This window comes from Drosophila obscura, unplaced genomic scaffold, assembly GCF_018151105.1.
Source record: "Drosophila obscura isolate BZ-5 IFL unplaced genomic scaffold, ASM1815110v1 contig_58, whole genome shotgun sequence".
Taxonomy (NCBI): domain Eukaryota; kingdom Metazoa; phylum Arthropoda; class Insecta; order Diptera; family Drosophilidae; genus Drosophila; species Drosophila obscura.
The window spans coordinates 3,527,536-3,599,624 of NW_024542848.1; the positions used below are offsets into that span (position 1 = coordinate 3,527,536).

General features: G+C 45.4%; 2 protein-coding genes across 2 annotated transcripts; both read right to left on the reverse strand.

Annotated features, from left to right (window-relative positions):
* Nucleotides 1-8,959: 8,959 nt before the first annotated feature.
* On the reverse strand, nucleotides 8,960-9,391 carry LOC121404962 (thioredoxin domain-containing protein 5 homolog). Its single transcript, XM_041595385.1, has one exon. It carries the CDS (start codon nucleotides 9,389-9,391, stop codon nucleotides 8,960-8,962), a length of 432 nt encoding a protein of 143 aa, XP_041451319.1.
* Nucleotides 9,392-25,196: 15,805 nt separating this feature from the next.
* LOC121404963 lies at nucleotides 25,197-43,499 on the reverse strand. The gene is made up of 7 exons (XM_041595386.1): nucleotides 43,479-43,499; nucleotides 32,658-32,819; nucleotides 29,122-29,283; nucleotides 27,873-28,561; nucleotides 26,959-27,058; nucleotides 26,251-26,765; nucleotides 25,197-26,187 (listed from the first exon to the last, which is right to left on the reverse strand). Exons 1-7 carry the CDS (start codon nucleotides 43,497-43,499, stop codon nucleotides 25,197-25,199), a joined length of 2,640 nt encoding a protein of 879 aa, XP_041451320.1.
* Between the last annotated feature and the right edge of the window lie 28,590 nt (nucleotides 43,500-72,089).

Below are 72,089 nucleotides of genomic sequence, written 5' to 3' on the forward strand. Positions count from 1 at the left end.
TTTAGAATTTTAGAATTAAAAAAAAAATTTTACATTTTACATTTTTTTGCTACATCTGCTATCTACATCTACATATACAATGTCTATTCTACATCTAACATGTAGATTGAACATGTTCCATTCATATTCTACATCTCCTCCGCTAGGGGTTGCTCACGCACTGAACGCGGCAGAGTGTGCGAGCGAGAAGGAAAATGAGTTGCGTTGTCTGGAACGGGAGGGGGAGGGGAAGCAACTGAAAATTAATTTCTTCATTCTGGCTATAATTATGATCCGATCTAATTCAGATTCGGCAATCTGGTAGACATGGGCATTCTCTACGATACTGCGTTTTTAGTTTTATCGTATCTTTTAAACTGTGCCTGCCACAGATTTTCGTCCTTTGTGTGGGCGGAAGGGGGCGGGGCGAAATTTTGAAATACACTTGTAGCAGTGTGATATCACATGAGTCTGGAAACCAAATTTGGTTTCTCTAGCTCTTATAGTCTCTGAGATCCAGGCGCTCATCAAGACGGACGGACGGACAGACGGACGGACAGACGGACATGGCTATATAGACTCGGCTATTGATGCTGATCAAGAATATATATACTTTATGGGGTCGGAAACGTTTCCTTCTCTGCGTTGCACACATCCACTTTTACCACAAATCTAATATACCCCTTAACTCTTTTTTGAGTACGGGTATAAAAATTGGGTTTGTTCCTTGAGGAAAAATCGTGTCGGGTAGTGTTTTGGTTGGTTTTGTTTTGTCGTTCAATAATATATTAACTCCTTTTTTAGACCCATCTGGCTCAGAGCAGGCAAAATTTGTTTCGCCAAATTATTTCCTCATCTTCAAATTTTTTTTCTCGTAGTAAGGAACCTTTTCGGGCTATACGTTCTGATATGTCTGAATACACTGTCAACACTAGAATTAGGCTGTGGCCCAAAATAACTTTTTCTGATAGATTTCGGAGTTTAACATTTTTTTAACGAATTATGGTTTTTTTTATGGTGTAGTTTTTATACCCGTACTCAAAAAAGAGTTAAGGGGTATATTAGATTTGTGGTAAAAGTGGATGTGTGCAACGCAGAGAAAGAAACGTTTCCGACCCCATAAAGTATATATATTCTTGATCAGCATCAATAGCCGAGTCTATATAGCCATGTCCGTCTGTCCGTCCGTCTGTCCGTCTTTCCGTCTTGATGAGCGCCTGGATCTCAGAGACTATAAGAGCTAGAGAAACCAAATTTGGTTTCCAGACTCATGTGATATCACACTGCTACAAGTGTATTTCAAAATTTCGCCCCGCCCCCTTCCGCCCACACAAAGGACGAAAATCTGTGGCAGGCACAGTTTAAAAGATACGATAAAACTAAAAACGCAGTATCGTAGAGAATGCCCATAACTACCATATTGCCGAATCTGAATTAGATCGGATCATAATTATAGCCAGAATGAAGAAATTCATTTTCAGTTGCTTCCCCTCCCCCTCCCGTTCCAAACAACGCAACTCATTTTCCTTCTCGCTCGCACACTCTGCCGCGTTCAGTGCGCGAGCAACCCCTAGCGGAGGAGATGTAGAATCTAATTGGAACATGTACAGTCTACATGTTAGATGTAGAATATACATTGTATATGTAGATGTAGATATCATATGTAGCAAAAAAATGTAATATGTAAAATTTTTTTTTAATTCTAAAATTCTTAAAAATCATGCTCAAAAATGTATATACTGACTGAGTACGGGTATAAGTAGAGTCGCGTCCTCAGAAGCGACTCACACGTTCCTTCTCGTTTTTTAAGAATTTTTTGAAATTTGGTATTTTTTTAATGTTTTTTTTTCAGAGGTAGTGCTTCTATTTTTCACATAACTTAAGTATCTTATATACTTTTTGGAAGGTTGCGGGCCCTACTGCCAATTGGAAACAAAGCAAACGAAAAGGGGTTGAATTTTTGTCAAAAAGTATTTTTTGTCTATATTTCACTTTTGAGGTTTGGTTAACGAATTTTAGCTCCACCGTTTATCCATAGATTTTAATGAACAATACCTTAGACGACGCCTAATTAATGCGTCTATCTAAAACTAAAAATGCGGGCCAAGAATTATTTTTCTTTCGACTTTTCCCGAGTTTTTAAAGTCAAAATTTCGAAAAAAAATCCCGCAAAAAATTATGAAATTTGAATGTGAAAGCTTAATATCTTCCAGGCGTTAAGCTGCAGATACAAAGTGTCTGACTACGATTTATAGTTGCATTTGTCAGCTTTTCAGAACTGCAAGGTTCTATGCAACCAGATATAAGATACTTAAGTTATGTGAAAAATAGAAGCACTAATTTCAGGTAAAATTAGTTTTGAGTCGTTTTGGTCAAACGGCTGCAAGTTGACCGTTTATCCATAGATTTTGATGAGCAATACCTTAGACGTCTATCTAAAATCAATAATGTTGGCCAAAATATATTTTTTTTTTCGCATTTTCCCAAGTTTTTTAAATCAAAATTTCGAAAAAAAATACCGCAAAAAATGATGAAAATTGAATTTGAAAGCTTAATATCTTTCAGGCGTTAAGCTGCAGATACAAACGGTCTGGATCGGATTTATACTTGCATTTGTGAGCTTTTCAGAACTGCAAAGGTCTATGCAACCAGATATAAGATACTTAAGTTATGTGAAAAATAGAAGCACTACCTCTGAAAAAAAACATTAAAAAAATACCAGATTTTAAAAAAGTCTTTAAAAAAAATGACAACATAAAAAAAATAATAAAGTACTATACAAATTTTTAAATCCGGAAATCTATCAGAAAAAGTAATTTTGGTTCACAGCCTAAATAAAAAGTTTAATTTTGTCGAGTAGTGTTATCTGTTCATGACGCTGGATACTTCGATTCGGCGCGAAATCGCTAATCGATTCCCCCACCTGTCTCCTCCTTCTACAGTATCAGCAAAAATTACTATTGGTAATATTGTGGGTTGGCAGCTTCCACTTCAGCGTCGGTCTGCCCCGTGTCTACGCCGCATACAATTTCCAAGGGTATCGGTAGCTTTGGAAACGGCTACTGATCAGCCTTCATTCTCGTTTTCGGACAATTCGTCATTGTCGCGTCCATGCAGAAGTTCAGTTGTGCCAACAGAAGCGCAGCTCTTTGACGCTTTCGGACTGGCTGGACCTGCAGCTACATGGTCCAGAATCTTTCTCCAACGGCTGGGCAGCCACAATCGACGTCTGTGAAACCCGTCAGCATCTGTTGAAAGTAAGGCTTTCAACGGGGGGAGTATGTCTGGTTTCCCAGCCTGAAATTCCCCAACAAATTCCTCAAATAATAGCCAGTGGCGCAAAATAACGTAGTTCCACCTTTGTTTGCTATTTGCATTGCCCACTGCATATAAATATTGTAACCGCTTATCATTACTCACTGTAATAGCCTATGCAACCGTTCTTTTGTCTCTTCGTTTCGCGCCTTTCTTTCTTTCTATCTATCGCTCGTACTCGGCTCAGCAGCAGCCCGAGCTTCTATCGCTTCTTTTGCTCTTTCTCTCGCTTGCATTAGGGCACGGGCAATTCGGCCCGCCTGCCCTTTTTCAGTCGTTAATTGATTGTCACCATTATCGTACTCACGTTCTACCGTCTTAATCTATCACTCACTTCTCTCGCATATTGAACAGACCCTGCGTCTTCAATTCATCGCTTTGATTCGATCAACCGGTACATCTCGCCTTTACTTTCGCTACATCTACACACCCCATATTTCGCCTACTAAGCAAATAAACTGTACACACATAAACTATATCGAATCCGCTCGACTTCTTATTTAATCTATATTCAACAGCTAGTGAAAACGCTCGTTAGCTCAACACTTAAGTTATGTGAAAAATAAATTAACTCCGCATTTGCAACATCTCGGCAAATCACTTATATCTCCGTCCCAGCACGGATTTATAAGGCGACGATCAACAACCACAAATTTATTAGAGTTTACCTCTTTTATCATTAAAGGATTTCAAGGTAACTTGCAGACGAATGTCATTTACACTGATTTCAGTAAAGAATTCGATTCTGTAAACTATTCCCTTCTAGAACAAAAACTGGACCTTTTGGGGTTTCCGCCTGACATTTCATTTCACCCATCACGCTTCACTTTCACGCTTGCAATCCGATCTCAATAACTTTCAGTCATGGTGTTGTGCAAATATGTTACACCTAAATGCCTCGAAATGCAAAGTAATGACATTTCATCGCTCCAGCCCCCTTTTGGCTCCTTATAGCCTCTACGGTAGTTCTCTTGAGGGAATTACCTTGGTTGATGATCTTGGTGTTAAATTAGACCCAAAGTTAAAGTTTTCTGAACACATTTCTACCATGGTAAATAAGGCCATGGGTGTGCTTGGGTTTATAAAGAGGTGGTCAAAGGAATTTGAAGATCCCTATATAACGAAGACTCTTTACATCTCGCTTGTTCGTCCGATTTTAGAGTACGGCTCTTGTGTATGGTGCCCCCAGTACAAAGTACACCAGGACCGTATAGAATCAGTCCAGAAAAACTTTTTGCTCTGCGTGGCCTTAACTGGGATGCAGGTGTGAGACTGCCATCTTACCCTCGTAGATTGCTTTAAACCTTCCAACCTTAGTTAGTCGTAGAAAAATGCTTGGTGTGATTTTTGTGCACAACCTGATCAAGGGTGACGTAGATAGCCCTGACTTGACCGCATAAACTTTACGATTCCTATTAGATCTACTAGAAACTTCATTCCTTTGTCCTTCCGCTTCCGGCAGCGCCCCTCGGTCGGTTGGGCGGGAGGAGGGCTGCGTTTCTGACTGGGTTCCGCGCGTAACAGGCTTCGGCTTGGTGTCGCATGGGCCACTTGATGGTTCAGTCATTGCATATCAACGTCCAGACATAAAATCCCTACCTCTGAAAAAAAACATTAAAAAAATAGCAGATTTTAAAAAATTCTTAACAAAAACTAAACCTTAAAAAAAACCATAATTCGTTAAAAATTTTTAAACCCCGAAATCTATAAAAAAAATTGGTTTTGGGTCACATCGGAAATGTCGTGTTGACTAGTGTTATTATTATTAAACTCACATAGTAAATTGGAATCTATACTTTAAATTTTAGAAAAAAATCGGTGTGTAAGCGGCTATCTCCGCAACGCGTGCACCAAATTGCATGCTGTTTTTTTTTAATGATATCCAGAGAATGTGACCTTGTTTGCAAAAACAAATTTTTACTTTTCTATAAATAGGTTCCTCAAGAATTAAAAATGAATCAAAAGAATCTTAAATTTGGTCCAATAGTGTGTGTTTGAAGGCCTATTTCATTTTATTTCTCCGCAATGCGTGCGCCAAATTGCATGCTGTTTTTTTAAATGATAGCCAGAGTATGTGGCATTCTTTCTTTAGTTTTTATAAATAGGTTCCACAAAAATTAAAAATTAATAAAAAAAAAATCGCATATTTGGTCTAAAAATGTGTGTTTGAACGCCTACTTCATTTCATTTTGTGTCATTCTGTAGAACAAATTTGGTCCAAAAATAAGTGATTGAACGCCTATTTCATTTCATTTTGTGTCATTCTGTAGAACAGAACATTTGATGATAGATTTTGTTTTTTATAACTTTTTGTGTGAAAATTTGTTTTCTGAAAAAATTGCAATTTGTGTAAGTATATTTGTTGCTTTTGAAAATATGTGCGTTTTAAACCAACCTGTGTGGTTTTTAAAGTTAAATGTCGAGACGATTAAATTTGGGTCGGCAAACGCGAAATTCATTTCAAGTTGTGGCTTCAAGGAGCCGTGTAAGTAGCCAAGACATTACACATCGCAATGAAAATAATCGTAAACAAATATTTTGAATAATCTGAATAAAATATGCTTCAAATATTATATTATATTGGATCTATATCTATATACATATATAAAAACGAGAAGGAACGTGTGAGTCGCTTCTGGGGACGCGACTCTACTTATACCCGTACTCAGTCAGTATATACATTTTTGAGCATATGATTTTTTAGAATTTTAGAAAAAAAAAAAAATTTTACATATTACATTTTTTTGCTACATCTGCTATCTACATCTACATATACAATGTATATTCTACATCTAACATGTAGATTGTACATGTTCCATTTCGATTCTTCATCTCCTCCGCTAGGGGTTGCTCGCGCACTGAACGCGGCAGAGTGTGCGAGCGAGAAGGAAAATGAGTTGCGTTGTTTGGAACGGGAGGGGAAGCAACTGAAAATGAATTTCTTCATTCTGGCTATAATTATGATCCGATCTGATTCAGATTCGGCAATCTGGTAGATATGGTCATTCTCTACGATACTGCGTTTTTTGTTTAATCGTATCTTTAAAATTGTGGCTGCCACAGATTTTCGTCCTTTGTGGGTGGGGAAGGGGGCGGGGCGAAATTTTGAAATACACTTGTAGCAGTGGGATATCACATGAGTCTGGAAACAAAATTTGGTTCCTCTAGCTTTTATAGTCTCTGAGATCCAGGCGTCAAACAAGACGGACAGACGGACAGACAGACATGGCTCTATCGATTCGGCTATTATTGCTGATCAAGAATATATATACTTTATGGGGTCGGAAAATTTTCCTTCTCTGCGTTACACACATCCACTTTTACCACAAATCTAATATACCCCTTAACGCTTTTTTGAGTACGGGTATAAAAATGAATCCGTATGAATACCTTGGTCCCGGCATCACGCGTGAACCGCTGGACCGGTTCGCTAATTCTTTTTTTATACCCGTACTCAAAAAAGAGTTAAGGGGTATATTAGATTTGTGGTAAAAGTGGATGTGTGTAACACAGAGAAGGAAACGTTTCCGACCCCATAAAGTATATATATTCTTGATCAGCATCAATAGCCGAGTCGATAGAGCAATGTCTGTCTGTCCGTCTGTCCGTCTGACCGTCTGTCCGTCTGTCCGTCTTGTTTGACGCCTGGATCTCAGAGACTATAAGAGCTAGGGCAACCAAATTTGGTTTCCAGACTCATGTGATATCACACTGCTACAAGTGTATTTCAAAATTTCGCCTCGCCCCCTTCCGCCCACACAAAGGACGAAAATCTGTGGCAGGCACATTTTTAAAGATACGATAAAATTAAAGACGCATTATAGTAGAGAATGACCATATCTACCAGACTGCCGAATCTGAATCAGATCGGATCATAATTATAGCCAGAATGAAGAAATTAATTTTCAGTTGGCTCCCCTGCCCCCTCCTGCCAACGACAACGCAACTCATTTTCCTTCTCGCTCGCACACTCTGCCGCGTTCAGTGCGCGAGCAACATCTAGCGGAGGAGATGTAGAATCTAAATGGTACATGTAGAATCTACATGTTAGATGTAGAATATACATAATATATGAAGATGTAGATAACAGATGTAGCAAAAAAATGTAATATGTAAAATTTTTTTTTTTAATTCTTAAATTCTAAAAAATCATATGCTCAAAAATTTATATAGTGACTGAGTACGGGTATAAGTAGAGTCGCGTCTTTAGAAGCGACTCGCACGTTCCTTCTCGTTGTGTTTGTTATTGTCAGAAAACGTCGCGGAAAATTAGAAAATTTTAGAATGCTCGGATTTAATTTTATTTTTGTTGTATGAAGTAGGTGGCTGTCAAACGCTTGCTTGATTTTTTTTATGGAAAGTGTTACATAAATCAAAAAATAAATTCAGCCGGCTTATATTGCTTATATAGTACAGATGAAATAAATCTTTTTAGACCGATTTTGTTTATTATTTAAAAATAGTTTAAAAGTGCCTGTTTGCTGAAAAAGTCAGAAAATTGTATGGGATGTGTTACATACATTTTTTATCTGTTTTGAAAATTGGTTTGTTATCATTATTAATGTATGTATAGAGTACAGAGTACTGTATACAGATTAATAGAGATGCTGCACAAGAAAATGGTTTTCAAATATGAATGAGGAAGAACGGCAATACCGTACGAGAGATAATAACACGAAGAATCCATATGCGGGAGACGGAATAGGAGTCGAAGATGTCGGAATGGAATATTGTGTATTTTATACCCTTCAATTATTGGAAAAACATTTATGTTGAACGTATTATTCGACTCAGTTCTCATCCATGCAACTACAATGTTCCACAGTGAAACGTGGCCGGGTATAGCTAGTTTTGCAATAAAAATATTTACAGCTCTATCAGTGTAGTGTTTTTTGAATACGCTAAGGTCGATTTTTCGACCACTGGTCATAAACGATATACGAAAATAAAAAATGTGCACTTTATTGGTTTTTGAGAGTTAAACGGCATATTCTAAAGGCCTGTCTCCAGCACCACGGAAAATTCCTGCCAGGAACTTACTAGTTATTCCGTGAGGGTGTGGAACATAGCTAAAACAGGTTTGATGAATCAGCTGTGTTTTGTAAACAGTGCCAACTATAAAATTCTGTTAATATTAAAAAAGAAAAAAAAATGCACTCTGATGATGAAGTGATTGTGTTGGTGGCGGCATATATTGTTGCAAAAAAAAAAAGAATAATTTTCATCTCTCTTTTTAGTTTTGCGGACAGTTTTTGCCTACATCTTGCACCATTCACTTCAGGAATAATTGTAAGCCATATATTCCTGAGCTGTGTATCAGCTGTTATCTCAGTCCACACACGCTCTCGATAGGCAACTATCAATATGAATCTGTGGATTTCGTTCACACTCACGCCAGGAAAACGTGGCACAGTTTTATATATTAGTTATTTTTCATTCCAACCCTTGCTAACTAAATGGCCCTTCGCAGTCGGCCATTATAGAACGCTGCAGAGATGTTGATATATATTCAATATATTCTTTGTATCAAATTCTAGCTTGCTAACAATTAGCAAACACATTCATAAGGTATAAACACGTAAATTTTACATTACCCAAGCCACGCTCCCTTGTATATGCATTTAATTAAATATTTTAATATTTAACGGAGCAATTTTCCCTATTTTCAAATGGGGAAACTGCACCATGGGTCAAAGAACTTGACAAAGTGATTGCCGCTGGACACGTGCTTGGCAAAGGTGTCCTCGGTGAGATCCACCACCTTGCCCAAATGTTGATTGGCCACGGGCACGGTGCCTTCTCCGTTCTCCTTCAGCGTCTCCTCGGCCTGCTCCACTTCGGAGTTCAGCTCGGGGTTTATGAAGTCCGTGATAGCGGGAAGGTCGCGGGTGCCGTTGAACTTCACCGACTCCGTATCGCCGAGCTTAAAAAGATGCAGCGTGGGATAGCCGGTCACCTCGTGTTCAGCACACAGTGCCTTGTGTTTGGTGCAGTCCACATTTGCAGTGATCACCTTCGGGTCTTCGACATTCATTATCTCCGCCAGCTGCTCCCAGAATGGATGCAGACGCTTGCAATGGCCGTACCTGCATTTCATGATTAAAACGAATTTAAAAAATGAATAGAAAAACAGTTCTATTAGTTTAAGTTTAATTTTTCAATGTTTTTACTAGCCTTTGTTAACTTTTCGTGCTATCAGCTCAAGAAATGTAAAATAATTTATTTAATTTTTTTTTTTGCTAGTTTAACTAGTTTTGCTAGTTTGCTAGTTTAACCCCTCCTCTAGCCCAACCAACCGAGGGGCGCTGCAGCACGACGCGTATTACCGAACCGATCGCGAGCATGGAGGAAAGATAGTTGTTAGACTAAAATTCGAGGAAAATTAGAACTAAACACAACTCAAAGAGCTAAACATGCAAAGATAGCTAAGAAATAATACTAATTATAGGAGAGGTATGTTAGTATTAATGATTTAAGAAGAGGAAGGGAATTTGTGGTGGATATTATATGATAGAGGGAGTTGGAGTTCGAGCATAGGACCCTAAAAGGTTCGTGCAAGGAATAATTTGATCTACAAAGCGGAAGGAACAACGGAATAAAGTTTCTAGTAGATCTTATAGGAATCTTACAGTTTATGCGGCTCAAGAAGTCAGGGCTATTTACATCAAATGATGTGATCAGGTTGTGCATAAAAAGCACACCAAATCTACGACTAACTAAGGTTGAAAGGTTTATTAAAAGCAATCTACGAGAGTAGGATGGCAGTCTCACACCTGCATGCCAGTTTAGGCCACGCAGAGCAAAAGAGCCAAAAAGGAGCTGGAGCGATGAAATGTCATTACTTTACATTTCGAGGCATTTAGGTGTAACATATTTGCACAACACTGTAATGTCCTATTTCAGGCTGAGGTATGCATCAGCCTGTCCAGGGTCCTGAATTACAAGATATTTATAATTCACGAGGACTTTATCGGGAAACCAGGAACTTTGCCAGAAACTGAAATAGAAATCACTTTTTTTGGTTCTTTTAATTTTCAATGGTTTTCTTTATTCTTCCGTATTCTTCCGTATGATTATGCTACCCGGTTATGTTATGTTTACTTGTACTACGACGCGGATGGTGATTTGACTGACTCTCGCGATGGCTGATTGACTGCCTCCGACGATGGCTGGTGGACTGCCCTTTTCTTCATGCAAGGCAGTGCCTTTTATAGATCGGCCGGCCTTCGATTTTCCCATGAATGTCTTACAGATATCTTATTTCTACTCCAGAATGTGGGAAGGGTTCTTACATAAATATATATTGCCGAATTATAGTCTGCGCGTGCAGACGGGCTGATCAATAACAGAAGGTTACCTAATCATTAGCCCTGCAGTCAGTGTCCAATATCCCCGGTAAGGAGAGTCGGAGACTGCTGACTGGCTTGCGCATGTGGGGGTTTTGCCCGGTAATCGAGGGTTACCTAAGCAATCGCCTCCCAACAAGTGTCCAATGTCCCAGGTAAGGTGATCGGTGTGCACCGGTACCATGGGAAAGGAATTTCGTTGGCACTTCGGGAATATATATTGTTAGGAATATTTATTTATTCAATATTATTTTAGGTACTTATTGCGTAAGCCCCTTCTGCTGGTCTCCTGTCTTTTGGCGTGTGCTGAGTTTGCATTTTTGCTGGGTGTTGATCGCTTCACCTGGGAGTAGCGTTGGCTGCGTCATCTGCTTGTGACGAACCATGGGATCCATGGTTCGTTACACCCCCCCCCCTTTCTTCCGGGTGGGTGATGGAGAGATTTGTGGCGTCGCTTGGCGGGTGCTGAGGTTCGCCTTTTTCCGGGTTATCCTGTCCTTTGGCTTGTGCCGGTCTCCGGATTCGTCGCTGTTAGTCTCGTCACTTTAGCGTGGCGTCGGTAACGTTATATTTTCTACTGCGGTTGTGATCGTGGCCTTTCTGCTGTTCTGGGTGCTTTGTAGTTGGTGTAGTTGGTGCTTGGTGGGTCGATTATCCCATATGACGATGGTTTTCTCGGCGGTTTTCTTTGGTCGTTATTTGTCCAGGCATTCTCGAATCTGCGGGGCTATGTCGGGTGGCCAAGGATCCGTCGGTAGTTCTGGGTCGTCTTCGGTGGGTTCGGTGGCTCCGGGGTCAAAGGTTTGATTCGGGTTTTCCGGAAGGATGGGTTTGTCAAATGTGCTTGACGGATCGATGCTCCGGTGGTAATCGCTTATGTGGGCGATGATCGGGGAGGCGTTGGACGTGGGTAGAGTAGTTTTGTAGCTCTGGCGGAACACTTGGGTGGTATTGTCTCCAGACTGGTGCATGAACTAGCTGGTCTCGACGATGTCTCTTTTGTTGGACCAATGGCTTGTTTGGGCGACGGATGCTTGGGTCTGTGGGGGCCAAGTCCGGCGGCCACGGCTCCGGGACTGGTTCGGGCTCATGTTCGGTTCGATCGGCGGCTTCGGAGTCAAATGGCTGGCTGGGGTCTTCGGGTAAGAGGGTTGTGTCGAAGGAGCTGTGCGTTTCGATCCTCCGTTGGTAGTCGCTTAGGTGGGCGACGATGGGTGTGGTGTCGACCATGGGTACGATGTTTTGGTACGCCGGGTGTAGTACTCGTGTTATACTAAAGCCAGACTGGTACGTGAACAGGTGAGTCGCGATGACGCCTCTGGTATCACAACAACGACTTGTATGGGCGACGAAGATCTCGGACATGGCTCTAGGCATGGCTCGGTGCATGACGCTAAAAATCATGTCAGTACGCGAAAGGTACTCCATTGTGTGGGCGAGGATCGGTGTGGCGTCGGCCGTGGGTACGACAGGGCTGCGGTCGGTGTATCGTGGGGCCATCGTACTGGTTTCCGGGCCCGCGTTGAAGGGCTCTGTGGATATCAGTTCAATTATGGGCCCCGACCAGGGTGGGGTCAGCGTGGCTGTTTCCCTTGTTGCTGGGCTGTTGATCTGTTGCTGCCGTTGTCGGTGTCGATGTTGTTGTCTTGGTTCAGGGCTGATTGTCGTCTCTGAGGGTGTTTCTATGTTCACTTTCTCCTGGGAGGAGAGGGTACTTACATGCTCTGTTGCTGGACTTGGACCTGGGCTTCCTGTGTCGAGCGCCGGGTTCCAGTGCGTTAGTGCTTGTCTCGTGGGTGAGATTCTCGTTGTTTTTTTTGGGGTATGTGTCCCCTGTGGTTGGCCTAGGACGCGGTTGCTCCGTAGTGACCGTGGGACTCGTTTTCCCGTTTGCTTGATTGTTGTTTCGTGTTGTTGGTTTCGGCTTCATGTTCGTGGGCCGGCGCTTTGCCTCTGCTGGGGCTGGGCTGGGTGTCGTGTTCTTCGTGGCGATCTCGGTCGTTTTGTTCGTTGGGGTAGGTCGTGGTCGTGTGTTCGCTGAGGTTTGTATGGGTGTCATGTTGGCGTGGCTGGGTGCCGAACTTGTTGGGATCCAAGTGTAAAGTTCATATGTATGCCGATGATGTCCAAATGTATGTTAGTTGTCCGTTAAGCAGAATAAATGAGTGTGTATTGTTGTGTAATGTTGAACTGTCGAACGTTAGTAAATGGGCCAACTGTAATGGATTGTCGCTAAACCCTGTCAAATCTAAATGTATTATTATATATAAAAGGTTGCTGAGCACGGAAAATCTGCCTAAATTATCAATAAATAACACGCTAATTGAATATGTGGATCTGTTAATCTTGGAATCACCATAAACAAGACATTGTCCTGGAGTGACCAAGTAACCAAGGCAGCCGGTAAAACGTATGGTATAATAAGACAACTTTCCTTGACTCAGCAATTTTTGCCAAAACAACTCAGACTCTTAATAGCCAAAACATATCTTATACCCACGCTGTGTTATGGTATTGAAATTTTTGGAAATTGTGATAGGGCATCTCAGCACAGACTAAAAGTGGCATACAATAATGTAGCTAGATATGTCTTCAATGTTAAGAGGGGTGAACACATATCCAGTTTGGCTGACAGCATCAATCAGATGAAGTTTGAAACTTGGAAAGACTACAGAACTTTAATAATGTTGCATAAAATCGTTTATACAGGAGAACCGAGCTATTTATATGAAAAGCTGCGTTTTGGTGTGTCTGCAAGAACCAACAATATTATTAATATTCGTTACAAGCTTGGCTGTTCCGAGCGGCAATTTTTTATACATGCTATTCGTCTGTGGAATCAGCTACCACAAAACCTAAAGAAAATTAGTAGTGCATCGCAATATAGGGAAAAATTAAATTTATACTTAAAAAACTATTAATAGTAATATAAGTAAAAATAATAAAAACAGTAATAGCAAAATAAATATAATAAAACTACAAATTAAATAAATAAAAAATCAAAAATTAACATAAAAATATAAATAGGCTAAGTAGGTTAATCATATCGACTAACACCCAAACAAAGAATTAATTTCCTTTAACGTTTCATGTTTTGTGACTAGTGCATTAATTTATAAGAAACTTTCTTGTCGCACTAGGAAATAAGTAAATAAATAAATAGGTTGCGGACGTATGACGGCCGCCGTTGGCTTCAGTTTCTGGTGTCGGGGTTCGTGGCCTTGTACTCTGTTGGTCGGAACGGTGTGGATATGTGGTGTGTGGCACTGATCTCGTAATTGTAGAAGTGTGGTACCGCACTGGATCGTTGTTTCAATGGCGCATAGGAAGTCCATGCCGACGATAACTTGATCCAACATGTTTGGTAGGACCAAGAGGGGTATTTGAACTTCTCTTTGATCCAGTCTGATGTGCGCCAGTAGAATCTGGGTGATCTCTCTGACCGAGCCGTCGGCCAGGCGTATGCGGACGCATGCATCTTGTAGGTTGGTGTTGTTGTCTAGTTGTCGGGCGAGGTTTGCACTGATAAAGCTTCGGGATGCCCCCGTGTCGACGGTGGCTTCCGTTGCCTGTCCTCCTATGGTTACCATTGCCACTATCCGGTTCTCGTTCATGTGTAGCGGGGTTTTTATTCGTGGGTCGGGCAGACGTCGTTCCCGGCTGATCCCGTGTCAGTCGAGGACGCGAGTCGTTTCCCGACGTGTTCTGGCGACAGCAATCGATGGTCCGGGTGCCGCGCTTGCCACATTCCCAACAGAACAGGATCGAGGGATTTTGGCATTCATATGCCGCATGCCCTGCTTCACCACACCGGTGACAGGCTGCGCGTGGGTTGGCGATGGGGGTCGTAATCATGCGATGTGCTACCTCGGGCTTTGCCGTACTCACTGGGTTGGATGGCTGTCTTCTTGGTGAGTCTGCCGAGTCCCAATGGAGCTTCCGGAATGGTGTCTGATTGGAGTCGCCGCTCCTCTGATCTGTAGCCGGCCGTGCGTATCTGGGCGTGTGTCGTGGCGGTGCGAGAGTGCTCGGGATGGTCCGCTCTTGAATACTCTCAAATTCCGTGGCCAGCAGTGTTAGCTGTGACAGGTCCTGCAGTTCGTGGCGGCGCACGTACATCTGGTAGGCTGGGCGGGCGTTGTCGTAGATCCTGGTTAGCTCCTTGGTTGCGTCGTACCCAGCGTGGTGCATAAGTAGACGTATCTCGATGAGGAAATCTTTGAACAGTTCCCCAGCCACTTGCTTGCAGGCTCGGATCCGGTCTTCCAATTGTTCAAAATACCGTGGTGGCAAGAAGAACGTTAAGAATTCCTGGCGGAAATTTTCCCATGAGGAACTTTGTAGGCGGCTGGTGCGGAACCAACGACTGGCACGGTCTGTGAGAAGTTCGGCCATGGCCCGCGGCAGATGGTTTGTGTCCACCCCATACGAGAGCGCGCGTTCTTCGAGCAGTTCGATGAATGATAGAGGGTCATCTTGGCCGTCAAACTGGATTCCCCACTTTCGGATGCGTTCCGCCATTGGTGCAGCGTGGTTGTAGTGGTGCCCTTCCATGGGTCGGTCGATCGCTGGCAAGACCCTTGGTACGGGTGCTGGGTGGGTCTCTGTAGCTAGGGGCCTTGGAAACGGGGCGGCAGGAGTGCGGTATTCGGTGGCTGCGGGGACTCGTAGTCCGGTCTTAGGATCCATTAGGCGAGTGTCGGATGGTCCAGGAGTAGTGGGCAGTGGTGACTTGGAACGAGAGCGTGAAGCTGGCTTGGCATAGTGCCTCTCGAACTCTCCTAGGCGGACCCAGGCTTCTTGCGTGAGTGGCCCGGCGACTAGAGCGGCAAATTTCCTTCGGCGTTCATCGACCGTTCCTTCGCTGCCGAATCCGAATTCTTCTGCGAGGACTTCTACTTCGTCCCGACGGAGTTTGTGGATCCAGCCGGTGCTGACCCCTGGGTTGGAAAAGTGTCCCGCAGGGTATGCCTCCTCTGGTTGTTCATCGTCGTGATGTTCCATGTTGATTTCTGTTGATTTTTGGCAATGAGTCACTGTTAAACGGCACTTTTAGGATCGGCACTGCGTATACTTTCGCGTTTGTTTTCGCGCCCGGACTATGTAAGTGCGCGGAATTGTTATCGATTCAATTTTCTTTTTGATGGCAGTGGGTCTTTAATCCACGAAGTCCCTGATTTCGGTTTTCTTGAAGTTTCCACGAAAAATCCTTTAAAGTCCCTGCTCGGGCGCCACTTGTAATGTCCTATTTCAGGCTGAGGTATGCATCAGCCTGTCCAGGGTCCTGAATTACAAGATATTTATAATTCACGAGGACTTTATCGGGAAACCAGGAACTTTGCCAGAAACTGAAATAGAAATCACAACACTTTTTTTGGTTCTTTTAATTTTCAATGGTTTTCTTTATTCTTCCGTATTCTTCCGTATGATTATGCTACCCGGTTATGTTATGTTTACTTGTACTACGACGCGGATGGTGATTTGACTGACTCTCGCGATGGCTGATTGACTGCCTCCGACGATGGCTGGTGGACTGCCCTTTTCTTCATGCAAGGCAGTGCCTTTTATAGATCGGCCGGCCTTCGATTTTCCCATGAATGTCTTACAGATATCTTATTTCTACTCCAGAATGTGGGAAGGGTTCTTACATAAATATATATTGCCGAATTATAGTCTGCGCGTGCAGACGGGCTGATCGGTAACAGAAGGTTACCTAATCATTAGCCCTGCAGTCAGTGTCCAATATCCCCGGTAAGGAGAGTCGGAGACTGCTGACTGGCTTGCGCATGTGGGGGTTTTGCCCGGTAATCGAGGGTTACCTAAGCAATCGCCTCCCAACAAGTGTCCAATGTCCCAGGTAAGGTGATCGGTGTGCACCGGTACCGTGGGAAAGGAATTTCGTTGGCACTTCGGGAATATATATTGTTAGGAATATTTATTTATTTAATATTATTTTAGGTGCTTATTGCGTAAGCCCCTTCTGCTGGTCTCCTGTCTTTTGGCGTGTGCTGAGTTTGCATTTTTGCTGGGTGTTGATCGCTTCACCTGGGAGTAGCGTTGGCTGCGTCATCTGCTTGTGACGAACCATGGGATCCATGGTTCGTTACAACACCATGAATGAAAGTTATTGAGATCGGATTTCAAGCGAGAGTGAGATGAAATGTCCTTATACTGGACACAGTGTTTCACATCATCCGCATACATGATGAGTACTCGAGATTTTGTTAATACTGAAGGCAGATAATTAATAAGATCATTAATATTAGGGGGCCTAGATGGCTGCCCTGTGGTACTCCAGAAGTAACCTTAAAAGGTGAAGAGAAGGAGTTTTTTAAGAGGACTCTTTGAGACCTAGAACGAAGGTAGCTAGAAATCCATATCAAAAGATTAGGCGGAAACCCTAAAAGTTCAAAGTTTTTGTGCTAGAAGGGAATGGTTTACAGAATCGAATGCTTTGCTGAAATCAGTGTAAATGACATGAGTCTGCAAGTTACCTTGAAAGCCTTTAATGATAAAAGAGGTAAACTCTAATACATTTGTGGTTGTTGATCGTCGCCTTATAAATCCGTGCTGAGACGGAGATATAAGTGATTTGATATAAGAGATGTTGCAAATGCGGAGTTACAATTTTTTGAAATATTTTGGGAATAGCGTAAATGACATTTGGTAAAAAGATCGGCAATTGCCTGATCATTGAGAACAACCTCTAGAATTATTTGCATCAGACTTGCTACCTTTCTTATGGAGCGGAATAATAAAATATTCCTCCCAGATGGGGGAGAAGCATGACGAGTTAATGGATAGGGTGAATAGTTTAAGCAGGGGTCCACACAGAGCGTCGGCACAGTACCTGAGTACACAGCCGGGAACTCCGTCGGGACCTGGTGAAAACACCGGCTTAACTAGTCGAAGATCATGAAGCAGTGAGCTTTCATTTAACAAGGGCTGAAAATGCCATTCGACCTTGGTAAACTATATGGATAAGGCTGACCAGAGTAACTTTCATGAGAATAGTTTTTTTTGGAAAAATTTGGTAAAAAGATCGGCAATTGCCTGATCATTGTTTGCTGACATATTGAGAAATGATAGCGAGGACGGATGTGCGGACGTTCCACGCTTACTATGTATTTACGAAGCTGTAAAACTGTTTAGGGTACTGTGAAAATCGTATCCTGCATCGAGATAGGTGGTTTTTATAGCATTGAGCGTTAAGAACGGAGAAATTTGGCCGAGATATTACATAGCGAGAAAGAGAAGTGGGAGAACCAACTTCCCGAAATTTTATTTAAAGTCTTGATTTTAAGTTTTTTAGACTGGATAACTCTTTGGTAAGCCAGGAGGCTTTCCATATCTAACCGAACAAGAAAGTGGGACACAAGAATCAAAAAATGTGTCAATTACATTGTAAAAAATGTTTGTGCCTTTCATAACGTCAGTGCAAAAGTACAGAGCGGACCAATCAAAATCCCGAAGAAGGTTATTAAGCTTCGTTAACTCGGCTTTACGAAAGCAGCGGACACGTTCAGATAGCCTACCCATTCGATCCAATAAGGTAGGGCCAATATCGACTGACACTTCGAGTGTAGGATGGTAGGAGTCTTCAGGTATAGTGAGCGGAAGGGCTCGGGTTAAAAACGCTATGGTCGGATCCGAGACAAAGCACAGATCAAGCAATCGATCCAAGGAATTTTTCACATGGTTGACTTGAGACAGGGATAGGTCTAGCAAGCCGTCGATAAAGTCATGTCGTGACATGGGCACAAGGTTATTAGACTCGTTTACCGAAGACCAAACAGTACCTGGCAAATTGAAATCACCAAGAACTATCATATGGTCTTTATCTGATAGTGAGGAAGAAACAGTTTTTGAAGCGGACAGGTAATGCTCGTATATTAAGATATCCGATTAAGGTGGAATATACGAGCAAGTAATGAAAATGGAAAAGCCTGGGAGAATCAGTTTTACGCACAGGAATTCCAGGTCTTGTTGAGCCTGGACCACGAAATGTTCCGACGTGAAGTTTGAGTCCACTGCAATGAGGACACCACCTCCACGTCTAGACGAACGGTCATTTCTAAAAATTGTGTACCGACCTGCCAAAACTTCGGAACTAAGGATGTCCGGCTTTAGCCAGGTCGCGGTAAACACAATAAAGTGGGACGAGAATGCGAGACTCTCAAGAAAAAGAGTGCTGAGCTTACTACGCAAGCCTCTAGCATTCTGGTAGATAACTAAAAGAGAGGAAGTTAGTTTTTTGGATGGGTAGAAGTTGAGGTGGAAGATGAGGGTAAAGATGGAGCACTGGTCTGACAACTATGAAGAGTTATGGAGGGCCTATTCTTTTTCTTAGCCTTAAACTCTTTAACCACCAAATACTCCGGCCAAAACTTGGCGGAACAAATGGTGTCACATTGAGTCGGGGAGACGCTTATCTTAAAGGAAGATATCCCCTGGCGTAAGAAAAGTTAAATTTTTCCACCTTTAAGCCGACGGCTTTTATTTTGCTTTGTATAAAAGCGGTTACATCATTGGATGAGAGGTAAGGGGTTAGCCGCGAGACACCAACTTTTCGCTTTGGTGGGACTCCCACCAGTGGTTTTGGCACCACAGGCCTAGTACCTGTGATGCCAGTATCCGGTGGTCCTGGACATCTATTAGCTGGTGGGAGCGAAACTGATGGGATAGTTCAGGAGTTGGGTGCGGACTCGACGGACACGGATGCTACAGACATGTCTACCTGCATACTCTCCAAAGTGGCGCATTCGGCTCCCGAATCTGCATCACCAGCAGCGATCGTTGCCCTTGGAGTAGCAAACGTAATCAACTGCTGCACTAAGGGAGTGGCGGAGAAAGATTTTCTGCTGCCGGCGGACATGAGGCACTCGGCACTTGCAAGTCCCGCGGAGTAGACTTCTTGCGCCTCAGAGACTCAGCCAGCAGCTGTAAACTGCTGAGCTGAGTGTCCAATTCAATTGCTCCTTGCGTGTGGGTGCCTGTGTCCACGTCACGACCTCGACATCTTCGGAGTCGCTGCCTCCAGGGGACACGATCGGCGTGCTCGTCTCGCACCCCGGGGGCGCCGGCGACACGAATGGCGACGCCATCAGCTGCAGCTCCGGTGAACTACTCCGCCCCCTCCCCTCGTTTCGTCGCGAGAGCATTTCCGCCCGTCGCTGACTGAGAGTGGGGACGTCGTAGCCACCTTCCTGCAAAATCTCGTTGTGCTCGCTTACAAAATTAATCACTGCGTTCATCTTATTCCTCCCACGTGCGTTGTGTGGCTGTTTTATTCCCCTCACTTGCATTTATACCTGCGTTGCAGTGCCGAGCGTTCCACCTAACGGTGCGTGGCGCCATGTTCCCTACGGTCTCTCTTTGTGCGCTCTCATATTCGCCTCAACCCGTTTTATGCTCTCTCTAACGGCTTTCGTGGTCACTCTGCTCTTTATCCGTGTTCACCACGTGTTAACCCTAGGATGCCGGTTTGATTTTCCATGCGTCTTTTCATATATATATATTTTTTGTATTCCTTTTTTTTTTGTTTATTTTCCATATTCAATGGACTTACCTCCTTTTTTTATCTTCCAGGACTGGGAGCCCGTTTCTTTCCCCGCGCCTGTATTTGTCTCCATCTCAGGTGAGCACTTAGATTTTGTGTACTGTTCCTAACCTTTTTTATTCTTCCAGCTCGCCCTCGCCTTAAGCACCGGTATACCGCCGTGAATCCTCCCGCGATTAATAGGTCGTCCGACCTTTCGCCCGGGCTCGAGTTCACGTTTAGACGCCTCGAGCGACTCCTCCCGCCTTCGATCTGACTCTCGGCCGGGTGACTCCCCCATGCAGTGGCTCGGACGCGAGGCTCATCCGACACCTCGCCCGGCAGACCACACATGGGCGGCATCCGCCATCAGTTCCGACGTTCGTCCCCGCTCTTGGCTCGTCTGCTGTGGCCAGAACGTGGTCCTTGGATCCCTCGTACACTCATCATGGACCCCCCAGACTTCGACCGGACGCGTTCCTGTATCCTGGTATCTTTGTGTGGTTTTCTTTCACTTCTCATTTTTTCTTTCACTTACTAATCTCTTCCATTTTTTTGTAGGTATCGTTTTTTTCCCTCGCGGATTTTCTTTCCGATGCAGTTCTTTTTTTTTGTTTTTATTATTACGGGATTTTATTTATCGAATCTTCCCTATTAGAGACTTACGACAAGTATAAAAATTTTAGCCTAATATATTTATTTAATTAGTTACACTTAATTACTTAGAGTACGTCCCTAGCTAAGTATTATTGCTGGGTGGGAAGGTCTCTTCACCGGAGTCGTGTATGGCTAGTGTGCCAAGTTAAACACTGCGCAAGTCTATTAGGATGGGCTTGAAGCTTGGCCTGGGACTTTGCTTTCACTTTGGCAATTTCATCTTTAACTGATCCTACATTTAAGTCTTTATGTATATTTTCATTCCGTATGTACCATGGTACCCCAGTGATCGTTCTTAGTATCTTCGATTGAGCTCTCTGGATTATTTCTAAATTACTAACGCAAGCATTTCCCCATAGCTCGGAGCCGTATGTCCAGATGGGTTTGAGAACTGCATTGTACAAAAGTACTTTGTACTCCAGTTTTAGTGGTGAACGGGTGTTTATTAGCCACTGTAGATTACTAGCTTTAAATTGAAGTAGATTTCTCTTCGCTTCGATGTGCTTACGCCAGGCTTACTTCTATCCAGATGAACACCAAAGTATGTTACTTCGGTGGTTTGTGGAATGTTGATATTGTTCAGACATAATGGAGGGCAAGTTTGTCTGTTTAACGTGAAGGTGACATGCTTGCACTTTTGCTCATTTACATGTATCCGCCAGTCTGCTAGCCATTTTTCTAAGGCCACGAGATGAGATGATAAGTTATCCGTGGCCCTTCTTGGGCACTTGGAGCGACTTAATATGGCAGTATCATCAGCAAATGTCGAAGTTGTGGTTAGGCTGTTTGTCGGTAGATCTGCTGTGAATATGATATACAGCGTCAGTCCAAGTACGCTGCCTTGCGGTACACCAGCTTCAATTGGATGATATTCAGAGAGGAAATCTTTGCATCGTACTGCGAAACTTCTTTGCTGTAGGTATGACTCCAATATTCCATGGATGTTCTGTGGAAGTAATATTTTGATTTTGTGGATTAAGCCATCTAACCAAACGCGGTCGAAAGCCTGGGCGACATCCAGAAAAACAGCGGAGCAATACTCCCGTCTTTCAAATGCATTTCGTATCTCAGAGGTTATACGGTTTACTTGTTCAATGGTTCCGTGTTTTTCGCGAAATCCAAATTGGAGAGTCGGGATGGCACCGTTTATGTTACAAATGTTACAAATTCTATTTCGGAAATGCAGAAGCGTGGTGGGCAGTATACTGCGGCTAGGTTTAGGTAGCCGCTCTGAATTTCAATATGAATTGCTGTTGCCTGTAGATAAGGTGTAGCAAATGAAGGCAATGGATAATGCCTAATGCGATTCTTGATCAGAACGCCAGTACCTCCATGTGCCTTACCATCGGGATGATTTGTCGCATAGAAGTTATAGCCATCGAGGTGAAATTAGTTTTTATTTGTTAGGTGAGTCTCTGATATAAGCATGGCGTCAATGTCGTGTTGAGCGAGGAACTGTAAGAGCTCGCATTTGTGCTGCGAAATGCCATTTGCATTCCAGAAACATATATTCAGACAGGCCATTTAAAAAGATTTCTGTTTGATTAGGAGCTCAAGGAGAAGATTTTGGTTGCGCATAAGCTCCTGCATCGTTTGTTGTATTGCTACCATTGTGTTTGTTATAGTTACCAGCATTGATTCAATTCCACTAGGCAATTGGGATGTATTAGCAGGGGTATGTTGGGCAGAGATTTCTGGGATCTGATTTGATGCCTGATGTTGCATTATTCCAGCTGTGGTTGGTTGAAGTGTCGGCTTAGAGACTGAGGCGTACGACCCGTTGTTGTAACTTAACGCCTGAGCAAAAGAAACTCATGAAGTCGTAGTTGATGGTATATATGTTAAGTTTTATCGGACGACCGGGTTTCGAGCTGCAGTTATTTGTTGGTTTAGGCGGTTTTTCAATTCTTTATAGACAGGACAACCTCTATAGTTGGCAGTATGGTTTCCCCCACAGTTGCTACATTTTTTGGCAGATGGGTCCTCCTTATTTACGGGGCAGGCCTCAGTGAGATGAACATCACCACAGGCAACGCAGACTGCCCGTAGAGTGCAATAGGTTTTCGTGTGTCCATATTCCTGGTAATTTGTGCATTGGACAGGTCCATTTCGTTTGTGTGGTTCCTCAACGGTGATCCTACGGTGCAGTAGATATTGAAGCTTGTATATTGGGTGAACTTCATTTTTACTTATATGCATACTTTCAGATGTCAGTTCTACTTTGAACATTCGCTGGGGAATTTTATTTACATTTATTATGTTCATAGCCATTTTGACTTCAAAGCCCTTATCGTTAAGTCCATTTATTATCTCATTGATTGGGACTGTTGGTTCGATTCCTTTGATAACCACTTGTAATCCTTTGCTACTTTTTATGTTGGTAGGTGTAGTAATTCATTTTTTCATTTTCGAGGTATTTCGCAACTGATCGATAGTTTTGTTCGTCATTGACTTGTATTTTTATTTCATTTATGTTACCCCTTCTTATGGACGTGACATAGAATGTGTTTGCGCCAATTGTATCAGTTTTTTTTTTTTACCAGTTCAGCACAATTTGCCTGTCGAACATAAATAGGTGGCGGTCTTAATTTGTTGGCCTTGTGTGTTTAGGTGATCTCATCTTCATTTGGGACACTTAGTATCGCAAATCTATTGTTTGCTAGTGCCTTATGTGTCACAGTGTTCTCGGTTTTTTTTAGTTATTTTAGCTGCCTTGTTGTTCTTCACATTTTGTGGGCTCAATTTTCTTTTGATTTGCACATAGCGATCGAGCCCAGTCTGAATTAACGCTCCATTAGCATTTTTTGAACTTATTGGCTGGGAGAGTTGGGGCTTGTCGCAGTGGATCGACAGTATCGGGCGCTGAGCAATTGCAGTGGTTGTTGTTGTGGTTGTTGTGGTCGAAGACACAGTTTTGAGCGAGGGCATTGTACTAGTTGTTGTCGATATTATCAAATCGCTGGTTAGGCAGTACGAGTCGGGGGATGGGCACTGAGCACTCCATGACCCACTTTGCAATGCAGGGGAGGGAGAGCGTGCTCTCTCCTCGTTCACTTGCAGTGATGCAGTTTTTGTTGGTACTGCTGCCTTTGGCGAGCGTATAGAGAAGTACGCGTTGTTTTTTGCTTGCGAGAGCCGACGCTCGTCTTGTTGTTGTTGCCGGGCTTGGCTCATTTTGGCTTTGGTTGCAGTGCTTGTGCTCTTTACCGAGCTGGTGCTCTTAAACGTTGACATTTGTTCTTTTCTATTATTTCTATTAATCTTTATTACTCGATTGGATGGTATTCATGGGCAGCACGATCACTAGTACCCATGCCTACCCCAAGCGCTTTTTCGCGAATTAATTTATGATTAATCGCGATTAATTGATTTAATTGATTTTCACCGCGGAGCGATACAAAAATACGTCTGTAGTCGTTGACGGTTGACGGTGCAGTTCTAGCAATCATTTTTAGTGCTAAGCTTTCTTGGCCATCCTGCGCGATGATACATCTCCACCCGCTTCTTATTCCCCTCTTTTTTTTCCTCTCATTTGTCCGTTGGCTGTGGCTTCAGGTCTCCTCTATGCGCCGTTCGCGTTCGTTTGTCGCCCTCCTTCTTTAACTTCACTATCACGGTCGATTCTGACACCCCCAAATTCATGGCCAACATCAACTCAGTCCATTTCTCGTCCTAACATTTCTGATTCCCCTCGGTATATTGCGCTATCATGGTCTTCACCGTATGATTCATGCGTTCGGTCGGGTTCTCTTACGGGATATATAGCGCTGTGAATTGGTGGCGGACTCCCATTCCCTCGATGAATCATTTGAAAGCCCGACTTGTGAATTGGACCCCGTTGTCCGTTATCACCACCTTAGGCACCCCGAACCGCGATATGATGCGCCCTCGGAACGCCTTTGTGAGTGCTTCGGCCGTGGCCTTCCTCATTGGAACTAGTTCGGTCCATTTGGAGAAACGGTCTACGAGTACCAGTAGCATCGAATTCCTGTGTTTAGACCTCGGCAAGGGTCCCACGAAGTCGGTACACACCATCGCCCACGGCTCCTCTGGGATTTGGGTCAGCATCCTCCCTGCCGCCTGTAACTGGCTAGGCTTGAAGCGCAAACATAAGTCGCACTTCCGCACGTACTCTCTTACGTCCCTATGCATCCCCGGCCAGTAATACCTGGCCGCTATCCGCAACGCAGTCCTTCTTCCTCCAGCGTGGCCTGCTTCCGGGTCATCGTGATTCTCCTTCAGCACCCTTTCCCTGCCCTCTCGTGGCACACATAACTTCCATGAAGGCACTTCCTCGTGTTCTGCTCGATGGGAAATATGTCGGTATAGGCCTCCCGCCTTTTCCACATAGTCCGGGAACTTTAGGGGTTCCTTTTTAAGGCGTTCCCTCGGCCGGTCATCCATTTGCAGGGTGTTCGTTTCGCCTTATCATCGCCCTCTTCCTCTTCCTCATTCGAAGGCACCATTCCGTCACTGGCTGCCTGGAAAGTGCGTCCGCGACCACGTTGAGCTGCCCTTTCCTGTATGCCACTTCTGGCCACCCTCCATGCCGGACTTTCTATGCAGTTCAGCCATTTCAGATCCGTGACCACCTTGAAGCGGTATCCTTCTAGGTATGGTTTCAGCCGCCTGACAGCCCATACTAAGGCCAGACATTTTTTCTCGGTCGCTGAGTAATTTCTCTCAGCACCATTCAGCGACCTGCTGGCATATGATATCACCCGTTCTCCCCGTTCTGTCTCCAGCGTCAGAATCGCTCCTAGTCCATAATCGCTGGCATCCGTTCGTAGAACAAACTTCTGTGAGAAATCTAGACACGCCAACACGGGGTCCGCCACCAGTCGACCCTTCACGGCCTCGAATTCCTCTTGGCGTTCCTGGTTCCACTCCCAGGATACCTTCTTCTTCAGCAATGCCGTGAGTGGTTGCACCAACGTTGCAAAGTCGGGCACGAACCGCCGATACCATGACGCCACCCCCAGATATTGGCGCAGTTCCTTCACTCCCTCGCCCGTCACCTTATGGCTTTCCTTCCGAAAGAATTGGCACTTATCCGCATTCAGCCGTAGATTCGCCTTCCGTAGCCGTCGGAAGACCTCTTCCATATTCTTACGGTGCTCCTCTTCTGTCCGCCCGATGACGATGATATCATCCTGATACGCAAACGCGTGTAGCATCATTTCCGGTCCGATTACCTGGTCCAATGTCCTTTGGAATGCAGCCGACGCCGAGTGCAGACCGAAAAGCATTACCTTCCATTGGTACAACCCCTTCTTAGGCACGGTGAAGGCAGTGATCTGCCGGCTCTTTTCTTCCAGAGGAATTAGCCAATATCCGTCCTTCAGATCCAAACTGCTGATGAAACGGGCCTTCCGCAGCTAATCTAGGATATAGTCGATCCTCGGCATCGGGTACGCATCCTTCACAGACTTGGTATTCACCTGTCGAAAGTCGACACACAGCCTCCATCGGCACGTCTTTTTCTTCACCATGATTATGGGCGAACTGTAGGGACTCTTTGACGGCTCTATGCATCCCAACTCTAACAATTCATCCACTTTCCGGTTAATCTCTGCTTGCATCTTGGGGTTCTTCGGAGAGTACCTCTGTTTGACCGGCTGTGCATCACTCATGGTGATTGTGTGCGTTGCCACGTTGGATACTCCCTTCAGCTTGGCGAACTCCTTCAATTTCCGGGCGGGGAAAGTCTCTACCGACTCTTCCCTTGGCGCTTCGTCTGGCCGAGCTCCAGTGAGGGTCAGGACCGCGGCCTCTGCCTGGGTCCCACCGCCGACGCTGCCGGTTCCGTAGCCATGTTCGAGGTCTCCACTATCGCCACTGACAGTCTCTCTTCCTTTCCTTCTCGACTCTGATCTCTGACGGGGATCACCACACTGTGCTCCGCACAGGTCACCACCGCCCCGACCGATCTAAGGAAATCTCACCCTAGAACCATAAACTTTACGATTCCTGCTAGATCTACTAGAAACTTTATTCCTTGGTGCCTTCCGCTTTGTAGATCGAATTATTCCTTGCACGAACCATTTAGGGTCCTATGCTCGGACTTCAATTCCCTCTACCATATAATATCCACTACTAATTCCCTTCCTCTTCTTAAATCACTAGAACCTCGATCACGCCCGGCAATATTAGCACCTTCAACGCCACTTCCTGGTTCCCGAACGCCATCTGCACCTCGAGTTGTCTTGTTATTATACCCGTACTCAAAAAAGAGTTAAGGGGTATATTAGATTTGTGGTAAAAGTGGATGTGTGCAACGCAGAGAAGGAAACGTTTCCGACCCCATAAAGTATATATATTCTTGATCAGCAGCAATAGCCGAGTTGATATAGCCATGTCTGTCTGTCTGTCCGTCTTGTTAAGCGCCTAGATCTCAGAGACTATAAGAGATAGGGCAACCAAATTTGGTTTCCACACTCAAGTGATATCACACTGCTACAAGTGTATTTCAAAATTTCGCCCCGCCCCCTTCCGCCCCCACAAAGGACGAAAATCTGTGGCAGGCACATTTTTAAAGATACGCTAAAATTAAAAACGCAGTATCGTAGAGAATGACCATATCTACCAGACTGCCGAATCTGAATCAGATCGGATTATAATTATAGCCAGAACGAAGAAATTAATTTTCAGTTGCTTCCCCTTCCCCCTCCTTCCGACGACAACGCAACTCAGTTTCCCTCTCGCTCGCACACTCTGTCGCGTTCAGTGCGTTAGCAACCCCTAGCGGAGGAGATGTAGAATCTAAATGGTACATGTTTAATCTACATGTTAGATGTAGAATATACATAATATATGTAGATGTAGATAACAGATGTAGCAAAAAAAATGTAAAATGTAATTTTTTTTTTTTAATTTTAAAATTCTAAAAAATTATATGCTCAAAAATGTATATACTGACTGAGTACGGGTATAAGTAGAGTCGCGTCCCCAGAAGCGACTCGCACGTTCCTTCTCGTTTTTTGACTATGGCCGTCGGCCTCTACCTCGTAGCTATCTCTCTCCTGGCCCCTCCCAACCTGTCCGTCAATTCGCAACTGCTGAAGCTGCTAGTGGATCCTGTAGCCTGCAGCTCTCTTCCCGCGATCGTCACCACTGCGGAGAGCTGAATTTCCTCATTCGTGAGCCTTCCAACTAGGTCGTGGGGGCGGTCTCCTGCGACCCCAGCACGGTCCTTCTCGGCTTGGGTCGCGGGGCGTTTCCCGTCTTCTTGCAACAATCCCATGTTGACTTTCCGACCATCCCGCATCTCCAGCAATATTTGAGAGGCCGAGCACTGAATTCTCGCGACCAATGCTCTCCGCTTCCGCACCGCCCACATACCTGTGCCGGGTGTGTCACATAACCGTTCTGGATATGGCTTGTCGTTGTGGGCGTAGCCGATGGCTAGGTTTCTTTCCCCTTTTGTGTGGTCGATCCTTCCTTGCAGCGTCGGCATATCTCTACCTCCGCCGGCTTGTTGAACGGATGGCCGCCCGTGCTTTAGTTGTGGGGTTCTCTCGCTGGAAGTCCACGCGATCACTCTCCAACGCTTCGAGCGTCTGCCAACGCCATCATCGCATCCAAATCCCGGTACTATGCGGCCGCATGTATGCCCTAAATCTAGCATGCTGTTCTCCTTTTTCAGCTCCGTTTGTTCTTCCTGGGGGCATTTTAAGGGTCGCATGAGCGTCTGCATTTCCACCATATACTCCTTAAACGGCTCTCCCTATGTTTCGTCATGTCATCGTCGTAGTCAATGTTTAATGTTGAGATTATTTTGAATTGTTTGAAGTCTAGTGTAAGTAGGTTAGGGCAAGGGCGGGAGCGTAATAAAAGCTCGCTCTTTCGCTCAAGGCGAATTCGCCCCGCTTTGCCACCGTAGGTTAGCTAGGCTTAGAACGAAATGTATGAAGTTTTTAGAATATAATCGTAAAATTTGAATTCGTTCGGACGCACACAAAATATTTCGTCCCTGCTCTTTTAATAAACTTTACGCCCCCCACAGTCTTTCGGTTTTCGTTGTTAGAAAAACTATTCTAATTTTTCATGGTGCCCCCGGGTGGACGATAAAGAACAAATTAAAAGGCAACAAATAATAGTGACAGTGACACAGTGATAGCACAAATAGTGTAACAAAAATACATATACAGACAGTTATAAATAATATAACTAATTAATTCTCTATTATAGAATAAAAAGTGTATTGTATCGTTGCCCGCGTCGTTTTGTGTATCCAATAACAAAAGACTTTCCAAAACCATCGTGTCGGCCGCGCAATACCCTCACCGCCTGTTGCTGATCGTGGCTGCTACCCTGCCGCCATACCTGCTGCTTCACCGTTGCTGCTACCCTGCCTATACTTGCTGTTTCACCGCCATATCTGCTGCTTCCCAAACAGACCCCGTAGCTGCAACCTAGAAGACCTATGGCCCCTTGTGATTGCACGGACTGCAAGAGGAAAGTGGCAGCTGGACTTAAAGATCCGAACGCAGAGCCTGAGGTATTTGTGCAAAAAATTGAAAGCTAGAGCCGAAGACATACATAAACACATATATAAATTGTCTTGTGCTGGAAAAATTGCACCTCGCTTTCAATTCTTGGCACAGCCGTATGATATAGTAGAGTTTGATTTGCATGCATTTAATTTATTAGTGCACATACATATGTATATATATAACACCATATAACACATATGTACAAAAACCATACCATACTCTATTTGAACCGCTATTTGGACGCACAATTATATATATATCGTTTACCGCAATCACTGTCGCCCCCTCTTTCCCCTTTCGTTGATTGATATTCGCCAAAAAGTTGGTTCGTTAACCCAAGCCGCGGTGTATAACACTTACTTCCATACACATATACACACATACAAACAGCTGCACCGGTGCATTATTTTCATTTCTCGCTTTCTCGTTGTGTGAAATTCGCCAAAAAAGTTGGTTCGTTAACCCAAGCCGCGGTGTATAACACTTACTTCCACACCTACATACATACATTGTAACGAACCATGGTTCTACCCATGGCTCGTTGCAAACAACTCTACACATTCTTGTCCACACAACAATTTAAAACACCCCACCTCTTGGGACATTTCGCAATCGACGGCCTACATAAGAAATATTATTGGCGTTATTTCACAATAAGTCAAGCTAGCATAAAATTATCGACCTACCGGCCCAAATTCAGCAAGCACCCTCCTCCAGGCCGAGTTCGCAAAACCTCATTTCGAAACCCAATTCCCAACTGCAGCCTCAGTTAAAAACACTCTCATTGTTAAGACCTTAAGTAAAAGTCTAGACATTTGCGAGTTGAGTTGTAAATTCAAACTAAATTTTATTCTTAAAATCAGAGCCTTATATCAGTTTACAAACAATGTATGTGGTACAATTGATATTCTATTCTTATCGCTAGACCCATGGAACGGCTACAGTTACCGTGGGGGTTGTTTGATTGCATGCAACGCATTGCATACAACATTAATGCTTAGCTCTACATTTGATCAGTGGGATCTCCACTTGTGTGTTGCTTGTCGCGTATTTATTACCACACATCTTTGCCCTTTCTTTCAAACGGTCGTAAATTATCGAATTTATGTACTACTACATTTAAATTTAGAAATATATAGATTGTGTACAAAATCTTTTCTTAATGTACTCGTACATCGACATGTTCATGTTTGAACATTCTGCAAAGGCCCGAAGGTGGCAAGGTTTGGTAGAGTAATTATACCCGTACTCAAAAAAGAGTTAAGGGGTATATTAGATTTGTGGTAAAAGTGGATGTGTGCAACGCAGAGAAGGAAACGTTTCCGACCCCATAAAGTATATATATTCTTGATCAGCATCAATAGCGGAGTCGATAGAGCCATGTCCGTCTGTCCGTCCGTCCGTCCGTCTGTCCGTCTGTCCGTCTCGATGAGCGCCTGGATCTCAGAGACTATAAGAGCTAGAGAAACCAAATTTGGTTTCCAGGCTCATGTGATATCACACTGCTACAAGTGTATTTCAAAATTTCGCCCCGCCCCCTTCCGCCCCCACAAAGGACGAAAATCTGGGGCAGGCACAATTTTAAAGATACGATAAAATTAAAAACGCAGTATCATAGAAAACTACCATATCTACCAGATTGCCGAATCTGAATCAGATCGGATCATAATTATAGCCCGAATGAAGAAATTAATTTTCTGTTGGTTCCCTCTCCTTCTCCAGCGCTGCTGACGCTACTGATTCTCTTTCTCGCTCGCACACTCTGCCGCGTTCAGTGCGCGAGCAACCCCTAGCGGAGGAGATGTAGAATATATACATATAAATGGTACATGTACAATCTACATGTTAGATGTGGAATATACATTGTAGATGTAGATAGCAGATGTAGCAAAAAAATGTAAAATGTAAAATTTTTTTTTTTTTAATTCAAAAAAATTATAAGTCAAAAAATGTATATACAGACTGAGTACGGGTATAAGTAGAGTCGCGTCCCCAGAAGCGACTCGCACGTTCCTTCTCGTTTTTTTTTTGTGGCCGGCCCCTTTTTTTTTTTCTATCTCTCTCCTGGCCCCTCCCAACCTGTCCGTCAATTCGCAACTGCTGAAGCTGCTAGTGGATCCTGTAGCCTGCAGCTCTCTTCCCGCGATCGTCACCACTGCGGAGAGCTGAATTTCCTCATTCGTGAGCCTTCCAACTAGGTCGTGGGGGCGGTCTCCTGCGACCCCAGCACGGTCCTTCTCGGCTTGGGTCGCGGGGCGTTTCCCGTCTTCTTGCAACAATCCCATGTTGACTTTCCGACCATCCCGCATCTCCAGCAATATTTGAGAGGCCGAGCACTGAATTCTCGCGACCAATGCTCTCCGCTTCCGCACCGCCCACATACCTGTGCCGGGTGTGTCACATAACCGTTCTGGATATGGCTTGTCGTTGTGGGCGTAGCCGATGGCTAGGTTTCTTTCCCCTTTTGTGTGGTCGATCCTTCCTTGCAGCGTCGGCATATCTCTACCTCCGCCGGCTTGTTGAACGGATGGCCGCCCGTGCTTTAGTTGTGGGGTTCTCTCGCTGGAAGTCCACGCGATCACTCTCCAACGCTTCGAGCGTCTGCCAACGCCATCATCGCATCCAAATCCCGGTACTATGCGGCCGCATGTATGCCCTAAATCTAGCATGCTGTTCTCCTTTTTCAGCTCCGTTTGTTCTTCCTGGGGGCATTTTAAGGGTCGCATGAGCGTCTGCATTTCCACCATATACTCCTTAAACGGCTCTCCCTATGTTTCGTCATGTCATCGTCGTAGTCAATGTTTAATGTTGAGATTATTTTGAATTGTTTGAAGTCTAGTGTAAGTAGGTTAGGGCAAGGCGGGAGCGTAATAAAAGCTCGCTCTTTCGCTCAAGGCGAATTCGCCCCGCTTTGCCACCGTAGGTTAGCTAGGCTTAGAACGAAATGTATGAAGTTTTTAGAATATAATCGTAAAATTTGAATTCGATCGGACGCACACAAAATATTTCGTCCCTGCTCTTTTAATAAACTTTACGCCCCCCACAGTCTTTCGGTTTTCGTTGTTAGAAAAACTATTCTAATTTTTCATGGTGCCCCCGGGTGGACGATAAAGAACAAATTAAAAGGCAACAAATAATAGTGACAGTGACACAGTGATAGCACAAATAGTGTAACAAAAATACATATACAGACAGTTATAAATAATATAACTAATTAATTCTCTATTATAGAATAAAAAGTGTATTGTATCGTTGCCCGCGTCGTTTTGTGTATCCAATAACAAAAGACTTTCCAAAACCATCGTGTCGGCCGCGCAATACCCTCACCGCCTGTTGCTGATCGTGGCTGCTACCCTGCCGCCATACCTGCTGCTTCACCGTTGCTGCTACCCTGCCTATACTTGCTGTTTCACCGCCATATCTGCTGCTTCCCAAACAGACCCCGTAGCTGCAACCTAGAAGACCTATGGCCCCTTGTGATTGCACGGACTGCAAGAGGAAAGTGGCAGCTGGACTTAAAGATCCGAACGCAGAGCCTGAGGTATTTGTGCAAAAAATTGAAAGCTAGAGCCGAAGACATACATAAACACATATATAAATTGTCTTGTGCTGGAAAAATTGCACCTCGCTTTCAATTCTTGGCACAGCCGTATGATATAGTAGAGTTTGATTTGCATGCATTTAATTTATTAGTGCACATACATATATACATATATAACACCATATAACACATATGTACAAAAACCATACCATACTCTATTTGAACCGCAATTTGGACGCACAATTATATATATACCGTTTACCGCAATCACTGTCGCCCCCTCTTTCCCCTTTCGTTGATTGATATTCGCCAAAAAGTTGGTTCGTTAACCCAAGCCGCGGTGTATAACACTTACTTCCATACACATATACACACATACAAACAGCTGCACCGGTGCATTATTTTCATTTCTCGCTTTCTCGTTGTGTGAAATTCGCCAAAAAAGTTGGTTCGTTAACCCAAGCCGCGGTGTATAACACTTACTTCCACACCTACATACATACATTGTAACGAACCATGGTTCTACCCATGGCTCGTTGCAAACAACTCTACACATTCTTGTCCACACAACAATTTAAAACACCCCACCTCTTGGGACATTTCGCAATCGACGGCCTACATAAGAAATATCATTTGCGTTATTTCACAATAAGTCAAGCTAGCATAAAATTATCGACCTACCGGCCCAAATTCAGCAAGCACCCTCCTCCAGGCCGAGTTCGCAAAACCTCATTTCGAAACCCAATTCCCAACTGCAGCCTCAGTTAAAAACACTCTCATTGTTAAGACCTTAAGTAAAAGTCTAGACATTTGCGAGTTGAGTTGTAAATTCAAACTAAATTTTATTCTTAAAATCAGAGCCTTATATCAGTTTACAAACAATGTATGTGGTACAATTGATATTCTATTCTTATCGCTAGACCCATGGAACGGCTACAGTTACCGTGGGGGTTGTTTGAGTGCATGCAACGCATTGCATACAACATTAATGCTTAGCTCTACATTTGATCAGTGGGATCTCCACTTGTGTGTTGCTTGTCGCGTATTTATTACCACACATCTTTGCCCTTTCTTTCAAACGGTCGTAAATTATCGAATTTATGTACTACTACATTTAAATTTAGAAATATATAGATTGTGTACAAAATCTTTTCTTAATGTACTCGTACATCGACATGTTCATGTTTGAACATTCTGCAAAGGCCCGAAGGTGGCAAGGTTTGGTAGAGTAATTATACCCGTACTCAAAAAAGAGTTAAGGGGTATATTAGATTTGTGGTAAAAGTGGATGTGTGCAACGCAGAGAAGGAAACGTTTCCGACCCCATAAAGTATATATATTCTTGATCAGCATCAATAGCGGAGTCGATAGAGCCATGTCCGTCTGTCCGTCCGTCCGTCCGTCTGTCCGTCTCGATGAGCGCCTGGATCTCAGAGACTATAAGAGCTAGAGAAACCAAATTTGGTTTCCAGGCTCATGTGATATCACACTGCTACAAGTGTATTTCAAAATTTCGCCCCGCCCCCTTCCGCCCCCACAAAGGACGAAAATCTGCGGCAGGCACAATTTTAAAGATACGATAAAATTAAAAACGCAGTATCATAGAAAACTACCATATCTACCAGATTGCCGAATCTGAATCAGATCGGATCATAATTATAGCCCGAATGAAGAAATTAATTTTCTGTTGGTTCCCTCTCCTTCTCCAGCGCTGCTGACGCTACTGATTCTCTTTCTCGCTCGCACACTCTGCCGCGTTCAGTGCGCGAGCAACCCCTAGCGGAGGAGATGTAGAATATATACATATAAATGGTACATGTACAATCTACATGTTAGATGTGGAATATACATTGTAGATGTAGATAGCAGATGTAGCAAAAAAATGTAAAATGTAAAAATTTTTTTTTTTTTTAATTCAAAAAAATTATAAGTCAAAAAATGTATATACAGACTGAGTACGGGTATAAGTAGAGTCGCGACTCACACGTTCCTTCTCTTTTTATTTTACCTTCTTGTATTTATTAGAATCATAATTACTGATGATAATTTTAGATAATTTACAGTGGGTAGGGAAGAGCTATTGATTGCAGTCTTCTTGCTACTTTAATTCTTCTTATGGTATTGTAACGAACCATGGATCCCATGGTTCGTCACAAGCAGATGACGCAGCCAACGCTACTCCCAGGTGAAGCGATCAACACCCAGCAAAAATGCAAACTCAGCACACGCCAAAAGACAGGAGACCAGCAGAAGGGGCTTACGCAATAAGTACCTAAAATAATATTAAATAAATAAATATTCCTAACAATATATATTCCCGAAGTGCCAACGAAATTCCTTTCCCACGGTACCGGTGCACACCGATCACCTTACCTGGGACATTGGACACTTCTTGGGAGGCGATTGCTTAGGTAACCCTCGATTACCGGGCAAAACCCCCACATGCGCAAGCCAGTCAGCAGTCTCGGACTCTCCTTACCGGGGATATTGGACACTGACTGCAGGGCTAATGATTAGGTAACCTTCTGTTACCGATCAGCCTGTCTGCACGCGCAGACTATAATTCGGCAATATATATTTATGTAAGAACCATTCCCACATTCTGGAGTAGAAATAAGATATCTGTAAGACATTCATGGGAAAATCGAAGGCCGGCCGATCTATAAAAGGCACTGCCTTGCATGAAGAAAAGGGCAGTCCACCAGCCATCGTCTTAGGCAGTCCACCAGCCATCGTCGGAGGCAGTCAATCAGCCATCGTGGGAGTCAGTCAAAATCACCATCCGCGTCGTAGTACAAGTAAACCTAACATAACCGGGTAGAATAATCATACGGAAGAATACGGAAGAATAAAGAAAACCATTAAAAATTAAAAGAACCAAACAGTGTTGTGATTTCTATTTCAGTTTCTGGCAAAGTTCCTGGTTTCCCGATAAAGTCCTCGTGAATTATAAATGTCTTGTAATTCAGGACCCTGGACAGACTGATGCATACCTCAGCCTGAAATAGGACATTACAAGTGGCGCCCGAGCAGGGACTTTAAAGGATTTTTCGTGGAAACTTCAAGAAAACCGAAATCAGGGACTTCGTGGAGTAAAGACCCACTGCCATCAAAAAGGAAATTGAATCGATAACAAGTCCGCGCACTTACATAATCCGGGCGCGAAAACAAACGCGAAAGTATACGCAGTGCCGATCCTAAAAGTGCCGTTTAACAGTGACTCAGTGCCAAAAATCAACAGAAATCAACATGGAACATCACGACGATGAACAACCAGAGGAGGTATACCTGCGGGACACTTTACCAATCCAGGGGTCAGCACCGGTTGGATCCACAAGCTCCGTCGGGACGAACTAGAAGTCCTCGCCGAAGAATTCGGATTCGGCAGCGAAGGAACGGTCGATGAACGCCGAAGGAAATTTGCCGCTCTAGTCGCCGGGCCACTCGCGCAAGAAGCCTGGGTCCGCCTAGGAGAGTTCGAGAGGCACTATGCCAAGCCAGCCTCACGCTCTCGTTCCAAGTCACCACGGCCCACTACTCCTGGACCATCCGACACGCTCCAAATGGATCCTAAGACTGGACTACGAGTCCCCGCAGCCACCGAATACCGCACTCCTGCTGCCCCGTTTCCAAGGCCCCTAGCTACAGAGACCCACCCAGCACCCGTGCCAAGGATCTTGCAAGCGATCGACCGACCCATGGAAGGGCACCACTACAACCACGCTGCACCAATGGCGGAACGCATCCGAAAGTGGGGAATCCAGTTTGACGGCCAAGATGACCCTCTATCATTCATCGAACTGCTCGAAGAACGCGCGCTCTCGTATGGGGTGGACACAAACCATCTGCCGCGGGCCATGGCCGAACTTCTCACAGACCGTGACAGTCGTTGGTTCCGCACCAGCCGCCTACAAAGTTCCTCATGGGAAAATTTCCGCCAGGAATTCTTAACGTTCTTCTTGCCACCACGGTATTTTGAACAATTGGAAGACCGGATCCGAGCCCGAAAGCAATTGGCTGGGGAACTGTTCAAAGATTTCCTCATCGAGATACGTCTACTTATGCACCACGCTGGGTACGACGCAACCAAGGAGCTAACCAGGATCTACGACAACGCCCTCCCAGCCTACCAGATGTACGTGCGCCGCCACGAACTGCAGGACTTGTCACAGCTAACACTGCTGGCCACAGAGTTTGAGAGTATTCAAGAGCGGACCATCACGAGCACTCTCGCACCACCACGACACACGCCCAGATACGCACGGTCTACTACAGATCAGAGGAGCGACGATTCCAATCGGACACCATTCCGGAAGCCTCATTGGAACTCGGCAGACTCACCAAGAAGACAGCCATCCAACCCAGTGAGTACGGCAAAGCCCGAGGTAGCACATCGCATGATTACAACCCCCATCGCCAACCCACGCGCAGCCTGTCGCCGGTGTGGTGAAGCAGGGCATGCGGCATATGAATGCCAAAATCCCTCGATCCTGTTCTGTTGGGAATGTGGCAAGCGCGGCACCCGGACCATCGATTGCTGTCGCCAGAACACGTCGGGAAACGACTCGCGTCCTCGACTGACACGGGATCAGCCGGGAACGACGTCTGCCCCGACCCACGAATAAAAACCCCGCTACACATGAACGAGAACCGGATAGTGGCAATGGTAACCATAGGAGGACAGGCAACGGAAGCCACCGTCGACACAGGGGCATCCCGAAGCTTTATCAGTGCAAACCTCGCCCGACAACTAGACAACAACACCAACCTAAAAGATGCATGCGTCCGCATACGCCTGGCCGACGGCTCGGTCAGAGAGATCACCCAGATTCTACTGGCGCACATCAGACTGGATCAAAGAGAAGTTCAAATACCCCTCCTGGTCCTACCAAACATGTTGGATCAAGTTATTGGCATGGACTTCCTATGCGCCATTGAAACAACGATCCAGTGCGGTACCACACTTCTACAATTACGAGATCAGTGCCACACACCACATATCCACACCGTTCCGACCAACAGAGTACAAGGCAACGAACCCCGACATCAGAAACTGAAACCAACGGCGGCCGTCATACGTCCGCAACCTATCCCAACAATTTCGGCACCCAGCCACGCCAACATGACACCCATACAAACCTCAGCGAACACACGACCACGACCTACCCCAATGAACAAAACGACCCAGATCGCCACGAAGAACACGACACCCAGCTCAGCCCCAGCAGAGGCAAAGCGCCGGCCCACGAACATGAAGCCGAAACCAACAACACGAAACAACAATCAAGCAAACGGGAAAACGAGTCCCACGGTCACTACGGAGCAACCGCGTCCTAGGCCAACCACAGGGGACACATACCCCAAAGAAACTACGAGAATCTCACCCACGAGACAAGCACTAACGCACTGGAACCCGGCGCTCGACACAGGAAGCCCAGGTCCAAGTCCAGCAACAGAGCATGTAAGTACCCTCTCCTCCCAGGAGAAAGTGAACATAGAAACACCTTCAGAGACGACAATCAGCCCTGAACCAAGACAACAACATCGACACCGACAACGGCAGCAACAGATCAACAGCCCAGCAACAAGGGAAACAGCCACGCTGACCCCACCCTGGTCGGGGTCCATAATTGAACTGATATCCACAGAGCCCCTCAACGCGGGCCCGAAAACCAGTACGATGGCCCCACGATACACCGACCGCAGCCCTGTCGTACCCACGGCCGACGCCACACCGATCCTCGCCCACACAATGGAGTACCTTCCGCGTACTGACATGATTTATAGCGTCATGCACCGAGCCATGCCTAGAGCCATGTCCGAGATCTTCGTCGCCCAGACAAGTCGTTGTTGCGATACCAGAGGCGTCATCGCGACTCACCTGTTCACGTACCAGTCTGGCTGTAGTACAACACGAGTACTACACTCGGCGTACCAAAACATCATACCCATGGTCGACACCACACCCATCGTCGCCCACATAAGCGACTACCAACGGAGGATCGAAACGCACAGCTCCTTCGACACAACCCTCTTACCCGAAGACCCCAGCCAGCCATTTGACTCCGAAGCCGCCGACCGAACCGAACATGAGCCCGAACCAGTCCCGGAGCCGTGGCCACCGGACTTGGCCCCACAGACCCAAGCATCCGTCGCCCAAACAAGCCATTGGTCCAACAAAAGAGACATCGTCGAGACCAGCCAGTTCATGCACCAGTCTGGAGACAATACCACCCAAGTGTTCCGCCAGAGCTACAAAACTACTCTACCCACGTCCAACGCCTCCCCGATCATCGCCCACATAAGCGATTACCACCGGAGCATCGATCCGTCAAGCACATTTGACAAACCCATCCTTCCGAAAAACCCGAATCAAACCTTTGACCCCGGAGCCACCGAACCCACCGAAGACGACCCAGAACTACCGACGGATCCTTGGCCACCCGACATAGCCCCGCAGATTCGAGAATGCCTGGACAAATAACGACCAAAGAAAACCGCCGAGAAAACCATCGTCATATGGGATAATCGACCCACCAAGCACCAACTACACCAACTACAAAGCACCCAGAACAGCAGAAAGGCCACGATCACAACCGCAGTAGAAAATATAACGTTACCGACGCCACGCTAAAGTGACGAGACTAACAGCGACGAATCCGGAGACTCGGCACAAGCCAAAGGACAGGATAACCCGGAAAAAGGCGAACCTCAGCACCCGCCAAGCGACGCCACAAATCTCTCCATCACCCACCCGGAAGAAAGGGGGGGGTGTAACGAACCATGGATCCCATGGTTCGTCACAAGCAGATGACGCAGCCAACGCTACTCCCAGGTGAAGCGATCAACACCCAGCAAAAATGCAAACTCAGCACACGCCAAAAGACAGGAGACCAGCAGAAGGGGCTTACGCAATAAGTACCTAAAATAATATTAAATAAATAAATATTCCTAACAATATATATTCCCGAAGTGCCAACGAAATTCCTTTCCCACGGTACCGGTGCACACCGATCACCTTACCTGGGACATTGGACACTTCTTGGGAGGCGATTGCTTAGGTAACCCTCGATTACCGGGCAAAACCCCCACATGCGCAAGCCAGTCAGCAGTCTCCGACTCTCCTTACCGGGGATATTGGACACTGACTGCAGGGCTAATGATTAGGTAACCTTCTGTTACCGATCAGCCTGTCTGCACGCGCAGACTATAATTCGGCAATATATATTTATGTAAGAACCATTCCCACATTCTGGAGTAGAAATAAGATATCTGTAAGACATTCATGGGAAAATCGAAGGCCGGCCGATCTATAAAAGGCACTGCCTTGCATGAAGAAAAGGGCAGTCCACCAGCCATCGTCGGAGGCAGTCCACCAGCCATCGTCGGAGGCAGTCAATCAGCCATCGTGGGAGTCAGTCAAAATCACCATCCGCGTCGTAGTACAAGTAAACCTAACATAACCGGGTAGAATAATCATACGGAAGAATACGGAAGAATAAAGAAAACCATTAAAAATTAAAAGAACCAAACAGTGTTGTGATTTCTATTTCAGTTTCTGGCAAAGTTCCTGGTTTCCCGATAAAGTCCTCGTGAATTATAAATGTCTTGTAATTCAGGACCCTGAACAGGGACTGATGCATACCTCAGCCTGAAATAGGACATTACAGTATATATAATTAACATTAACATTGTTATTAGTCCGATAATTAAGGCTGCGTGTCCCGATACATGATGGAACTTGAGTCCTTTTAATTCGTGATGACCTTCTTTTAACAATTTTAATTCATTTTTTAATTTATCAATTTCTTCCGTATGGTTGATTAATGGTATTGTTAATGGATTCCAAGCAATTTTTGGTATCTTACTTATATTACTTATATAAGAGGATGAGATTGTCTCATAGCTTTCTGTATGAAGACTGTGATGAGGTACTAATATCTTATCATCTGTTCGCACAGTACAGCCATTTATTATTGTTAAGATTCCTTGTTGAGGAAGATCAATTAGTTCTTGATTTGAGTTACTACATTGAATTCTGGCATTAGTGTTTACTGGAACTTTGAAGAGCCAACTACCTTTCTTTTCTAATTCGACCCAAAATGACCTGGTCTCTGCTACTTTTCTATAAACACAATTCGAATGACCTTTTGGTTTGAACGGAGTTATCTCACAAGCATTATCATTGGCGCTGCTCCAAGGCCAATTACCTTCACATACTCTTTTATTTGTCTGCCATTTTTGGCATTTATTCAAGGTAGCCTCAGTCATCGAATGATATGAATCAATTTCAAAATTATATACTAAATATTTTGAGCTCAAATCTACCTTTATTAATTCCTTTTCGTGTTCCACTGGTATTGGAATAATCCTAAACAAATGGGATGGGTGCCTACCGAACAGTGGGATCTTCACGTTCAGAATTAATTTGTTGTCTACGAAAATTCCCTTAGCGGTTAAAAGACTGTAAATTTCTTTTAATTCCGTTCCTGTTCTTTTTCCTGGAAGAACTAATGTTTCTAATAAACTATTTTTTATTTTGGTAATTTCCTTTTTCAACTGCATAGGTTTTAAGATATTAGGATTTAACCTACCATGATTAATATCTATTAATAGACTTATAACTGCTGATTGGATTTTCTCGCACTCATCAATCAAGGAGCTTAGCTGCTTTGATACCATAAAGAAGTTTATAGATTCCTTGTAAACATAGTAACTTTCCTTTAAAGCCTCCGTTATGTTTTCTACTCTCGTGTTCATGCTTCTAAAGTTTACATTTATTTCATCGGTTGTTCTTTTGAGAATATTTACCGTTGACTCTACTACTGAAGTTTGCCGTTTAATTAAATCGTCTAGATTATGCTGATTTTCTAGAAGATTTTTCATATTTCCTTCCAAAGCATCCCTATCTTCAGCGTCCATTATCCCAAACAATATATGATAAAGTGAGCCCATAAACTCAAATGGCGCTCGTTTCTTTCTCCTGTTATCCTGAGTCATAAAAAGTTTATTATTATCCTCTAAGTCTGCAATTTGTCTTTCAGTGTTATCTAAGACATTATTGCATTGATCTTCAAAAGTGTGAAGTTTACTGCACACGACTCTCATTTTCCCAATCAATTCTTTTCCCTTTTTAATCATTTGAAAATACGGGTCCATATTATAATACACAATTAGATCCCAAGATGAGGCGACTATTTCAACGTCTCCCATAGGGTCCAAATACATTGAATTGGAACTGTTCATTTTTTCTATCGACCACTTCCCTTGTCTTCTGGCAGCTATGTCTGCATTTGATACTTGGCAAAATAACATAAGGAATAACATTATTGCCATGAGTCCTAGCTTGGGTATTTGAGGTCTACCGCGAGAATATCTAGTTTCCTTTGGGGGCATTTCTGAGTCTTTTTCTTCAGACTCAATTCCAGCTAATGGACAAATTTTAGTAATAGGTCGTTTAATTGACCCGTCTTGATGTTTTATAGTCACTACTCGTACTTTATCGTCTTTACCTTTATGTATTTCTTCTATTTTTCCCAAAGGCCATCTAGCTGGGTGGCAGTTTTCATCTTTTATTAACACAATCTGCCCTTTTTTAATATTCTTCATTCTTATTTTCCATTTATTCCTTTGTTGCAGAGTATGTAAATAATCTTCCTTCCATTTAATCCAGAATTCTCTTTTCATTTTCTGAATTAATTTCCACCTATCCAGATTCCCAATTCTTTCCTCTGTAATCGTTTCAATGGGGCCAAATATTGGCCTTCCAATAATAAAATGACCTGGTGTTAATATATCCAAGTCGTCAATATCATTTGAAGCTGTATACAACGGCCGTGAATTCAGCACAGCTTCTATTTGACATAATAGGGTTGCCATTTCCTCATAGGTTAAATTATTGTCCCCAATCACTCTTTTTAAGTGATATTTTACTGATTTTACCCCAGCTTCCCAAATACCTCCAAAGTGAGGTCCTGCCGGGGGGATAAAGTGCCACTCGATCTGTTCTCTTTCTAATATTGGAACTACTTTAATATTGTCCTTAAGGGCTTTCTGGTATTCTTCGTCTAATTTGCGAGAAGCTCCCACAAAATTTGTTCCATTATCGGAAAAGATTTTTGCACATTTTCCTCTTCTTGAGAAAAATCTTCTAAGTGCAGCTAAAAAGGCATCTGCAGTTAGATCGCTGACAACTTCCAGATGAATAGCCTTTGTCGCCATGCACACAAATAGGGCAATATATCCTTTATAAGATTTCTGCCCACGGTTTCTAGAACATCGGATATGGTAAGGTCCGGCGAAGTCTACTCCTGTATTTGTGAATGGGTGCGACATCGTTGTTCTGTGTTTCGGCAGATTTCCCATAATTTGTTCTGCGGTATTCTGCCGATACCTAGCACAGGTAACACACTCTCTAAGCTTTTGCTTTAAGCAATTCCTTAGCCCAAATATCCAAAACTTTCGTTGGATGAAGTTTCGCATCAAATTAATTCCACCGTGCAATGTTTCTCTATGCGCGTTTTTGATAATTAAAGATGTTAAGTGACATTTATTTAAAATCAAAGGGTGTTTTACCCCAAATTCTGCGCTGGAGTTTTGTAACCTACCTCCAACTCGCAGTAACCCATCTCTATCTAAAAATGGATTCAATCCTAATATTTTACTTTTTATTTCTATTTCTTTTTTATTAGTTAGGCAAGTTATTTCTGAACTGAATTGTATTGCTTGTTGTTTTTTCAGTATTAATATTCTGGCGATCTTAATCTCGTTGACCGTCAAATATGGAGGGAATTCTTTATTATTTTTGGTTTTAATTTGAATAAATCTTAATATATATGCAACAACTCTTTCTAGTTTGTGCATGCATGAGTATTTCTCTAATAAATCATTAATAATGTTAGCTTTATCGTTTATAAACGTTGTGCTAACAACTTTATTTTCTTCAATCTCCTCTTTTGGCCAATTTTCCTTAGATTTAGCCAACCATTGAGGTCCCTTCCACCAAATTTCAAAATCTTTCAGCTTATCTGCACTAATGCCCCTTGACGCTACATCTGCTGGATTGTCTTCAGATTTGACATGTCTCCACCTAATTTCTTTTACGTTTCTAATGTCGTCAGTTCGACGCCTGATAAATTTATCTTTATTATTTCCATTCTTTATCCATGCCAGAGTAATCGTAGAATCACTCCATGCATAACTTTCTGCTTCACTTCCAACTGCTATTTTTACACGTTGAATTAATTTTGCTAGAAGATGAGCTGCACAAAGTTCTAACTTGGGAATAGTTTTCCGATTTTTCTTCGGATTAACTTTGCTTTTACTGGCTACTATAATTGAAGAACCATCTATCCTGGCATATACTACTGCAGCATAAGCTTTTTCGGATGCATCAGCAAACCCATGGATTTGCATCGGATTGCTGTGCTGAGAATTCAGCCATCTTGGTATCCGAATTCTCTCCAATTTTGTCAAATTATCTTTAAACGAATTCCATTCGCGAGTATCTTGGTCTGACAGTTCTTCATCCCAATCTTTGTCTGATAGCCAAAGTTTTTGCATAAACAATTTACCAACAATTGTGACTGGAGACAGCCAGCCTAAGGGGTCATACATCTTGGCCAATATAGATAACACTGTTCTCTTGTTAACTTTCTTAATTGGTTCATAATGGAAGTTGAACCTAAACTCGTCTTTAACTGGCTCCCATTGAAGCCCTAATGTTTTGACGGATTTATTCTCCTCAATACTTAAAACCTTATTCTCTTCGTTATCTATAACGGCTTCTATAATTTCTGGGACATTTGTTATCCACTTTTTTAAGTTAAATCCAACATTTTCAAACTCCCGGGTAACTTCATCTACATGCCTTTTAGCATCCAATATGGAATCGGCACCTGTCATCAGGTCGTCCATATAAAAATCATTCTTTATGATTTCACATATTTCTGCATTTTTGCAGCTATCTGCTATCGCAACCAACACCCTAGTAGCTAAGTAGGGTGCTGAAGCTGTACCGTACGTAACGGTTGTTAGCTTATACTCCTTCACTTTGTCGTTTGGAGTATCTCGCCAAATTATATGCAAATACTGTTGATCTTCTTCATCAACATTAATTTGCCGGTACATTTTTTCAATGTCCGCCGATACTACAAAAGGCCACTTACGCCATTTAACCATAATATCGAAGATATCTTTTTGGACTCTTGGTCCGACCCACATGATATCATTTAAACTCTTATTATTTGTAGTTTTTGCTGACGCATCAAAAACCACTCTGAGTTTTGTCGTTAGACTGGAATCTCTTATGACTCCTTGATGAGGTAAATAATATTTCCCCTCTTTTTTGGACTCTACCATGTGTCCTAAATTTTTATATTCATGCATGAATTTTTGATAATTTTCTTTTAATTTTATATTTTTGCTTAGTTTTCTTTCTAAGCTGTAAAATCGCGCCATGGCTTGTGCCTTTGAATCACCTAGATCCTTTTCTTTTTTAAAAGGTATTTTAACTACATACCTTCCATTCTCATCTCTCCTAGTGGTTTCCAAGAAATGCTTCTCACAAATCTCTTCTTCCACGTCATTGTCTTCGGTTTCCATTTCCCAGAAACGTTCTAAATCGCCAACTTCAATTGTTGTCGCCACGATCAATTTGTCACCTTTTGACTTGGTGCAACCGGATATGATCCAACCGAACTCTGTATTTTGACCAAGTAGTCCATCTATTTTAACTACTCCGTCTTTTACAATATGGGTATATAAATCTACCCCGATTATTACATCTACCCTACTTGGTTTATTAAAGTCAGGGTCTGCCAGCACATAATCTTTCCATTGAGATTTGTCAATATTGAAAGACTTTATTGGTAACGCTTTCATAAGTTTTGGGAGAATGATAGCTTCAATATTAAGCGGTTTTCTATGAGTTTTCACCGACAAAGTAACTTTATATTTTGAGGTGCAAGAGTCTGTCGATGACACGCCACTTACTTCGGTGTTTACTCTTTTTCGCGCCAGGTTTAAAATTTGCGCTGCTTCTTCGGAAATTATGGTACATTGCGACCCACAATCAATAAGAGCTCTAAAGTTTTCATAGCCACCATTCACCGCTCTTACTTTTATAAGTGCGGTGGCTAAAAACGCTTGTTTTTTTGTCAAACAAGTGTTAACAGTTTCCTTTTTGTCATAAGGAAGATGAAGCATCGTATGATGATACGGTTTTTTACAAATTCCACACAATATTTCTGAAGAACATTTTTTATACTTATCATGCCTACAGCACCTTTTGCATAGGCGCTCTTTTTGTATAAACTTATAGCAGTACAATATGGAGTGGCTTGCTGATTTGCATAACACACAATTTTCCTTATTGCTGCTATGTTGCACTACTTTTTTTAATGGTTTTTTCTCTTCATCCTGGGAAGAATAAAGAGAATTGTACCGTTGCTCTAAGAATTCCATAACATCTGGTAATGTTTGAATTTCTTTAGACCGTTTAATATGAGTTTCATATAACTGCAAGGTATTTCTACTAAACTTTCTCAAAATTATGTGCGCGAAAATCACATCAACTTCCTCTGTCAAATGTGACTTTAATTTAATAAGATGGATAGACTCATTAATAGAGTCAGAAAACATCTTTATTTGTTTTGCAGAATCGTTATCTAGCATTGGTAGATCTAGTATACGATTTAGCTGATCCGAAAATATTTTTCTTTTATTTTCGTACCGCTTGTTTAATAAATCCCAAGCGGCATTATAATTTTCTGCAGGACCTGTTAATAGGTGGGCCACCATTGTCCTTGCTTCACCTTTTAGCGCGAGTTTTAAATAATTAAACTTCAAAGATGTTTTCATATCATCTCTGTTATGGATTATGTCACAGTACAACTGTAAAAATCCGTCCCACTCTTTTTCTTCTCCAGAGAATGTGGGTACCTTTGCTTTTGGTAGAGCGGGAAAATCATCGTCTTCCCTTTTATTTGCTGTCCCATTACTAATGTTACCATTTGCATTACTTATGGCCTGCACCCTATCATCTAAGGTGTCTAATATACCCTGAATTTCGAATTCTAACTCGAAGATCTGCTCGTCAACGCTGGGGTTTGTAGCATAAGTCTTATAGTAATCCTCAACCTTCTGATTAAGTCTATTCGAGAGGAATTCTATGGTACTTTTCCTGCGCTGGCATTCAAGCAAGCCAGCCTGATCTACTCTCCTAGTAGTTTCTTCTATACAAGCTCTCAGCTGGGGTATATATTTGTCGAATTCCTCAACAATTTTTTCAAGACTATCGCTTATTCTTGGCTCTGTATCTCTCTTCAAAGTTCCAGTCCCTACTGGTCCTAACTTTGCCATTTCTACTTTCCTTTTTTTATAGGGCTCCAGTAGATTTTAATAGATCATACCTATTCTGTATGTCCTGAATGTTTTTTACAATTTTTTCAAATTGATTTTTCGTAAAGTAGTCATGATCGACTGCACCATAGGTTACTAAAGTAGCATGATTAGCTGTAACCTCATTTTTTAGCTCTCCTAGCCTTTGGATTACGTCACTGGTCAAATGACCAGCCTCAATCCTTCTTATCTCAGCTACTATCGCTGACTGTGCCTCCAACAACTGAATAATTTTTTCCGACAACATCTTGTACTTAATTAAGTTAAAATAGTTTTAAAAATAAAAATACGAGTATATCTGAACTTAGCTGATGAATCTTCTTCTGCTGTTTCTGTTACTGCTGCCGCTGCCGTCTCTTGTAGTTGCTAATGTCGCTGCTGCTGTAGTTAACGCTGCTGCCGTAGTTGCTGTCGCCGCTTCTGAATGGTGCGCTGTTGTTTCCGCTTCTGACGTCGCTGTTGTTGTAGTTGATGCTGCTGCTGTAGTTGACGCTGCTATAGTTTCCGCTGCTATAGTTGCGGCTGCTATAGTTATTGAAGCTGTTGTTGATGCAATAGTCAATACTGCTTGTTGGCACTGGCGTCGTTATTTTTTTGTCGTGGTTTTCTTTTTTAAACACACACAAAACAAATATTATTTTTTTTTTTTCAGTCACAGTTACTCTTTTTAAAAAAAATTTTATTTTTTTTATTTTTGGCTGCTTGGTTTTTCTTTCCAATTTGCTAACCCCCACTTCACTTTGTACTTTTGATGTTGCTGGATTTTATTTTCACTTTCGATGTTTCGGCCTCGAACACGCCCCCGCCGCGTATTTCTTTACACGACTACAATATAAATTATATTGTAAGAATTCAAAAATACTGCCTGTATAGCACGTATTTTATCGAATTTATTTGAAACTTCTGTTTCATTAATTTTTTATACTCGGTTTCTTACTACAAAAGGGAAACCCGAGTTTATTATTTCGCAACTTTTGGAGCTACAGTGGTACCAGACAGTGGTGCTGCAGTCTTTAAGGAGCTGGTTTAACTCCGTGCTCTTACCACAGGGGGGAAACAACGGGAGAGTCTCGAAGGACCAAAATGTTAAGACCTTAAGAAAAGTCTAGACATTTGCGAGTTGAGTTGTAAATTCAAACTAAATTTTATTCTTAAAATCAGAGCCTTATATCAGTTTACAAACAATGTATGTGGTACAATTGATATTCTATTCTTATCGCTAGACCCATGGAACGGCTACAGTTACCGTGGGGGTTGTTTGAGTGCATGCAACGCATTGCATACAACATTAATGCTTAGCTCTACATTTGATCAGTGGGATCTCCACTTGTGTGTTGCTTGTCGCGTATTTATTACCACACATCTTTGCCCTTTCTTTCAAACGGTCGTAAATTATCGACTTTATGTACTACTACATTTAAATTTAGAAATATATAGATTGTGTACAGAATCTTTTCTTAATGTACTCGTACATCGACATGTTCATGTTTGAACACTCATCAAAACACACTGCCCACTAACAATTGTCAACGAAGCACCCAGCTTCGACCCACTTACTAGCGCCACAATTATTGTTATCCAATAACCTTAAGTCAGCAAGAATTAATTATTTCCGGGTCTCAGGTGATATCGCCAGCTGCATAAAAGGGCCAAGATCGAATACAAGAGGAGGCAGTCCATCAGCCCGAATACAAGATACAGGCAGTCCATCAGCCCAAACACAAGACACTGCACAAGGCAGTCCCTCAGTCACACACCCAAGACACTGTACTACGCAGTCCCTCAGTCACACACCCAAGACACTGCACAAGGCAGTACCTCAGTCACACACCCAAGACACTGTACTACACAGTCCCTCAGTCACACACCCAAGACACTGTATTACGCAGTCCCTCAGTCACACACCCAAGACACTGCACTAGGCAGTCCCTCAGCCCAAACACATGACACTGCACTACCCAGTCCAACGGCTCCAAGGCCAAGTAACTAGATCCGCGAGTTAAGTCATTGTAAACAAACCAGAATTAAATAATAAAAGAACAACGCAAAGAACACCAACAAAAACAACCAACCACCGGCTCACAGGCCAAGTAACAAGATCCGCGGGTAATCCATCGTAAACAAACCCACAAAGAATTAAGTAATAAAAATAATAAACATCAGCAAAACCGAAAACCACCACAAGCAGCTGCACCGGTGCATTCTTTTCGTCTCTCGCTTTCGCTTATCCACCGTTGCTTGCTGTGTATTTGGTGGGAGAATTTTCGTTGCCGCGCTTGATCAAAACGGAGCGCCAAGAGACGCGCTACTCTGTTTTTCGAGGGTATATTGTTTTTGCTCTCACTTGGAAAGTGACGCGCTACCCTAAATTCTTAGGGTATATTGCTTTCGGCTCTCACTTGGAAAGTGACGCGCTACACTACAGTGTGAGGGTATATCGTTTTGGCTGTCACTTGCAACCAACTATACACCTCGTGCCTCGACATTCAATTATTGTCGTTCTCGATTTTCGTTCTTGTTTGAACATTTATTATTTATTTATCTACAAAAATATTGGGTTTCGTCGCGTAGATTGTAAATAGTAAAATGGCACAAGAAAATAAGTCTGTTCTCGATGACTTAAAAAGTAAGCTCAGAAACCGAGTCAAAAGCATTCGCCGCTTAGAGGATCGATTAGAGGGTGGGTCGATTCCATTGCAATTGACAGAGCTACAATACAGACTCGATGTTCTGAATTCTGCAATTAACAAGGCCAACCTATTGCAGGAGCAAATAGAAGAAATTGATAGCAAAGATGAATTTGGAGCCGAGCTGGAAGAAATGGCCATTGTAACCAAGGCAAAGATAATATCGCTGATCGATGCCTTGAAGCTAACAAGCGATACGCCACCCTCGGTATCAGCTTCTACGGCCCCAACTCGTGCTCGACTTCCGAAATTGGCACTACCAAAATTTAGTGGTAAATATTCGGAGTTTAAAAATTTTATTAGCCTTTTTGAGACTCTGGTTCATAATGATGAGAGTATACCGGTGATTGAAAAATTTAATCATTTAATTTCGTGCCTCTCTAATGAAGCATTAGGAACAATAAAGGCGTTCCAAGTCACCGAGGCCAATTATGCAAAGGCCATGGACAGCCTAAAGCGAGTATATGACAACGAATGTCTATTATTCTCGAACCAAATCTCCGCACTGTTTAATCTGCCAAAAATCTCGCAACAGTCCGCATCGTCCCTAAGAAGCCTCATCGATACAGTGTCATCGATCTATGGTTCATTATTATCGATAGGAGACGATACGAAGATTTCGAATGCAATGCTCATTCATCTCGTTTTGAACAGAGTCGACCCAGTGACTAGACAGAAGTGGGAAGAACAGCTTGACTTCGAAAAGCTGCGGCTTTGGTCCGACTTTGAAAAAGTTTTACATCGTCGATACCAGCATTTGTCTGCGGAAGAGTCGACAAAGCCAAGGCAAGAAAAAGTCATGCCAAGCAAGTCGCACAATCGCAGTTCATTTGCTTGTTCTTCCACTCCCCCCAACAGTAGAGCTCAGCGAACATGCAGATATTGCAATTCGGGAGACCATGTAGTGTCCAACTGCACGCCATTTTCACGTCTCTCGGTTATGCATAGATTCGAGTTCACCAAGTCTGCGTCTTTATGTATTAATTGTCTGCAAAAGGGTCACACTGTAGTAAGATGCAAGGTCGCCAAATGTCGAGTTTGTGGGCGCTCACATCACACATTGTTGCATCGATACACAGTGACTGATAATAGTCTCGCGTTGTCGCCACCCCCAGAGAGTTCGTCTCCTCTTTTAAATCAGGATCGCCCTTTCACCTCTCATGCTCTGCATGCGACTTCGTTGGACAGGGTGATTTTGGCTACGTCGATCGTAAGCGTCAGAAGAAAAACCGGTGAACATATTTTGGCCAGAGCTCTCCTGGACTCTGGATCCCAAACAAACTTCATCATGGAAGACCTCGCCCACCGCTTACAGATCCGTAGAGAGGAGTCGTGTATTACCTTTCTTGGTATTGGTGAATCCAATTCTCAAGTTAAGAATAAAATACACACTGTGGTGAAGTCGCGCATAAATGGTAGTGATTTCTCCTTTGATTTTTGGATCCTGAAATCAATTTCAGGTTATCATCCTGACCAGTCAGTTAATGTAACTGATTGGAAAATCCCAGAGAACCTACCACTGGCAGACCCCTATTTCTACAAGCCACAAAGAATAGACATGCTGATTGGAGCTGAATCATTCTTTGAGTTATTAGCTGTTGGTCAAATCAAGCAAGGTCCTGACTATCCAACTCTTCAGAAGACCCTTCTTGGCTGGGTTGTTTCGGGAAAATATGTTTCCAAAAGTTCTGCCCCCAAACGGCAAACAGTTTGAGTTGCAGTGAAGAGCTTTTAGTTTCCATTGACAGGACCTTGCAAAAATTCTGGTCACTGGAAGAAATGCCATCTCCAAAGAAAATTATTTCGCCTGAGCACACGTTATGTGAAAATCACTTTCGGAAGACGACTCAGGTATTGCCATCAGGTCGGTTTGAAGTAAGGCTGCCGTTTAAATCAGATCCAAATTGTTTGGGCAACTCCTTTGAGGTTGCTAAACGGCGGTTTTTGTCGCTCGAAAGAAGATTGTCTCGTGACCCTGAGTTGAAGAAAATGTACTTGGAATTCATGGAAGAGTACCTCTCCTTCTACTCCACACTACGTAATTCCACATCAGTGTGTCCTTCGGCCCCAAAGTACGTCCACCAAGCTTCGCGTCTCAGGTGGCCTTGAATGAGATTCTGATGGTCGGACCGACCATTCAAGAGGAATTATACTCAACGCTTCTCCGCTTCCGTCTGCACAGGTTCGCCCTGACTGCAGATGTGAAAAAGATGTATCGCCAAGTGATGGTGAATGAAGCGGATAGGCAGTTTCAGATGATAGTGTGGAGAAGAGACCCATCTGAGTCCTTGAGATTATACAAGCTTAACACCGTGACTTATGGGACTGGACCAGCCCCTTTTTTGGCTATCCGGTGTTTAAAAAGGTTGAGTGAGTCTGTGAAGCTATCATTCCCTAAAGCTTCTGACGTTATTGGGTCCGACTTTTACCTTGATGACATGTTGACTGGTGCTGCATGCGTAGAGGAGCAAAGGGCAATTAAGTCCGAAGTATCTCAGGTTCTTCAGACCGCAGGGTTTGAGTTAGCGAAGTGGTTTTCGAACTCACCCGAGATCACCGCATCTGAGAGCACAGCAAAACCCATAACGATCTCGGATTCAGAATCGACTAAGGCGTTAGGAATCTCATGGTTGCCTAAGGAAGATGCCTTTCAGTTTAAAATTGACAATGAAGTCATGGGTCTCCGAGCGACAAAACGGAACATACTGTCGGTGACATCGAAGCTGTTCGACCCCCTTGGATTGTTAAGTCCTATCGTCATAAAGGGCAAGATCCTATTGCAGGAACTCTGGCTTAACAAACTAGATTGGGATGAGTCGATTCCGATGCATTTGGAAACAGCATGGAATATGTTGAAAAATACACTGTCTCAATTGGAAGATATATCCATACCTCGGTTTGTGTATTCCGATCCGATGTCCCCGATCCAGATACATGCCTTCGCTGACGCCTCCATGAGAGCTTATGGAGCGTGCGTCTATGTCCGTAGCAGAACCGCAGAAGGTTTAAAAATATCATTGTTGACTTCAAAGTCCAAAGTAGCGCCGCTCAAGACCAAAACGCTCCCACGGCTTGAGTTATGTGCCGCTCACCTTCTCGCGGATCTCTGGAATCAAGCCCCTATTAAAGGTCCTTATCGAACGAGCTGTTTATTGGTCAGATTCTGAAGTAACTCTTCACTGGATTCGGTCGCATCAATCTTCGTTGTCGACGTTCGTTTCGAATAGGGTGGCTGAGATTCAGGAGTGGTCAGATGAAGCTACGTGGCGTCATGTCCCTACAATACAGAACCCTGCAGATATTGTGTCAAGAGGTTGTGACGTCAAAGAAATCGTCCAGTCAATCTGGTTTGAAGAACCATCATTTTTGAAGGATGAAGAAGAGACCTGGCCAAAAAACCCTCATTTCGAGCCTACAGAAGATGTCGAGCTGGAGAAGAGGAAGAACGCGGTCGGTCTGACCGCTGCGGTGGAAATTTCGGATTTGGTAGATGTCATCGAGAGATTCTCGTCACACCTCAAGCTGCATAGAGTGTTTTGTTATATGTTCCGCTTTATAAAAAAATGTAAGAACCCGAGCATAACGTTTGAAAAAATGGTTTCACCGACCGAGTATGATGAAGCCTTTCGCAAAATTGTTGAAGTTATCCAACATCACGAGTATCGTGAGGAAATCGAGAAAGTTCGGAAAGAATCTAGAGTTGGTCCTAGTCTTCAGCGGTTGAACCCTTTCATCCATGAAGACACTGGTACTTGGTGTACTTTTTCGTTGTTGAGAGTAGGGGGGCGACTAGCTAAAGGTCCTATATCATACGATGCCAAGTTACCATTGCTTTTGACGAAGCGTTCGCAATTCGTGCGGAGCTATGTTCGTCATCTGCACCATATCAATTTTCATGTCGGCCCACGAGCACTTGTGAGCATCCTTCGACAGAGTGTTTGGATCGTAAACGCTCAGGAGGTCTGCAGTCAGACAGTTCGATCGTGTATCCGCTGCTTTAAATGCAATCCTCGACTGCTGACGCAACTGATGGGAAATTTACCCGCAGACCGGCTCCGTGCTCTCCGCCCATTTTCAATTTGCGGCGTTGATTTTTGTGGACCCGTCTCGACGACATTGAAAATTCGAGGAAGGCCCCCATACAAGTCCTATATCGCGCTTTTTGTTTGTTTTGCGTCCAAAGCGGTTCACTTAGAACTTGAATCCGACTTGACCACTGACTCTTTTTTATTGGCTTTCCAAAGGTTCGTTGGGCGCCGAGGATATCCCCAGATCGTCCATTGCGACAACGGGACGAATTTCGTCGGAGCGAGCCGACACCTCAGCGCTCTGCAGAAGGCGCTCGAGGACGGGGCGGACGCAGTTCGCGAATTCGCGTCAAGAAAAGGATGCGAATTTGCGTTCATACCGCCTCGAGCGCCGCACATGGGAGGACTCTGGGAGGCAGGTGTCAAGTCTGCGAAGAGCCTACTCCTACGGGCGGTAGGCAGCGCGCTCTTGACCGCCGAAGAGCTCGCCACAGTCCTCGTCGGGATCGAGGCCGTCCTGAACTCCAGGCCGCTGGGAGCCCTCAGCCAGGACCCCAGCGACGGCGAGGCACTCACGCCCGGGCACCTGCTGACAGGCGGGTCGCTCATCGCCCCCCCAGCACTGCGGACTCCGGACCAGGAGGGTCTCAGCTGCTTGCGGCGATGGCAACTTGCCTCGTCAGTCAGGCAAGCGTTCTGGCGGCGATGGTCCAAGGAATATGTCCTGGGACTTCAAATTCGGGGCAAGTGGCACCAGCGGAAACCCGACCTAAAGGAGGGAGACCTCGTCCTCGTGGCCGAGGACAACATGCCTCCACAAGAGTGGCTCCTCGGGAGAGTGATCGCCACGTACGCCGGCGAGGACGGCATGGTCAGGGTTGTCGACCTTAGGAGGAGCGATGGAGGCATTTTTCGGCGGGCCATCCACAAGTTGACGCCGCTACCAATGTGTTGAAGCCGCTCAGGCCTTCAACGGGGCCGGTGTTTCGTCATGTCATCGTCGTAGTCAATGTTTAATGTTGAGATTATTTTGAATTGTTTGAAGTCTAGTATAAGTAGGTTAGGGCAAGGCGGGAGCGTAATAAAAGCTCGCTCAAGAAGAATTCGCCCCGCTTTGCCACCGTAGGTTAGATAGGCTTAGAACGAAATGTATGAAGTTTTTAGAATATAATCGTAAAATTGTAATTCGATGGAACGCACACAAAATATTTCGTCCCTGCTCCTTTAATAAACTTTACGCCACCCACAGTCTTTCGGTTTTCGTTGTTAGAAAAACTATTCTAATTTTTCACCCTACTTTTGCTTCCTTCACTTCTTGTAGTAACTTCTCGAAGTATCCTCTGGGCAGAAAACTATCGGAGATGTCTCTCCACGTTCACCACTGCCGATTGTTCGTCACGAACAACATTAACGCCCGCCCCTTTAGAAGCTCTGGCATCGCCCTTGGGATCAGATCCGGATTCAGCCCGTACGTCTCGGCTGACCACTCGACCAGTTCCAAGAACTCTCTCACCTGTTTACCACCCTGGTGTAATCCAGATTTGCCGGCCTCGTGTTTTGGATGTCAGGCGCTGTTCTCTCTGGCTCCCGCTTTCTATCTCGACTTGCGTGTCGGTGTCGGCTGAGCTCCTTTTGTTTTTCCGTCAGCGTTTTCCACAGTGTCGCCGCCGCCATGTCGTCCGGTAGCGCCAGGTGTTCCCGTGCGCCTTGCTTGTCGTCAGCCCTGGGTGCTGGCGTGGCCTTGCCTGCCCGGCGCCATGCCTTCCCATGCCTCAAGCAAGTCCGCCCATTCGGGTTTCGTCCCATGGGCCTTCATCGATTCCTTGAATGTCTTCCGCATTTCATCCACGGTGCCGTCCAGATGCACGCCAAAGGCTTGGCCACACCGGACGAGCTCCTCCTTCTTAAGCCCCCCGGGTGATTTCGCCGCGGCCGGATATCCTCGGATAAACCCTTTCCGACCTTAACCCTCGAAACCCTGTGTGGAACCATGTTCCTCACAGTACCCAGTGAAACAAAACTTCGTAAACGATATTGCAAACGTGAGTTACACGAAACTGAAACGGTCAAAACTATCGAATTCAGATCCGAAAACGATACAAAAATGAAATAACTAGTCGCTCAGTTTGTGGCAGTGAAAATTTCGTTTTCGGTAGCTCGCAGAAGGTATCTGTCTGGTTTCCCTGCCTGAAATTCCCCAACAAGGTCCTAAATAATAGCCAGTGGCGCCTTTTGTTTGCTATTTGCATTGCCCACTGCATATAAATATTGTAACCGCTTATAATTACTCATGGTAGCGGTAGTTTTTTCGCCTCTTCATCTCTTTCTTTCCTTTGCTTTGCCATCGTTCTCTCTATTTTTTGCTCGTATTAGGGCACGGGCAATTCTGTCCGCCTACCCTTGAAGTCAGTCTTGATCTTGCAAACACTTCTTGCACATCGTCTTGTACCGACCCCCGCGTCTATTTTATTCGTATTTTATTTTGTTCGCATATTTATTATTTAAGTAGGGACGGCGCTAAGGTCAACACAGCCGACCTGTAATGACCAAGTCTCACTCCGGAGAAACACGCCTTCGGGATCACGGTTAACCTCTACGCCTCTTCTCCTCACAGCTAGAATCAGTTGGGAATTTTTAACCTATCCTACTGCTAACCAAAAACACTTTATAGTTTTATGACTTATCCAGTTTTCACTCATTTTTAATTCCATTTGCGATAATTTTGCGAGACTTCAACGTCCCATGGTTTTTGCCCGCTACATAGCGATAGATATGTATGTATATGTTTAGGTATTCAATAAGGTAATTTTAAATGAAAATAATAGGTTGAAATAGTGTAAACGTTAAGAGAATTCCTACTAGTATGAATGCAAGAGATAACTCCCAAATTTTAAAGTGCTTCCGCTCAAGGGCAGGCGATTAAACCGGATGGGCCAAAGTCCAAATCAAAATCAATTAAATTACGTTACCTAAGATTCATGTTATCATATGATTTGTCATGTACCGAAACCATTACGGTTGTACACACTTAAAGTACATTTTTCTCCGTATCTTTCGTTGTGTAGATGGCTGGATGATTGGATGAATAGATGGTTAGGTAACCAAAAGCATGACTGGAAAATTAATCTGGACTAGTACCAATTTAAATGATCCCTATCAGACTTAAACCATGTACAGGAATTTTTTGTCCCTCTCGGTATATTGGTTCAACTGGCTTACAATGTTTAGCCGTATTAAACTAAATTTGAGCCAAAAATTGGATAAACAAAACGGATTCTCATATCTGGAATATCTTCACAACAATAACACATTAAGCCTAATCAGCTGCTGGGTCGAGGTCACAATTCGATGCTTCTGCAGTCGCCACCAGATAACTTTGTCCATTGCGCAACTAGCAGCAGCAGCTGACGAGGTAGTGGGGTCAATGACCTCGGTACATCAACGGCGAAAAACAAAACGGGCAATGTTTAAACCTCTTCTGGAAACGCATGTGGAAGTTGGATCAGTACATCCAGGTCAAAGCTTGTCCCGTTGGAGTGAACTCCCTTCCGGCTCAAAGCGGGAGGAAATTCATCCTGGAGGTCCCCTAGCTCTCACAATTAGGTCGAACGGTAGAGGTTAACATACCCTCAATCGTTATGAGCACGTTGCCGTTCGAGAAGGGCTCCGGGAAGGGTCCATTTAGTCCATCGCGGTAAGCACTAAGTCAGGTTATACACGCTTGTAACTGGGTTACACTAAGTCAATACTAGTGGTGCTAATCCTATATATACAGGCGGGCGTTTTTCACGGTTTTCACTTTCACAAAAAAATATGTGATTTACTTTTCAAAACGAAAAGTCAGGCGCAAGATTTTTCAGTTTTCATAACGGCAACATATTTCCAGCTGTTCAGAGTGGGGACGGTGCTGGCGGGGCAACAGCTCTGTGGGCATTCCAGCCTCACCACTGTTAGCATTCCAGCTACGCAAGCTTTTGCCCTCGCTCTCACGCTTATGAGCATTTTTCACACCGGTGACGCGCTCTCGCGCGCTCAGATTCACCACGCTCCCGCTCTCGCTGCTGACAGCCGCCGGCAGCTGACTTCTACATTAACTTTACTTCGCTTTTACACTCACATGCAAAACGGCCGTTTGCACGCGATCCTACTTGCACATATATACCGAATTATACCATATACTGAAGAACTTGAACTTGCATTGTTCTTATCTTGGGACTCTATCTGTGGGACACTCTGAGACGCCTCGTCGCTTAAACATTGGTCCTTCGAGCCGGATTTTCTCCGTCGCCTTCCCTATAAGGAATCCAGCCTTCAAGCATCGGCGCATCGTCATCACCACCAGAGGATCCTAAGATAAGTACGACTTCCGTGTTCCACAAATCCCTTCCATTCGCGATTTGTGTTTCCAATTTCCGCAGAGTCCGAGTTCCGCGATATAGGTACATATATATATTCTTATATATGTACTTTTTTCTTCCTTCTGTGCCATCCGTTTTCCGTGTCGCTTCGTTCCTTTCGACACCGCCATATTATCGGCGATTCCGGCCGTCCTCCGTTCCTTCAGTTTTTAAAGTCCTATATCAGGCTGAGGTATGAATCAGTCTGTCCAGGGTCCTGAATTACAAGCTATTTATAATTCGCAGGACTTTATTTAGGGAAACCAGGAACTTTGCCAGCAACTGAAATAGAAATCACAACACTTTTTGGTTCTTTTAATTTTAATGGGTTTCTTTATTCTTCCGTATTATTATTCTACCCGGCTATGTTATGTTTAATTGTTCTACGACGCGTATGGTGGTTTGACTGCCATCGATGGCCGGTGGGCTGCCTTTTTATAGATCGGCCGGCCTTCGATTTTCCCATGAATGTCTTTCAGATATCTTATTTCTACTTCAGAATGTGGGAAGGGTTCTTACATAAATATATATTGCCGAATTATAGTCTGCGCGTGCAGACGGGCTGATCGGTAACAGAAGGTTACCTAATCATTAGCCCTGCAGTCAGTGTCCAATATTCCCGGTAAGGAAAGTCGGAGACTGCTGACTGGCTCGCGCATGTGGGGGGTTTGCCCGGTAATCGAGGGTTACCTAAGCAATCGCCTCCCAACAAGTGTCCAATGTCCCAGGTAAGGTGATCGGTGTGCACCGGTACCGTGGGAAAGGAATTTCGTTGGCACTTCGGGAATATATATTGTTAGGAATATTTATTTATTTAATATTATTTTAGGTACTTATTGCGTAAGCCCCTTGTGCTGGTCACCTGTCCTTTGGCGTGTGCTGAGCTTGCATTTTTGCTGGGTGTTGATCGCTTCACCTGGGAGTAGCGTTGGCTGCGTCGTCTGCTTGTGACAAACCATGGGATCCATGGTTCGTTACATCCCCCCCTTTCTTCCGGGTGGGTGATGGAGAGATTTGTGGCGTCGCTTGGCGGGTGCTGAGGTTCGCCCTTTTCCGGGTTATCCTGTCCTTTGGATTGTGCCGAGTCTCCGGATTCGTCGCTGTTAATCTCGTCACTTTAGCGTGGCGTCGGTAACGTTATATTTTCTACTGCTGCTGTGATCGTGGCCTTTCTGCTGTTCTGGGTGCTTTGTAGTTGGTGTAGTTGGTGCTTGGTGTGTCGATTATCCTATATGACGATGGTTTTCTTGGCAGTTTTCTTTGGTAGTTATTTGTCCAGGCATTCTCGAATCTGCGGTGCTATGTCGGGTGGCCAAGGATCCGTCGGTAGTTCTGGGTCGTCTTCGGTGGGTTCGGTGGCTCCGGGGTCAAAGGTTTGATTCGTTTTTCGGTTTTTCGGAAGAATGGGTTTGTCAAATGTGCTTGTCGGATCGATGCTGGTGGTGGTGGTAATCGCTTATGTAGGCGATGATCGGGGAGGCGTTGGACGTGGGTAGAGTAGTTTTGTAGCTCTGGCGGAACACTTGGGTGGTATTGTCTCCAGACTAGTGTATGAACTGGCTGGTCTCGACGATGTCTCTTTTGTTGGACCAATGGCTTGTTTGGGCGACGGATGCTTGGGTCTGCGGGGCCAAATCCGGCGGCCACGGCTCCGGGACTGTTTCAGGCTCATGTTTGGTTGGATCGGCGGCTTCGGAGTCAAATGGCTGGCTGGGGTCTTCGGGTAAGAGGGTTGTGTCGAAGGCGCTGGGCGTTTCGATCCTCCGTTGGTAGTCGCTTATGTGGGCGACGATGGGTGTGGTGTCGACCATGGGTATGATGTTTTGGTATGCCGGGTATAGTACTCGTGTTATACTACAGCCAGACTGGTACGTGAACAGGTGAGTCGCGATGACGCCTCTGGTATCGCAGCAACGACTTGTGTGGGCGACAAAGATCTCGGACATGGCTCTAGTCATGGCTCGTTGCATGGCGCTAAGAATCATGTCAGTATGCGGAAGGTACTCCATTGTGTTGGCGAGGATCGGTGTGGCGTCGGCCGTGGGTACGACAGGGCGGCTGTCGGTGTATCGTGGGGTTATCGTCCTGGTTTCCGGGCCCGCGTTGAGGGGCTCTGTGGATATCAGTTCAATTATGGGCCCCGACCAGCGTGGGGTTAGCGTGGCTGTTTCCCGTGTTGCTGGGCTGTCGGATGGTGGCTGCCGTTGTCCTTGTTCGATGCCGGTGGTCAGCTTTGAGGGTGTCCGTGTGTTCAATTCTTCCGTTGCGGATTCTGTGCGTGCTTGCTCTGTTGCTTGTCTTCGATCTGGGCTTCCTGTGTCGAGCGCCGGGTTTGTTTGGGATGCGTGTTCCCTGTTGTGGGCCTAGGACGCGGCTGCTCCGTAGTGACCGTGGGACTCGTTTTCCCGATTGCTTGGTTGCTGTTTGCTGGTCTTGACCTTGGATTCGTGTTCTCCGTAATGTGCCGTTGCTTCGTATTCGTTGCGATTGGTTTGGGTGTCAAGTGCTACGTTGCGTTATTGGGTGCCGTGTGCGTTGTGGTAGGTCGTGGACGTGGGTTCGTTGCGATTTGTTGAAGTTTCTGGTATCGAGGTTCGGCATCTTGTACGTGGATGGTTGTAAGCACGGGTTCAGTGGGCGTGGGGTGACGGTCTCGTAGCTGTAGCAGCGTGGAGCCGCATTGGATCGTCGTTTCGGTGGCACCTAGGAAGTCCATGCCGACAATGACTTGTCCCAACATGTTTGGCAGGACCAGGAGCGGGATTTGAACCTCTCGTTGATCCAGCTTGATGTGCGCCAGTAGAACTTGTGAGATCTCTCTGACCGAGCCATCGGCCAGGCGTATGCGGACGCATGCATCTTGCAGGTTGGTGTTGTTGTCTAGTTGTCGGGCGAGGTTTGCGCTGATTAAGCTTCTGGATGCCCCGGTGTCGATTGTGGCTTCCGTTGCGTATCCTCCTATGCTTACCATCGCCACTATCCGGCCGTTGCTTACGTGTAGAGAGTTATTTAGTCGCGGGTTGGAGGAGGCGTCGTTCCCGGCTGATCCCGTGTCAGTTGGGGACGCATGTCGTTTCCCGACGTATTCTGGCGGCAGCAATCGACGGTCCGTGTGCCGCGTTTGCCACATTCCCAGCAGAATAGGATCGAGGGACTATGGCAGTCGTATGCCGCATGCCCGGCTTCACCACACCGGCGACAGGCGGTGCGTGGGTTGGCGATGGGGGTCGTGATCATGCGAGGTGCTATATCGGGATTCGTCGTACTGTTTGGTTGAGCTGGCGGTCTCCCTGGTGTGTCTGTCGACTCCCAATGTGGTCTCCGAAATGGCGTCCACTGCGAGTCACTGTTCCTCTGCTCTGTAGCTGGCCTTGGGTATCTTGTCGTGTTCCGAGGGGGTGCGAAAGTGGTCGGAATGGTCCGCCCTTGGATGCTCTCGAACTCTGGGGCCAACAGTGTGAGCTGTGCTAAGCTTTGTAGTTCGTGTCGGCGCACGTACATCTGATATGCTGGCAGCACGTTGTCGTAGATCCTGTTCAGTTCCATGGCTGCGTCGTACCTGGCGTGGTGCATGAGTAGACGGATCTCGATGAGGAAATCTTTGAACATTTCCCCCGCCACTTGCTTGCGGGCTCGGATCTGGTCTTCCAATCGTTCAAAATACCGTGGTGGCAAGAAGAACGTTAAAAATTCCTGGCGGAAATTTTCCCATGAGGAACTTTGTAGGCGGCTGGTGTGGAACCAACGACTGGCACGGTCTGTGAGAAGTTCCCCCATGGCCCGCGGCAGATGGTCTGTGTCCACCCCATACGAGAGCGCGCGTTCTTCGAGCAGTTCGATGAATGATAGAGGGTCATCTTGGCCGTCAAACTGGATTCCCCACTTTCGGATGCGTTCCTCCATTGGTGCAGCGTGGTTGTAGTGGTGCCCTTCCATGGGTCAGTCGATCGCTGGCAAGACCCTCGGTACGGGTGCTGGGTGGGTCTCGGTAGCTAGGGGCCTTGGAAACGGGGCTGCAGGAGTGCGGTATTCGGTGGCTGCGGGGACTCGTAATCCGGTCTTAGGATCCATTTGGCGAGTGTCGGATGGTCCAGGAGTAGTGGGCAGTGGTGACTTGGAATGAGAGCGTGAGGCTGGTTTCGCATAGTGCCTCTCGAACTCTTCTAGGCGAACCCAGGCTTCTTGCGCGAGTGGCCCCCCATCGACCGTTCCTTCGCTGCCGAATCCGAATTCTTCGGCGAGGACTTCTAGTTCGTCCCGACGGAGTTTGTGGATCCAGCCGGTGCTGACCCCTGGGTTGGAAAAGTGTCCCGCAGGGTATGCCTCCTCTGGTTGTTCATCGTCGTGATGTTCCATGTTGATTTCTGTTGATTTTTGGGCACTGAGTCACTGTTGAACGGCACTTTTAGGATCGGCACTGCGTATACTTTCGCGTTTGTTTTCGCGCCTGGATTGTATAAGTGCGCGGACTTGTTATTGATTAAATTTTCTTTTGATGGCAGTGGGTCTTTAATCAACGAAGTCCCTGTTATCGGTTTTCTTGAAGTTTCCACAAAAAATCCTTTAAAGTCCCTGCTCGGGCGCCACTTGTAATGTCCTATCTCAGGCTGAGGTATGCATCAGTCTGTCCAGGGTCCTGAATTACAAGTTATTTATAATGCGCAGGACTTTATTTGGGGAAACCAGGAACTTTTCCAGCAACTGAAATAGAAATCACAACACTTTTTGGTTCTTTTAATTTTAATGGGTTTCTTTATTCTTCCGTATTATTATTCTACCCGGCTATGTTATGTTTAATTGTTCTACGACGCGTATGGTGGTTTGACTGCCATCGATGGCCGGTGGGCTGCCTTTTTATAGATCGGCCGGCCTTCGATTTTCCCATGAATGTCTTTCAGATATCTTATTTCTACTTCAGAATGTGGGAAGGGTTCTTACATAAATATATATTGCCGAATTATAGTCTGTGCGTGCAGACGGGCTGATCGGTAACAGAAGGTTACCTAATCATTAGCCCTGCAGTCAGTGTCCAATATTCCCGGTAAGGAAAGTCGGAGACTGCTGACTGGCTCGCGCATGTGGGGGGTTTGCCCGGTAATCGAGGGTTACCTAAGCAATCGCCTCCCAACAAGTGTCCAATGTCCCAGGTAAGGTGATCGGTGTGCACCGGTACCGTGGGAAAGGAATTTCGTTGGCACTTCGGGGAATATATATTGTTAGGAATATTTATTTATTTAATATTATTTTAGGTACTTATTGCGTAAGCCCCTTGTGCTGGTCACATGTCCTTTGGCGTGTGCTGAGTTTGCATTTTTGCTGGGTGTTGATCGCTTCACCTGGGAGTAGCGTTGGCTGCGTCGTCTGCTTGTGACGAACTCAAACTACCAGTGATATGGTAGTTCTTCAATTCCGTTTTTTGTCTGTGCATTAATTGTGAAAATAATTAAAAATAAAAATAAAATATTCAACAAGTGCATTCCAGCTCACAACAACAACTCCGCAGCTGATCTTCAAATATTAAAATTCCAATTATATACACCCATACCTATGCACATTCCACAAGTGCATTTGATACACAACCCACCCCAATAAATATACACCTTGGCACACTCCAAATGTGTAAAGAGAATCCAAATAAAGTGTTTTAATTCCATCCATATACATATAAATTTATTTAAATAGTTGGCGGCAATATATTTATATTGCCAACTATATACATACATATAAACATAACGCACATACAAAAAAATACTACACCCCGCATAAAAATACCGCACTCCACACTACCGAATATACTCCGCGCATAGTATAGTGGTACTATTTAATATAAAAATTCTGCGATTCCGAGCAATTTACGCGTTCCAGCCATACGTTTTTGTCGCCACACCAACGAATAGTATCTCCAAATACGCAATAAATTATCCCCAACCAAGGCACGGCGCATTTTCCGTACTTATTCGACCTTTTACATTGCCAATTGTCACATTGGTGTGTCGGGAGTTAGAGGTTCTGTTTTCCTTCAATATTTCTCCCGATAGTTTTCCAGCGCACCCTCCGCAGTCATATTCTTGACTGCAACTTCCGGTAACGTTTACGGCGACTAGGTTTATCTGCACTTTGTCGATCCAAACCGACATAAAGAGCAAAACTATCGCCCACTCCAATCAGCTATCGAGGATATAAATGCCATTCCGATCGCCGTCCATCCGCAAATAACCCAGCTCTGATCACGACTGCGTCAAAGAGGTAAACGGAGGAGATTTGGATGGATGGATTTCTTTATTCTTCCGTATTATTATTCTACCCGGTTATGTTATGTTTCATTGTTTGACGACGCGTATGGTGGTTTGACTGCCCTCTACGATGGCTGGTGGACTGCCTCCGACGATGGCTGGTGGACTGCCTGCCTGCGATGGCTGATTGACTGCCTCCCACGATGGCTGGTGGACTGCCTTTTTCTTCATGCAAGGCAGTGCCTTTTATAGATCGGCCGGCCTTCGATTTTCCCATGAATGTCTTACAGATATCTTATTTCTACTTCAGAATGTGGGAAGGGTTCTTACATAAATATATTGCCGAATTATAGTCTGCGCGTGCAGACGGGCTGATCGGTAACAGAAGGTTACCTAATCATTAGCCCTGCAGTCAGTGTCCAATATTCCCGGTAAGGAAAGTCGGAGACTGCTGACTGGCTCGCGCATGTGGGGGGTTTGTCCGGTAATCGAGGGTTACCTAAGCAATCGCCTCCCAACAAGTGTCCAATGTCCCAGGTAAGGTGATCGGTGTGCGCCGGTACCGTGGGAAAGGAATTTCGTTGGCACTTCGGGAATATATATTGTTAGGAATATTTATTTATTTAATATTATTTTAGGTACTTATTGCGTGAGCACCTTGTGCTGGTCTCCTGTCTTTTGGCGTGTGATGAGCTTGCATTTTTGCTGGGTGTTGATCGCTTCACCTGGGAGTAGCGTTGGCTGCGTCGTCTGCTTTCTTCCGGGTGGGTGATGGAGAGATTTGTGGCGTAGCTTGGCGGGTGCTGAGGTTCGCCCTTTTCCGGGTTATCCTGTCCTTTGGCTTGTGCCGAGTCTACGGATTCGTCGCTGTTAATCTCGTTACTTTAGCGTGGCGTCGGTTAAGTTATATTTTCTACTGCTGCTGTGATCGTGGCCTTTCTGCTGTTCTGGGTGCTTTGTAGTTGGTGTCGTTGGTGCTTGGTGTGTCGATTATCCTATATGACGATGGTTTTCTTGGCAGTTTTCTTTGGTAGTTATTTGTCCAGGCATTCTCGAATTTGCGGTGCTATGTCGGGTGGCCAAGGATCCGTCGGTAGTTCTGAGTCGTCTTCGGTGGGTTCGGTGGGTTCGGTGGGTTCGGTGGCTCCGGGGTCAAATGGCTGGCTGGGGTCTTCGGGTAAGGGGGGTTGTGTCGAAGGCGCTGGGCGTTTCGATCCTCCGTTGGTAGTCGCTCATGTGGGCGACGATGGGTGTGGTGTCGACCATGGGTATGATGTTTTGGTATGCCGGGTGTAGGACTCGTGTTATACTACAGCCAGACTGGTACGTGAACAGGTGAGTCGCGATGACGCCTCTGGTATCGCAGCAACGACTTGTGTGGGCGACGAAGATCTCGGACATGGCTCTAGTCATGGCTCGTTGCATGGCGCTAAGAATCATGTCAGTATGCGGAAGGTACTCCATTGTGTTGGCGAGGATCGGTGTGGCGTCGGCCGTGGGTACGACAGGGCGGCTGTCGGTGTATCGTGGGGTTATCGTCCTGGTTTCCGGGCCCGCGTTGAGGGGCTCTGTGGATATAAGTTCAATTATGGGCCCCGACCAGCGTGGGGTTAGCGTGGCTGTTTCCCGTGTTGCTGGGCTGTCGGATGGTGGCTGCCGTTGTCTTTGTTCGATGCCGGTGGTCGGCTTTGAGGGTGTCCGTGTGTTCAATTCTTCCGTTGCGGATTCTGTGCGTGCTTGCTCTGTTGCTTGTCTTCGATCTGGGCTTCCTGTGTCGAGCGCCGGGTTTGTTTGGGATGCGTGTTCCCTGTTGTGGGCCTAGGACGCGGTTGCTCCGTAGTGACCGTGGGACTCGTTTTCCCGATTGCTTGGTTGCGGTTTGCTGGTGTTGACCTTGGATTCGTGTTCTCCGTAGTGTGCCGTTGCTTCGTTTACGTTACGGTTGGTTTGGGTGTCAAGTGCTGCGTTGCGTATTGGGTGCCGTGAGCGTTGTGGTTGGTCGTGGACGTGGGTTCGTTGCGATTTGTTGAAGTTTCTGGTATCGAGGTTCGGCGTCTTGTACGTGGATGGTTGTAAGCACGGGTTCACTGGGCATGGGGTGACGGTCTCGTAGCTGTAGCAGCGTGGAGCCGCATTGGATCGTCGTTTCGGTGGCACCTAGGAAGTCCATGCCGACAATGACTTGTCCCAAAATGTTTGGCAGGACCAGGAGCGGGATTTGAACCTCTCGTTGATCCAGCTTGATGTGCGCCAGTAGAACTTGTGAGATCTCTCTGACCGAGCCATCGGCCAGGCGTATGCGGACGCATGCATCTTGCAGGTTGGTGTTGTTGTCTAGTTGTCGGGCGAGGTTTGCGCTGATAAAGCTTCTGGATGCCCCGGTGTCGATTGTGGCTTCCGTTGCGTATCCTCCTATGCTTACCATCGCCACTATCCGGCCGTTGCTTACGTGTAGAGAGTTATTTAGTCGCGGGTTGGAGGAGGCGTCGTTCCCGGCTGATCCCGTGTCAGTTGGGGACGCATGTCGTTTCCCGACGTGTTCTGGCGGCAGCAATCGACGGTCCGTGTGCCGCGTTTGCCACATTCCCAGCAGAATAGGATCGAGGGACTATGGCTGTCGTATGCCGCATGCCCGGCTTCACCACACCGGCGACAGGCGGTGCGTGGGTTGGCGATGGGGGTCGTGATCATGCGAGGTGCTATATCGGGATTCGTCGTACTGTTTGGTTGAGCTGGCGGTCTCCCTGGTGTGTCTGTCGACTCCTAATGTGGTCTCCGAAATGGCGTCCACTGCGAGTCACTGTTCCTCTGCTCAGTAGCTGGCCTTGGGTATCTTGGCGTGTTCCGCGGGGGTGCGAAAGTGGTCGGAATGGTCCGCTCTTGGATGCTCTCGAACTCTGTGGCCAACAGCGTGAGCTGTGCTAAGCTTTGTTGTTGAGATCCTGTTCAGTTCCTTGGCTGCGTCGTACCTGGCGTGGTGCATGAGTAGACGTATCTCGATGAGGAAATCTTTAACAGTTCCCCCGCCACTTGCTTGCGGGCTCGGATCTGGTCTTCCAATCGTTCAAAATACCGTGGTGGCAAGAAGAACGTTAAAAATTCCTGGCGGAAATTTTCCCATGAGGAACTTTGTAGGCGGCTGGTGTGGAACCAATGACTGGCATGGTGTGTGAGAAGTTCCGCCATGGCCCGCGGCAGATGGTTTGTGTCCACCCCATACGAGAGCGCGCGTTCTTCGAGCAGTTCGATGAATGATAGAGGGTCATCTTGGCCGTCAAACTGGATTCCCCACTTTCGGATGCGTTCCGCCATTGGCGCAGCGTGGTTATAGTGGTGCCCTTCCATGGGTCAGTCGATCGCTGGCAGGACCCTCGGTACGGGTGCTGGGTGGGTCTCGGTAGCTAGGGGCCTTGGAAACGGGGCTGCAGGAGTGCTGTATTCGGTGGCTCCGGGGACTCGTAATCCGGTCTTAGGATCCATTTGGCGAGTGTCGGATGGTCCAGGAGTAGTGGGCAGTGGTGACTTGGGATGAGAGCGTGAGGCTGGTTTGGCATAGTGCCTCTCGAACTCTTCTAGGCGAACCCAGGCTTCTTGCGCGAGTGGCCCCCCATCGACCGTTCCTTCGCTGCCGAATCCGAATTCTTCGGCGAGGACTTCTAGTTCGTCCCGACGGAGTTTGTGGATCCAGCCGGTGCTGACCCCTGGATTGGAAAAGTGTCCCGCAGGGTATGCCTCCTCTGGTTGTTCATCGTCGTGATGTTCCATGTTGATTTCTGTTGATTTTTGGGCACTGAGTCACTGTGTAACGGCACTTTTAGGATCGGCACTGCGTATATTTTCGCGTTTGTTTTCGCGCCTGGATTATGTAAGTGCGCAGACTTGGTTTTGATTCAATTTTCTTTTGATGGCAGTGGGTCTTTAATCCTCGAAGTCCCTGATTTCGGTTTTCTTGAAGTTTCCACAAAAAATCCTTTTAAGTCCCTGCTCGGGCGCCACTTGTAATGTCCTATCTCAGGCTGAGGTATGCATCAGTCTGTCCAGGGTCCTGAATTACAAGGTTATTTATAATGCGCAGGACTTTATTTGGGGAAACCAGGAACTTTGCCAGCAACTGAAGATAGGGTTTTAAATCACAACACTTTTTGGTTCTTTTAAGTTTTTAATTGGTTTCTTTATTCTTCCGTATTATTATTTCTACCCGGCTATGTTATGTTTAATTGTTCTACGACGCGTATGGTGGTTTGACTGCCATCGATGGCCGGTGGGCTGCCTTTTTATAGATCGGCCGGGCCTTCGATTTTCCCATGAATGTCTTTCAGATATCTTATTTCTACTTCAGAATGTGGGAAGGGTTCTTACATAAATATATATTGCCGAATTATAGTCTGCGCGTGCAGACGGGCTGATCATCAGAAGGTTACCTAATCATTAGCCCTGCAGTCAGTGTCCAATATTCCCGGTAAGGAAAGTCGGAGACTGCTGACTGGCTCGCGCATGTGGGGGGTTTGCCCGGTAATCGAAGGTTACCTAAGCAATCGCCTCCCAACAAGTGTCCAATGTCCCAGGTAAGGTGATCGGTGTGCACCGGTACCGTGGGAAAGGAATTTCGTTGGCACTTCGGGAATTATATTGTTAGGAATATTTATTATTAATATTATTTTAGGTACTTATTGCATAAGCCCCTTGTGCTGGTCACCTGTCTTTTGGCGTGTGCTGAGCTTGCATTTTTGCTGGGTGTTGATCACTTCACCTGGGAGTAGCGTTGGCTGCGTCGTCTGCTTGTGACGAACCATGGGATCCATGGTTCGTTACACCCCCCCCCTTTCCTCCGGGTGGGTGATGGAGAGATTTGTGGCGTCGCTTGGCGGGTGCTGAGGTTCGCCCTTTTCCGGGTTATCCTGTCCTTTGGCTTGTGCCGAGTCTCCGGATTCGTCGCTGTTAATCTCGTCACTTTAGCGTGGCGTCGGTAACGTTATATTTTCTACTGCTGTTGTGATCGTGGCCTTTCTGCTGTTCTGGATGCTTTGTAGTTTGTGCTTGGTGGGTCGATTATCCCATATGACGATGGTTTTCTTGGCAGTTTTCTTTGGTAGTTATTTGTCCAGGCATTCTCGAATCTGCGGTGCTATGTCGGGTGGCCAAGGATCCGTCGGTAGTTCTGGATCGTCTTCTGTGGGTTCGGTGGCTCCGGGGTCAAAGGTTTGATTCGGGTTTTTCGGAAGAATGGGTTTGTCAAATGTGCTTGTCGGATCGATGCTGCTGGTGGTGGTGGTAATCGCTTATGTAGGCGATGATCGGAGAGGCGTTGGACGTGGGTAGAGTAGTTTTGTAGCTCTGGCGGATCACTTGGGTGGTATTGTCTCCAGACTGGTGCATGAACTGGCTGGTCTCGACGATGTCTCTTTTGTTGGACCAATGGCTTGTTTGGCCGACGGATGCTTGGGTCTGCGGGGCCAAGTCCGGCGGCCACGGCTCCGGGACTGTTTCGGGCTCATGTTCGGTTGGATCGGCGGCTTCGGAGTCAAATGGCTGGCTGGGGTCTTCGGGTAAGAGGGTTGTGTCGAAGGCGCTGGGCGTTTCGATCCTCCGTTGGTAGTCGCTCATGTGGGCGACGATGGGTGTGGTGTCGACCATGGGTATGATGTTTTGGTATGCCGGGTGTAGGACTCGTGTTATACTACAGCCAGACTGGTACGTGAACAGGTGAGTCGCGATGACGCCTCTGGTATCGCAGCAACGACTTGTGTGGGCGACGAAGATCTCGGACATGGCTCTAGTCATGGCTCGTTGCATGGCGCTAAGAATCATGTCAGTATGCGGAAGGTACTCCATTGTGTTGGCGAGGATCGGTGTGGCGTCGGCCTGTGGGTACGACAGGGCGGCTGTCGGTGTATCGTGGGGTTATCGTCCTGGTTTCCGGGCCCGCGTTGAGGGGCTCTGTGGATATCAGTTCAATTATGGGCCCCGACCAGCGTGGGGTTAGCGTGGCTGTTTCCCGTGTTGCTGGGCTGTCGGATGGTGGCTGCCGTTGTCCTTGTTCGATGCCGGTGGTCAGCTTTGAGGGTGTCCGTGTGTTCAATTCTTCCGTTGCGGATTCTGTGCGTGCTTGCTCTGTTGCTTGTCTTCGATCTGGGCTTCCTGTGTCGAGCGCTGGGTTTGTTTGGGATGCGTGTTCCCTGTTGTGGGCCTAGGACGCGGTTGCTCCGTAGTGACCGTGGGACTCGTTTTCCCGATTGCTTGGTTGCTGTTTGCTGGTGTTGACCTTGGATTCGTGTTCTCCGTAATGTGCCGTTGCTTCGTATTCGTTGCGATTGGTTTGGGTGTCAAGTGCTGCGTTGCTTTATTGGGTGGTAGGTCGTGGACGTGGGTTCGTTGCGATTTGTTGAAGTTTCTGGTATCGAGGTTCGGCGTCTTGTACGTGGATGGTTGTAAGCACGGGTTCAGTGGGCATGGGGTGACGGTCTCGTAGCTGTAGCAGCGTGGAGCCGCATTGGATCGTCGTTTCGGTGGCACCTAGGAAGTCCATGCCGACAATGACTTGTCCCAAAATGTTTGGCAGGACCAGGAGCGGGATTTGAACCTCTCGTTGATCCAGCTTGATGTGCGCCAGTAGAACTTGTGAGATCTCTCTGACCGAGCCATCGGCCAGGCGTATGCGGACGCATGCATCTTGCAGGTTGGTGTTGTTGCTCAGTTGTCGGGCGAGGTTTGCGCTGATAAAGCTTCTGGATGCCCCGGTGTCGATTGTGGCTTCCGTTGCGTATCCTCCTATGCTTACCATCGCCACTATCCGGCCGTTGCTTACGTGTAGAGAGTTATTTAGTCGCGGGTTGGAGGAGGCGTCGTTCCCGGCTGATCCCGTGTCAGTTGGGGACGCATGTCGTTTCCCGACGTGTTCTGGCGGCAGCAATCGACGGTCCGTGTGCCGCGTTTGCCACATTCCCAGCAGAATAGGATCGAGGGACTATGGCAGTCGTATGCCGCATGCCCGGCTTCACCACACCGGCGACAGGCGGTGCGTGGGTTGGCGATGGGGGTCGTGATCATGCGAGGTGCTATATCGGGATTCGTCGTACTGTTTGGTTGAGCTGGCGGTCTCCCTGGTGTGTCTGTTGACTCCTAATGTGGTCTCCGAAATGGCGTCCACTGCGAGTCACTGTTCCTCTGCTCAGTAGCTGGCCTTGGGTATCTTGGCGTGTTCCGCGGGGGTGCGAAAGTGGTCGGAATGGTCCGCTCTTGGATGCTCTCGAACTCTGTGGCCAACAGTGTGAGCTGTGCTAAGCTTTGTAGTTCGTGTCGGCGCACGTACATCTGATATGCTGGCAGCGCGTTGTCGTAGATCCTGTTCAGTTCCTTGGCTGCGTCGTACCTGGCGTGGTGCATGAGAAGACGTATCTCGATGAGGAAATCATTGAACAGTTCCCCCGCCACTTGCTTGCGGGCTCGGATCTGGTCTTCCAATCGTTCAAAATA

Coding starts and splice junctions, on each gene's coding strand:
- LOC121404962 (XM_041595385.1), bottom strand. CDS start 9,391: ATGAAATGCAGGTACGGCCATTGCAAGCGTCTGCATCCATTCTGGGAG.
- LOC121404963 (XM_041595386.1), bottom strand. CDS start 43,499: ATGGGTTACTGCGAGTTGGAG. Junction 28,562..29,121: donor GCCACGATCAGCAACAGGCG/GTGAGGGTATTG, acceptor GACGAAACATAG/GGAGAGCCGTTTAAGGAGTA. Junction 26,766..26,958: donor CGGGCGTGATCGAGGTTCTA/GTGATTTAAGAA, acceptor AGATTTCCTTAG/ATCGGTCGGGGCGGTGGTGA.